This window comes from Lactuca saligna, chromosome 7 (genome assembly GCF_052625555.1).
Source record: "Lactuca saligna cultivar CGN05327 chromosome 7, ASM5262555v1, whole genome shotgun sequence".
In the NCBI taxonomy this organism is placed as follows: Eukaryota; Viridiplantae; Streptophyta; class Magnoliopsida; order Asterales; family Asteraceae; genus Lactuca; species Lactuca saligna.
The window spans coordinates 36,996,828-37,068,916 of NC_136423.1; the positions used below are offsets into that span (position 1 = coordinate 36,996,828).

General features: G+C 31.3%; 5 protein-coding genes across 5 annotated transcripts; 3 read left to right on the top strand and 2 right to left on the bottom strand.

The window, feature by feature from the left end:
* Positions 1-21,050: 21,050 nt before the first annotated feature.
* On the bottom strand, positions 21,051-24,673 carry LOC145005193 (F-box family protein with WD40/YVTN repeat doamin). The gene is made up of 9 exons (XM_078964250.1): positions 24,427-24,673; positions 23,508-23,705; positions 23,322-23,376; positions 23,102-23,200; positions 22,877-22,980; positions 22,624-22,713; positions 22,412-22,551; positions 22,166-22,250; positions 21,051-21,638 (listed from the first exon to the last, which is right to left on the bottom strand). Exons 1-9 carry the CDS (start codon positions 24,588-24,590, stop codon positions 21,269-21,271), a joined length of 1,305 nt encoding a protein of 434 aa, XP_078820376.1. The 5' UTR covers positions 24,591-24,673; the 3' UTR covers positions 21,051-21,268.
* A 403-nt stretch (positions 24,674-25,076) lies between these two features.
* LOC145006832 (uncharacterized) lies at positions 25,077-25,568 on the bottom strand. The gene has a single exon (XM_078965871.1). The coding sequence runs from the start codon at positions 25,566-25,568 to the stop codon at positions 25,077-25,079; it is 492 nt and encodes a 163-aa protein (XP_078821997.1).
* Positions 25,569-28,775: 3,207 nt separating this feature from the next.
* On the top strand, positions 28,776-30,225 carry LOC145007581 (uncharacterized). The gene is made up of 6 exons (XM_078966495.1): positions 28,776-28,870; positions 28,944-29,071; positions 29,144-29,228; positions 29,319-29,454; positions 29,585-29,793; positions 29,876-30,225. Exons 1-6 carry the CDS (start codon positions 28,845-28,847, stop codon positions 30,135-30,137), a joined length of 846 nt encoding a protein of 281 aa, XP_078822621.1. The 5' UTR covers positions 28,776-28,844; the 3' UTR covers positions 30,138-30,225.
* A 6,572-nt stretch (positions 30,226-36,797) lies between these two features.
* Positions 36,798-41,112, top strand: LOC145006833 (uncharacterized). Its single transcript, XM_078965872.1, has 4 exons — positions 36,798-36,979; positions 37,067-37,992; positions 38,099-39,316; positions 39,452-41,112. The coding sequence occupies exons 1-4, from the start codon at positions 36,798-36,800 to the stop codon at positions 41,110-41,112; spliced, it is 3,987 nt and encodes a 1,328-aa protein (XP_078821998.1).
* A 5,011-nt stretch (positions 41,113-46,123) lies between these two features.
* Positions 46,124-56,377, top strand: LOC145006834 (DNA-directed RNA polymerase III subunit 2-like). The gene is made up of 36 exons (XM_078965873.1): positions 46,124-46,207; positions 46,375-46,496; positions 47,223-47,315; positions 47,682-47,757; positions 47,846-47,989; positions 48,449-48,513; positions 48,958-49,063; positions 49,218-49,328; positions 49,515-49,574; positions 49,881-49,910; positions 50,012-50,062; positions 50,137-50,235; positions 50,378-50,437; positions 50,556-50,648; positions 50,879-50,980; positions 51,106-51,216; positions 51,309-51,425; positions 51,566-51,682; positions 51,785-51,865; positions 51,947-52,051; positions 52,167-52,247; positions 52,343-52,474; positions 52,709-52,753; positions 53,076-53,153; positions 53,228-53,367; positions 53,449-53,536; positions 53,778-53,896; positions 53,986-54,112; positions 54,219-54,349; positions 54,519-54,644; positions 54,743-54,798; positions 54,984-55,054; positions 55,133-55,217; positions 55,299-55,402; positions 55,854-55,982; positions 56,241-56,377. The coding sequence occupies exons 1-36, from the start codon at positions 46,124-46,126 to the stop codon at positions 56,289-56,291; spliced, it is 3,390 nt and encodes a 1,129-aa protein (XP_078821999.1). The 3' UTR covers positions 56,292-56,377.
* Positions 56,378-72,089: the final 15,712 nt, after the last annotated feature.

The window sequence follows — 72,089 nt, forward strand, 5'->3', positions numbered from 1 at the left end:
GGGACTTTAATGCACTCTAGACCTTCTCCATACCAGATCTGAGGTAGCAACCTCAGATCTAACCTTCAAACTTAAAATACCACAAGCTAAACTTTCCACACATTCCAAGATGATGAATCTAGATGAATAACAGCCCAAAAAACAAAGTAATACCTCAAAAGGAAGCCCCAACAGAAGAGAAATTTGATTCTTAGCAAAGCCCCTTGCTCCAAGCCTCCTATATCTCCAAGATCTCCTCTAAAATCTCTTCTCCAAGGTTCCAATGCCCTCAAATCACTCACAAACACACCTTAGGGTTTTCTGGACTTCAAGAGAGGGTAAAGAAGTTGGGGAGAGGGTATAATGTCCTTTATATAGGGTTCATCCCTCGAAATTAGGGTTTTCTTCACTCAGCGCCTACTCGCCGAGTTGGCCACTTAACACGCGACCTGAGTCGCGACCCTACTCGCCGAGTCCACCCATGGACTCGCCGAGTTGCCCTTTCATAATTACACTTTGAACCCTGAACTTACACTCCTGGACTCGGGATGTTACAATTGTGATTTTTAAAGCGTAAAAAAATTGTTATGAAAACAAGAGATGTCACAAATAAGTGATATAATATAAAGTTAAATAACAATGTAAGAGATGTTAAATAAGAATGTACCTCCAACCTCTATGAGCTACCATGATTCTGGATGTACATGTATGGTTTCCGTAATTTCGAGTTGTAAAATACACATCTCATGTGCCCCCAAGTGCCTCTAACATTCTTTACAGGGGCGGTCCGTTGATTTTTTAACCATGTGCGAGAAAAATAAATAGACCCCTAAATATAATTTTTTTTCTATATATAAGCAAAATAAATTTAAGATGATGAATTGTTTGTGATAAAAAACTTAAAAGTAAATAAATTAATTAAAAAAAGGCATATGAGATTTTATAAAAGTTTATGGACTAATCACAAAACTTTTATAAACTTGATTTGTTAAAAGAGTTGGAAGAAAAGGTTGATTGTGAAATATATAGAATAAAGTAATGACTAGACTATAATTTGACTTAAAAAGAGGTAAAAATGCTATAAAAGGAGTATCGTTGATTCTAAACACAATGTTTGCATTCTGTAAATCTCTGCAGTAGAAGAGATGGACCAAACATCTGTTGTCTGAAAGAAAAAGATTATTTGTTTTTTTAACATCTACATGCTGCTAGAATAAACTAAAATTTAATTACACTGATTTTTTTAAAAACTTAAAAGATTTTTTTAATATTTTTATAACTTTATTATAAATAATTAACAAATTTAGATCAACTTTTATGTATTATTGTATAAAAAGTGAAAATAAAATAGTACGAATTAACATACATATTTGATAAAAACCAACAAATTTTGATCGCAAAAGATATACCTAAAACTATAATTAAGGATAAAAAAAAATTAAGATGAAAATAAATTTTGATTTTAAATGAAATTTTCAAAATTTTCAGTTTACCTTTTCAATTAATTCAATTAAAAACTTACCATAAATATTTATCCCAATAAATGAATGATATTTTAAACTTAAAGAAAAAAGGTAAACTTACCATAAATATTTTATAAAATTTGTCACAAAAAATATAAGATAATATTATGATTTTTTTTATATTTATATAAAGAACTCTAACGAACATTATTGTATAAAATGTTTATTTATAAATTTGTCACAAAAGTTATTATTGTCTTGTCGAACCTTTTTTATTTAAGTATTGTAATTTTTTTTCCAAATTGTTTATCATAGATAAAATTGGAATAAGTTTATGTAAAATAATAATAATAATAATAATAATAATAATAATAACAACAACAACAACAATAACTAAGATATATGTTTTTTTTAGGCTATAAGATGTTTGAAGAGATTTGAAGATTCTGGTTCACATCTGCGCCAAGAAGAGAACGCGCAAATTTTTTTAAGTCTGCAGTCTTCAAAAAAAAAAAATAGTCTACGAAGCCTTATGTTTGCGCGTTGTCTACACGGCACAGACATAAAAGACCAAGAAGATCTGTAGACAAAAAACAAACAACACCTAAATCATTTTGGGCTATTGAAATTATGTGTAAAACTTTGAATACACTCACATATATTTACTTATTAATTACTAATTATATATAATTTGATTAAAACTCAGAAACTTATTTTTTTAAACCTTGTGTAGTCGCATTTACCCCCCCACCCCACACACACACATTAGGGTCGAGTCTGATTGTTGAAGCTCCTTTTGTAAGTCCATTATCATTTCGTCTTTATCTATTCGTGGTACAATTTATGGTGGTAGTTAAAAACAATCATAAGTTGGGGCTAGCTCACTTGGCTAACATAGTGTCTAACAACGAGTTACTAACAAGGAGGTCATGAGTTCTATTTCAAGCATATACTAACCCGCCGTTTAAAAAAAAACACTAAAAACAATCGGTTACAATGACAACAGGAAGATCAAACACTGCCATAACGACCCTTAATACTAAATGCTATTTTTCTCAAATAACATTGAATTACATATCAAGTGGCCTTAAAATACGGTTATCTTAACAACTCAACAAAAATGTTCTCAAGTTATATAAGTTATAAACACCACTCTAACATATATATATATATATATATATATATATATATATATATATATATATATATATATATATATATATGGTTAATTTAACTCTTATCAAGAAAAACAATGAGATACCCCTTCAACCATATACAATATCATTTCAGAAATGTATCACGGGCACAGACATATACTAACCCGCAGTTCAAAAAAACCTAAAAACAATCGGTTACAATGATAATAGGAAGATGAAACACTGCCGTTATCGACCCTTACTCATGCCATTTTTCTCAAATAACATTTAATTACATGTCAAGTGGCCTTAAAAGACGCTAATTTTAACAACTCAACAAAAAATGTTCTCAAGATATATAAGTTATAAACACCACCGTAACATATATATTAAGATGTTCTTTTGATTTACTATAGTTTTTGATTTATTATAGTTTTTGGCTAATTTAATTCTTATAAAGAAAAACAATTGAATTTATAATAAGTTGTGCCGTTATTACACTCTAAAAAGGTATACACCATTGGGGATAGATATAAAAACTGCATCTATTTATAAAAGATCAAAGATAGCAAAATAATATTATTTGGTATTCACCAAAAAAGGACAACCGATGTAACAATCAAGGGAAGTTCAAGAGTGTTCAAGGCAAACATTCGTCGCCCACAATCTCTTTTCGAATCCATGCATTTAATGCACATAATCATTACTCTGAGTCTTACCCCCTTACCTCCTCACGCGCCACCAATACCGCCACCACTTGCCATTCCCATAATTGATCATTACCTTCTCAGCTTCTCCCCGCGACCCTTTTCTCCCTTCGATTTTGTTAGCAGCTGTACTAGTAAGGAAATTAACAAAAGTAATGGAGGGTACACGTCGATTGAATCCTGATGCATTACCGTTTTACCCTTCCAGATCCCATCATTTTAAACCTTCAACTGGTGTCCCCCCTCCGGCATCGCCATCGCCATCGCTGCCTCCACACCAACCACCACCGCCTCCGACCAGGATTGGGAAAAGTTCTTTTAGATATTCGAATTCACTTACTCCAGTCCCTAAGGGGCCGAGGATTCGAGGAGGTAGAGGTACTCCTGGACGGAGATTTGCATCAGGACGTGTCATTGTTGGCGATGATGGTCGCAGCGACGGTGGTAGACCGTTGTGGGTGAGAAAAGGGGTTTATCGAGAAGTCACACCTTTAGATCCTGATGAAAATTCCACTTCCATCATGATTCGAAACATCCCAAACAACTACACGTACGTAATCTTATCTCCTCTACCATCTCTCCCACCTCCATTGTTCTACTGGTACTAATACACACGAGCTTTCTTTTGTTTACTTATGAAACCGGAAACAGTAGGGAACTATTAGTGAAGTTGCTGGAGGATCATTGCAACCAAGAAAACAAGAAGGACGAAAACGTGGTTCGATCAGCCTTCGATTTCGTATATCTTCCTGTTGATTTCAAGTATGTATTATATATATGGTAGCTAGCTTTTAACTCTTTCACTCCTAATTAATATGATCATATAAATATCACGTTAATGGAGTTATAAATCTTGATGCAGATATCGTTTAAACGCTGGATATGCGTTCGTAAACTTCACAACCCCGGAGGCTGCTTGGAGGTTTCAGAAGTCGATTAAAGGAAAAGGATGGGATTTGTTTCAAAGCAAAAAGATTGCCGATGTTGCTCGTGCCAAAATCCAGGTATATATCTTTATATGCCTTACCTTTCTAAGGGTTTTATTATCGTAAAAGGAGTATGTATATCTATATCTATATACGTATATATAAGAATGATTGATGAATGATAGGGGAAGGATGCACTTGTGAGGAACTTCGAAAGAATGCAGTTACAAAGTCCGTCATCGGAATACCTGCCGGTGTGGTTTGATCCTCCGAGAGACGGGAGCATGCCGTCTTCCACAATGAAGATGTACGCCATTGGAAATGTAGAAAGTTGGTAGGTGTGAATCTAAATTTGCTTACTGTTTACTAGTAGAATACGTATGGCTTTCTCAGGGTACTTTTAGGGTTCCATTAAGTTTGCTGACACTAGAAGATGAACTAGAAGTAGCTGAAGACTGAAGTAAAACTTTTCCCAATGTAATCATGTGTTAGAGCCGTAAAGAAGAACAGGTTTCTAGATTTTGGTCCTATACAAATGAATCATGATCCGTGGCTTCTTTGATTGATGTGTTTACACCATCACTTCCATCGTATGCATGCTGTTTATATATACACTAGCTCATTAATATAATTCCGTAACTTTAGACTATATGATATCATTTACGTTTGTATTGCTATAAGCGATGGTAGTTGGGTTGAATAAGTTTAGCAACATTAATTTAATTAGAACCACGTTTCTAACAAAAAAACGCGAGGGGTGACCTAGCCGTTACGAAAACGTTAAAAAGACGGTTTGCTAAGGGTGACACCCAATTAATATCCCTTATTGAGTTATGGTGCGAGTTCTTTTTAAGGTGCTAGTTTTTTTTTTATATTAAATAATTGGTTTTTTATTAACTGATATTAAATATTAATATAATATTTTCTAAAAACCTTCTAGAACTTTTTTAAGGATTTAATATACATTTTAACTTAGTTAGCATAACATCTTTATTTTAATCTGTTTCTAGTTTTATTAATTTGTTTTTCATAGTGATGTTAAATCGTGATAAATCATTTTTTTTAAGTACACCTATGGTAAAAACTAAAAATTCACTAACATTATAATTACGAGGAAAACAAATATATGATGTTGCAATACATTAGAGGACTCGGTATGGTCAACGCCGTTGAAAGGGCTATGTCGGCATGAATTTTCGTCTTCTCCACAAGGCTATTGATAGGTATGGTGTTTCTCGGTTACCACTGCATTAAGAAAGAGGAAAATAGAGGAAGAAGCATAGAAGAAACTCTTGTTGCATCTCGTTACCATCACCACAGAGCATCACATAACGGTGATGGGGGCGGTGTTCCCTGTTTACCACGGTGTTTCCGGCCGTCCACGTAGACAAAACGGCTCTTGTCGTTGCCAACATCACTCATTCTTAATAAGTTATGTTATCATTTTATACTTGTCTGGTATATTTATGCTACAACGCGATATTGCTTATTGTGGTTTAAACTCATGATTATAATTAGCTTTAACGTGTTAAAACAAAAAAAGGTTATGATTATTTTTAATTATTTTAATTAGATCGATATTACCATATTTGAAAAGGAAGACAACTTGATTATGAAATTAAATGTTACATTAGCTACTTATTAGGGTGTTGTTTTAATACATTTTTGTTTTACTTTTTTCTTTTTGGAACCGGCCAATATATTAATAAGACCAACCTTTAGCAAGTAATTAGAGGAGGGGAAATAACAAAGTACAAATATTAAGATTATAGATTACAGACAAAGAAATGGAGATTTACATCACATTGATCAATCAATACTCCTGTTATTCCCCCTCTTTTTGATCCACAAGTATGTTGTGGATTTGATGGTGTCCACACAAATAAAAGCGGGAAGCCGGTTTTTATTGAAAATTATGTTATTCCTTACTTTCCATATACTCCAAAGCGTGACATAACAGATTCCCGTGAGAAGCCTTTTATTTTTTTGGGCAATTGGACCATGTATAAGCAGAAGTGATCACCTCATCTACTGTTTTGAGTTCTCCGGGAGGAACTCCACGTTATTTTAGAACCCATTGTATAACTATATTCGCGTATCTACACCCCACCAATGTGTGATCTGCACATTCCTTGGCTTCTTCGTAGTGGCTGCATAATGAATTTTTCAAAGCTACCTCTCTAGATAAAAGGCCCAAAGCTGATGGTATTTTGTCCATTTTAGCATTTAAAATGAAACAATTAATTTTAGTTGAGATCTCCTTCAACCATGTAAACTATCACATACTTAGTGTGGGGTTGAAGTCTAATTTTTCTGGAGAACTTTCACTGTAAGGATCCGTCATCAGTGAGATTACACTTCCACGTTTCACCAGTTGGACCTGGTTGTTTGTATAGCATTGTTTCACTTGGAATACCCTTATTTTGAAGGTACTTTACAACGCTCGTGATATTTTTCCACACACCTGGTATATACTTGCTTGCATAACTTTGACATTCCCAAATTTCTCGACCAGAAAAGATTGATTTAGTTTATGTTTTTGAAATAAATCAAAGTAATCTTATAAAAGATGTTGTGGAATTTATCTCCAAAACAAAACATGATAAAAATTTATCAAAACATTTCTTAAAGAAATATGTATCTTTATTATATATCAAAACCTCGAGATGTCATGTTCCGATACAGACTAAAAGCATAAACAGTACATCATAAGCCTTACAAGAGTTATTGGCCTATGATCCAAAATCTCTCTTCATCATCCAAACTATGTTCTAGGTGTACTACCTGTAATATAAAAAGTTGAGTAGGTCAGACTTGCGAGTCTGGTGAGCATATATGGTTTTCAACCCACAAATAATAAATTTATTAATTTCATCAACCATAATAAATTTATCTATTATGTTTAAACATCAAACAATCAGCCTAATTTCTCACACCTATTATTTTCTTTACTCTTAAGGACCTACCCTAAAAATCAGTTATTCCTGGTTCATTCATTCCTAAGGATTAACCTAAGAAATAAGCACGAAGTCCATCTTTGCCTATGGCGCAGATGTCAATGTTATTTATTAGGTGCAGCTGCCAACAACATCATTTATTCTCTAATTAGTTATTTATTAGGCGCAGCTGCCAACAACATCATTTATTCTTTAATTGGCACAGCTGCCAATGTTGTTTATTAGGCGCAGCTGCCAACATCATTTATTCTTTATTAGGCACAGTTGCCAATGTTATTTATTAGGCGCAACTGCCAATAACATCTATATCATCTTTCATCCGTCATTATTTATCTACCCATGTTTTACCCAATATATATGTAAATATAAAATACATATACAGTTTAGAATATGTATAAAACAATCTTTCATCTACCCACGTTTTAAGCAACATATTGGTAGATATAAAATACATATACAATTTAAAATCTGTATAAAACATTCATTCATCATTCATCTCAAATAAACAAACAACGTATATACATATAACACGTACTTTATATAAAATACTTCATATCTATGTGTAAGATGAAAGTGACTATACACTCACATGATTTAATGATAATCGGGCAGCACTTCGTTTCTTAAAACGATCGTTTCCGATGAAACCGAGATGTTTTCTCAAAAACCGTGCATCACGCGGGCAGAGTTTCGGCTCGAAAACTCTTTTTCCTGGAGACTTCGGGGGTCCGGGCTTTCTTCGGGTTTTAGGGATGATACTGGGGTTTCGGGGAGTTTAAAAGTTGCTAGAGAAGAAGTAGAGTGTGAGATCGAGGAAGTAGAGTTTGTAAACAAACCCCGGAGGTCTAGCTTTCTGTTTATAGGCTGAAAGTTCGACATTCACGTCGTGAACCATGTATGTTCACGTCGTGACTTTGATCATGGTCATCCCCTAGGCTTGCCGTGTGTCTTCTAGGCTCGATTAGTGTCTGTTTGACTCCTCACGTTGTGAGAATTAAGGCTCACGTTGTGAGTCCTAAACGTAGACTTGTCATCTGCATTCTATCCTTGAAAAGTGGCCTTTTGACTCCTTACGTCATGAGAAAAGCGGCTCACATCGTGAGTCTAGTCAGATTAGGGTTTCTGACACATGTCTCAGACAGCTACATCTTCGGAAGGCCATAACTTTTGCATAAGATCTCCGTTTTTGACGTTCTTCGTATCCACGCGTAGGTGGAGACGTACTCTACAACTTTCATTTGGGTCACTAAGGCTAAAAAGTAATCTATCATAAACTCACTTTTTACGACTCTTGGTGTCGTGCCGGTTTTGTCGCAAAACTTCGACAAGTTATAACTTCTTCGTTATAACTCGAATTTCGACATTCTTAATATATCTGGAACCCTTGTCATGACCACTAAAACTTGGTTAAGATTATTCATTCTAAATAATATTTTATCAAAAAGTTATTTCCGATGCTTATCGTTTCTAAATAGACTAGCTCGAATCTACGGGCGTTACAATTATCTCCCCCTTAGGATGATTACATCCAGGAATCATCAACAAAACACGGCTTGTATAATGACTCCATGCATTATCTTTTCATCATAGGTAATAACTATAGCTTCTATGTTCCTTCGAATAAGTATCTAACTATTGGACTTCTTGACTGCAGATAATGCTCAATCTTGCATCTGCTTCTCGTACTATGTTGGACTTTCAATTATAACCTTCAAGTTACAATCTCGATTCGTATTGGAAACTCCTTCTTTTTCTTTATGGGCTTAAGATAAGTTATTTCCTTCGATTACCATAATATACCGATGGGTCATGTTCTAATGACTTCTCATCGTGTGATTCAACGCTTAGACTCAGGTCTCTTAGAGACAAATTCCATAATGGAATATACCTTCCTTCATATTCTAATGTGATATAATCACATTCTAGCATGTAGCACTTCTAGCTACAAGTTTCTTACTTTAACAATGATCGCGATACTTCTATTGACCGCTTCGATTATCTTTCACTTCAATCTTATGGCTTAATTCAAATGTTACATCAATCTTGGTTCTTTAAACCACGTAACATACTCGTCTTAGTCGGACTCGATTTGATATGACCAATAGGGTCGGAATAACAATCATCCTCTTAGTCATTACCGAAACAATGGTAACGACATACTAGAACAAAGCGAAACCAATAACTAGCTTCTTGGTAACCTTGTGACTTTCCATGATCCAAGTGCGAGTCTTGTGCTTCCGGTAGTATAGGCCTCTACTACCTTTCACACCTACTCATACTCGTCCCATGTATTGTCTTGCAGTTCTCCAAGTCATTATCACAAAAACAATTTTAACACATACGAATGTGTCCAAATAATCATAAAAAATTCCCTATTAGGACTTCTTCTATGCATATCTTCAATCATCAATTCTGCTTTAACTCGATTGGTGATGGAAATCCCAGACCATTGGATAACTTTATGGATTATACCAAAAAATATTTCTTTCTGCCAATCAAAGTGTACTTCTCATGTACCAGACGTATTATCTATGTAGACGTATTCTAAAGGCAAGATACCTCTCTTACAATATCTTCTGATAGGTACCATTCAATATTGTAAGCCTTCTCATTTCCTCAATTTACTCAATTCACTAAGAGTCTTCACCATGATGTTCTGCACACCCAAGCAGTCGTTTGGTGTACCAATGAGAGAATTTAAGATAGGAAATCTTTATTTACGATAGACGTATAAATCTCCTTATTACTATGAAAAATTACATGCTAGTTCTAATGTCGTAATTAAACGTTTAGAAACCTGTACACATAAAATTTCTAGATCCGGTCGGCAACAGACCATAGATCAGAACAAATAATAGCATATAAGACATCTTTATAGCTATAACATAAAATATTTAGCACATAAAACGTTTTAGGCATCTTTCCTAAAATAAACTAGTGCTTGTGCTAAAAATATAGCAGACACTCATCTCACAATCATCACTTAGCATTCTAAGTTTAAGTATACAAATCCTACAAATTCCTAGTCCGCTTAAAGTAATGCTTTGATACCAACTATGACATCTCCAAATTTCTCGGCCAAAAAAGACCGATTTAGTTTATGCTTTTGAAATAAAATCAGAGTAATCTTTTAAAAGATGTTGCGGAATTTGTCCCCAAAACAAAACATATAAAAATTTATCAAAACATTTCTTAAAGAAATATATATATATATATATATATATATATATATATATATATATATATATATATATATATATATATATATATATATATATTCATTATATATCAAAACCTCGGGATGTCATGTTCCAATACAGACCAAAAGCATAAACAGTACAACATAAGCCTTATAACAGTTATTTACAACTACTAGCCTATGATCCAAAAATCCCTCTTCATCATCCAAACTATGCTCTAGGTCCACTACCTGTAATATAAAAAGTTGAGTAGGTCAGGCTTGCGAGCCTGGTGAGCATATATGGTTTTCAACCTACAAATAATAAATTTATTAATTTCATCAACCAAAATAAATTTATTTATTATGTTTAAACATCAAACAATCAGCCCAAATTTTCACCCCCATTATTGTTAGATTAGTGTCTAAGTCTGTAACTATATTTGGTATGTACTTGACCCGGTTGTGCATGGTCCTTTTGGGTTGCCTTCACCGAAGCAACTTGACAAGGTAATTTGAGGAGAGAGAGAGAGAGAGAGAGAGAGAGGATATTATGGTTTATTAATATATTATAAGAATAATATATTAAAAGAGAAATCATGTTTATTTAGTATTGGTCATAAAATAATTAGGAATTAATTTGGTGACTAAAAGAGATTAATTAAATAAAGGGGCATAAACTGTCAAATGTATGATAGTTGAGTTTTAGGCTAAGGGAACCCAATGGACTAAGGGGGAACGAAATTATGATGAAGGATCATCATATTTTCGTCTAAGGGCCTTATTCCAGAAGGTTCCTTGTTGGGGTGCAAAGTTCTTCATTCATGACTTTGTAAATGTTTGACTTTTGTAAAACCCACTTTCATGTGGTGCTTTAGCCTTTAGACCCATTTGGTAGTTAGAGTGAGAGAGAGACATGTAAACACCTCTATAAATAGTGGGTTTGTCCACTTGTAGAGGTGTGCTTGAGAGATGTAGAAGTGAGTGTGTAAGTGTGTGTTAATTATGTAGTTTAGATCTAGATCCTTTTTGTAACACCATATACATTCAATATATCTCTTAAACACCCAAATCACCATGTTCAATTGTGCAAGCTTTAATTCCACATGCTGAACCATGTTCTTTTTCACTACAATTGGTATCAGAGCGGGTCTTCAAGATCAAGGTGATATTTGAAGAACGATTCTCGGTTTGGAAATTTTTGTCGCAATTTGATCAATTTTAGTGAGTCTCTCTCTATGATCTCTCTAATTCTTGTTGAATCGTGCGTAACGTTTTTGAATTTTGATCGATTTGTTTCATTGAATCTAATCCGTTTTTATCCTATTAGCGATTCAATAAATTTTTTGTTTAGATCAAGCCCAAACAAAATCAAAAAGAAAAACAAATTCATATTATCATAATTTTTTTGATTCACTGTTTATCCAAAAGTTACTGTTCGTAAGCCCACATTGAAATCCAATTTTGATAAAATTGTTGTTCATTGTATCAAACTCAGCCCAAATTTCCATTCGAATATTGTTCATTCCTATTGCTTCAAGCCCAAGTAAATCCTATTCATTCGTTACTGTTCAAATAACCAGATTAAAGCCCAAACTGTTAATCCATTTATTATATTCGATGAATCTGATTCTTATCATATGTCCGACATCTATCTTCTCATTCTAATCAAATCGATGACCAAGAACTTTTGTGTTGAACCAAAATTTATTTGTATCAAACTATCATTGTTGATCGCTGTTACTGATTCTTCCCTGTCAAGATTGTTTCGATCGAGTTTTTCTGTTTTTGATTTCTCTCACTGTGAATCGAATATTATTTCAATCGAATCTTCTTTGAATCAATCTTAGTTTTTCTCTGACTGAATCTTTGAATTATACTTCTAATTCAAATCGAGTTTTGATTTGTGAATTGAGTCTTGTAGAAGAATGAATTGTTTTGATCGGTTAGTGAGAAGTCAAAATTGACGGTCAAAATTTGATGTTCTTGAGAATCGATTGAATATACAGTGTTAAATCACTTAAATCGATTATGATTAAGATGTTGAATGAAGTATTGGTTATTGTGTTGTGTATCGATGCATCATTCCGATAGTCAAAGATAAAAAGTCAAAATCGGAATTTGATTTAGATCATATACTGAAAAAGGAACTTGGAAATGGAATCAATTATAAATCTGGTATGAAGAACTGGAATCGAATGATTTAAAGCACCGATTTGATCGATTTTTGGGTTTGAGGTCAGTTTTCGAATGATTAATGAAGAACGAAGGATGTTTTTGGGTCAAGATTCGATTGGTTTGGATGAATGTTGATGATTTGGGTTGATACCTAAACAAACGAAGTCGATGCTTTAGGAAGAACTGTTAATAGTTCTTGATTTCGAAGAATACGATTGAGAAGATTTGGGATACAGTGATGAAAAAGCGAAGATTTTGATTTGGTCAAAGTGATGGAATCAATGTTTGATTGTTGGGAATGATTTGGGATTGTTGATAGCTTCGATTTTGAAGAAATCGTTGATGTACGAAGGTTTTCAATATGGTTGATGATTTGGGAACGAACAGGGAATTTTTGGAACTAATGATTGATGGTTGAATATAAGAAGAAAAGAACAAAGAATGATTTTGGAAATCAGTGGCGAAGGGTTAATGTATGAAGGGTTGATATTGGGATGAAGAACTGAAAGAAGCGAAGAACAAATTTTGGTGTCTGTGATTTGGATTCGAAGTGTGTTTGTATGGAATATGACACGAAGGGGCATTATGGATACATACGAAGGGGTGTTTAGAAGTTGAATATTCGAAGGGTATATTCTGAATTTTCGAAGGGGGTATTTTGGAAATTTATAGGAAGATACTGTTCATTAATGAGTCTTCGTATGCTTCGTCCTTCGAAAGAATAGTGCAAATGACAAAGTTTCAAAAAAGGCCCCTGAACCTTCGAATTGTTTACACTTCGCAAATTAAAGCATGTTTCGTATGTTTGACACTTTTCACCCAACTTCGAAATTTTTTTGGTGCTTCGCAATTTTGCAACATGGTCTTCGTATGTTTGAGAAAAAGGGCAGAATTTACGAAGATGGTCCCTGAAACTTTGAATTTTTGGCAGTTTGCACCCAAATTCGAAAAAGGACTAATTTTTGCTGGAAATTGAAGATTGTGCATTTCAGGCCCCTGCAGTTTGTGCAAATTGATGCTTTCCACCCAGCTTTGGAAAAGGGGGAGAGTTTTGCATATTTTGCTATTTTGGGCGCAACGGGTCACTGCAGAATTTTGAAATTGACAATTTCTACCCTTTTTGAGAAATTTTGTCAAAGGCGATCCGTGAACGACAATAAAAATTGAATACTTTTTGGGTTTTCCGGATTGAAGTATAAAGTTTATACCACATGTTAAGGGGGAGTTTTGACACGAAAAATTCCGAATAGAGCACGTTCTTTTTCCTTTGGAGTTTTATAATCAAATTTCGATTATAAAAAGGGGGAGAAGTTTTATATGGAAATTCGAACTTCAATTTTTCATATTATGCGGATTTGAAGACCGAAGTGATCTTGAAGTTTTGAAGCCACGAGATGATGCAATTGGAAGTTCGGAAGTGATGTATTCGAAATGGGTTTGGATTTATTGAAGATTTTTGGGGTGTGTTTTTATGCGCAACTATTGGGTGATTATTTGGAGTTTGGAATACTCTTAATCATTCGTTGCTGCTCGGATTGTATGGTCTCACATCCTAAAGCCCAAATTGAAGAGTTATAGAAGAATTGAAGATTGAAGTTCGTTTCGACATGTGTCACCTTTGAGGCTCGAACCGCGTAGTGCTTGATTTTGGAAGATTTGAAGTGGGTCATTCATTCCTAACTTTGAGGGGGAGAATGTTGGGGTGCAAAGTTCTTCATTCATGACTTTGTAAATGTTTGACTTTTGTAAAACCCACTTGCATGTGGTGCTTTAGCCTTTAGACCCATTTGGTAGTTAGAGTGAGAGAGAGAGACATGTAAACACCTCTATAAATAGTGGGTTTGTCCACTTGTAGAGGTGTGCTTGAGAGATGTAAAAGTGAGTGTGTAAGTGTGTGTTAATTATGTAGTCTAGATCTAGATCCTTTTTGTAACACCATATACATTCAATATATCTCTTAAACACCCAAATCACCATGTTCAATTGTGCAAGCTTTAATTCCGCATGTCGAACCATGTTCTTTGTCACTATAATCCTTGGGCTGCTTGGTGGCTAAGTTATCCATTAGGGTTTAGACTGAAACCCTAGCCCGTTGTTGGGTCCTAGTCCGTTAATCCCGGAGTTTTCAAATACATTTAAATAATGTTGTTGGGTCCTAGTCCGTCAATCCCATTTTTTGTATTATTATTGTTGACATGTCCGTGAAAGACGATAGTGTTTTCATCGCCTTCTACAACTCATTTGACCTAGGACTTTTGCTTTATGTCTAGTGCCATTAGTTTTTCGAGTTCTGCAATTTTTTTGAAACTATCCCTTCACATCGACGCTTCTTCTATGTTGAGTGTCCTGGATTCAGCTTCATGATCTAATCATTCTACCTCCGATTTGAGTTCTATTAAAGTAACCTCGTCTATGGGATGTTATGTTGCTCTCCACTTTTTTTAAAGGTTCTTTAACGTGTCTTAGTTTTACCGCCATGTACTGGTATGGGGTTCCAAACCCAATGAAATTATCCCAACTGGTTATGAAAGTCTTCTCAAAACCATCTCTCAATAACCAAGAGTTGAAGAGCCTGAAAGGTGGGGGGCCGAGATCCAGTTTAGTTGTAGAGAGTAGTATGAGCAGTGATCGGAGAGTTCTCGTGGTAGCGTGGTGACGGGAGTTTTAGGAGCAATATCAAGAAAACTTGGACTTATTAGAAAGCAATCTATTTTTCTCGGTTTTTGTGTCTTCATTCTGAAAGCATGTATATCTGAAACCACCCATTTTAAGGTCAGTGAATCCCAGATCTTGTATGAAATTGTTGAAGTCTCTAGTTGTACGAGAGCATCAAAATTGAGTTGAATCTCTCTTCAGATCTCCTTACAGCATTAAAGTCACCCATCATGATCCACACACCATCAATAGCTTGTATGATTCCTTTCAGTTCTTCCCATAACAGTGCTTTCTCACGTACCGGTTGTGGTCCATTAATATTAGCAAACATTAGTGGTCTCGGGATGCCTTCCCAAGTGCCAATATTGATCAGGTAATTACAAGAAGATATAACTTCAGTAGAAGTGAACATCTTATTATCCCACAGACTTAGTAAACCTCCAGACCTACCATAAGAGTTAGTACGATTGACACCAAAATTAGTAGATCCCCAACAAGCCCTTGCATCGATAATCTCAACATCTAGGAGTTGTGTTTCTTGAATTGCGATAAATGATAACTTATGTTTTCTTTTAAGTCGTCTAATCCATGCCACCTTATGCTCACCCCCAATATCGTTAATGTTCAGAAAAAGGAAATTCATTGGGGAACATTGTGCTCACCTGATACACCAAGGATTTCAGCTAGGATGCGATTATTGGGGTCGATCTTGAACCTAATTAGGGAACCCACTACTGCAGTTGCTTCAATTTCTGTTGATTCCACCACTAGGTCATTTAACTGACCATTATTTGTACTTTGTTGACACACTGGAGGAGGAGTAGATTTAAAATAGGGAAAAGGGTCGAAGCACTCAGATTGGGGTAAAGAAGTTGGGAAAGTAACAGTTGTCTTTGGGCCCAAAGTCTGAGGATCCGAGGATGTTGGGTTCATCTGGTTATCTAGGGCGGCAACCCGGTCCGTCTTAACATTGTCTTTTTGAAATTTCTCGAAAATTGAGTGTCGCTTCGTAAACCCTATTCTAGAAAAATCGGTCTCTCCTCACCGAAATTGTTGGTCTTCACCAATGATTCTATTCTCTGGTGATGATACATGTCATCTTTGGCCACCGATTCATGGTGGTGTTGGGTCATCACCGCCTTCATTAGTCGTTTCTTTCATAGAGATTTAAGATTCCCATCCTGAACGATTTCCCCCTCCTCCATTTCATTAATCCATGTTGCAAATACGCCTTCATCTTCTTCAGTAGAGTTCCAACTGTTTGACTTACTTACCATGGATTCATTTTCAGTTTATTCATCCAGGTCCTGATCTTCATATGAATGTTCTTCATTGTCAAACTTGAATGGGAACCATGGTTTGTCTTCGTATTCAATGATTCCAACGTGAAAAGAGTGGCCATCAGCTTCCACCTAAATCTAATCATTGAGTTTTGTTAATTTGTCTGTGAGTATGGCTAACTTCACCACAGAGAGGTCAACGCGATTTGTGATATGGTCTATAGGCCCCATAATTTTCCTGATCTTTCCCACAATAGCAGAGAAGTTGGAATTATTCCATATTCGGAGAGAGAGTCCCACTATCCTAATCCAAGTTACGTGTTCGAATTTTGTGACTTCAGTGAATCCCATCTTCATCCATTTGAATGTATCTTTCCAATTCCTCTCATTTTCTAGGAGTTCTCTTGCAACGACTGTGGAATCGAAGCTAATTAATGCAAGCATCCCTCCGAGGTATTTGACTGAAGGGCGGTGTTCAATGTGGATGGAGATAAGAGTTGGCATGTGACCAAGGTGATCCAGGGATTTAGCTTCGCTGATGAGAGTGGATCGGTGCAGATGTTTGGTGAATGTTTTTGATGGGCGGCCTTAAGTTGTAGCGACCAGTAACTTGAGCATAGGTTCTATGATCAGTAAGTCCACCTCCATTGATTTTAGTGTTTTGTCCCGGGGGACAGTAGTTCTTGAATTCTTGTTGATTTTGTTGGGAGGTAGTGGAGGTGTTTTCTGGCCATGCCTTGCAACGTTAATCTCAAGGTTGTTGTTCCTACATGCAACACCGTTCAATTTCGATTCCAAAGCTTTGATATCAGATACCCTGATGAACCGTATGAAGCCATAATTTTCCCAGTTCTTCCCTTTATTACTCCCGAAATAGATATCTAATAATCTTCCCATTTGAGAAAATATTTTCTTGAATTCTGCTTTTTTGCTCTGTTTGGTATGTTAGTGACGAAGAAAGTGGTTTCCTCCATCGTGTTTCCGTTGGACGCCGCCACCGTTTTACGCCGCCTCACTTTCGTCCATTTGTCTTCCATGTTGAGAGAGTGATTTACTTTTACTTAAATACAAACTCCTCTTATTTGATTTAAATAAACTTATTTTGATTTGATTTTCTTTTTCTTTTTTTTCTTTTTTTTTATTTTCTCATTTTCTCATTTTTTTTGCCTTTTGTCTTATTATTATTATTATTATTATTATTATTATTATTATTATTTAAAATTATTATAGTTTAATTAATTATGTATTTTATTGTTAATTATGTGTGTTTAGTATAGAGTTGTATATTTATTTTTACGAACAATGATCTCCTATCTTTTGTTTAATAAAAAATACGGTTTGTATGTGTTGTTTTTTTTATCCGTCTATGTTTATATCATTTTTCCATTCAGACTATCCGTGTGTTTTTTTTTCTATTCATACTATTATTGGCTTATTTTTCTTCGTTCGGATTATCCATATGTTATTTTTTTCAGTCGGATTATTTCAATGTTATTTTTTATAATCAAATTATTCATTTGTTATTTTTTCGTTCAGATTATCTCTGTGTTATCTTCGTATCCCATCTATTTTTGTGTTATTTTTTAAGTTTCCTATGTTATCTTTTTCGGGCAAAATGACTAAGAAGGGTAACCAAGTGTTAATTTTGTTCACATTTGGTCCACTTTTTTTTTTATGCAATACACTATCGAACTTGTTGTTTGTATTCACCATAACCCTTTTGACTGGCTATCACAGAAGATGAACACAAACAATAAGTTCGATGATATATTGCGTACAAAAAAAAAATGAGTAAACTTGAACAAAATCAACAGTTGATTATCCTCCTTAGTCATTTTCCCTATTTTCCCAAAAGTAAGGTTTCATTTTATTTTACTAAAAAAAACACTTTTTTATATAATGAATCAGGCCTCAGTTTTTATATTATACTCATTGTTCATTTTTTTCCTCGTATCAACGTTATCATCAGAAAGGTTCCACTGATACTCCTTAGATAACTCAAATAAATCCATCTCTAGACCTACTAGGATATTCAAAAAAAATAAAATATAGTTTCGTTCATTGATAAAGGTATATATTCACCATCCTCGTCATTGTAAAAAAAAAAACTCTATAGATGTCCTCCCCGAAATCATTAGAAAACATTTAACAAGAGATGCCATGAGTCTAATTAAGATGATCAACATCAACTTTAGCATTTGATGTTGATGTTATACTTGTTTGTCGACTTCACATCCATACGAGAAGAACTAATTAATCATCAAAACCTATTTAATGTTTTTATTATAGTTATTTGTACTTCAATTTGCACCTGTTGAATGATTTTGCCGAAAATAGTTGAAGAACCCTTTTATTCCCTAAAACATGTAATTGGCCTTAACATATACTATCTCATTGATTTGCAATTCATATTTTTCAACTCATTTGTAATATTTGAGAAAATGATCAAGAAAGGTAACCAACTTTTGATTTTGTTCGCATTTAGTCTTTTTTCTTTATGCAATATATGATCGAACTTGTTGTTTGTGTTCACCATAATCTTTTTGACCCGCTATCACCTGTAATAATCTGTAAAAAGGTTATTATGAACACAAACAACAAGTTCGATAACATATTGTGTACGAAAAAAAATATAAATAAAATCAACAATCGGTTAGTTTGATAAGTCATTTTCCAATAATAATGAATAGTTAATGTCCATTAATGAACAATAGCCACTATGCTTTTTATTTGTTGTTTTAGATGGAAGATACTTGAATTGTAAATTTTAATGCCACATACTTGGAATGCCTTGGATGGTTCATTTCTTAAAAGTTTTTACTTTTGATAAATTATTTTTTCACTAATTTTTATTTGATAAAAAGTTCTTTATCAAATAACTAACATTTTCAAAAATACTTTTTTAAATTGACTAAGTTTATTTTTTTTATAACTTATTAATTTACTAACATGTCACTTAATGCCCATTATTAGTCACTAATTTTTATTTGATAAAAAGTTTTTATCAAATACCATTTACCATTCATAAGTGGCATTTACATATCGTAAACCTATCAATATTACCTTAGGCCTAGTCATGCATACTTATACCAATTACGATAGTAAGCTATCAATATTATCTTAGGCTTAGACCCCGTTTGATACACATCTTTCCAGGTCCAAACAGATCTTTTTGGTTGAATGGACCGGAAAGATTGTTTGATTTACACAAAAGAATGGGTTTTTCCCGGTAAGATATGTCTTTCCCAGAAAGCCCCAAAATCATATCTTTCTGGCTGAATGGGCTGGAAAGACAATTATACACCAAACTCCGTCTCTTTCTTTCTTTATTGGATTATTAATTTTTTTAAATAATTTTTTTTAATTTATTTTTTATTGAATTATTTTTTTTTTCATCATTTAGCACAGTCAATCAGATGTACAATCAAACAGCATAATTTCGTTCCCAGTCAGAAAACTTTCTCACACAGCACTTTACCAGACAGCACTTTCCCAAACAGAAACTATCAAACGGGACCTTAATCATATATACTTTACAAATTACGATAGTTTAACATAATTCAGTTATTTACAATGATATTTTAATACTTAAATATTTTATCCTACTTGGATTTTACTTTACTTGGATATCATGTTATGCATTGCATATAACTTACACATCCAATATTTTATTATTATATATTAGTCGTAAGATCCTAATGTTATACGGATTCGTTAAAATAAAAAATAAAATATGAAGGTTTAAACAAAAATTTAATTAGATTTGAAATTTAAAATTTAAAATTTGAATTTAAAAGAAAACATATTAAATACTATATAAGTTGTAATATTGTAATTTATTAGTTATTTAAGACAATTATTAGTTGTGGTGTAAATATAATGTGTTAATTAAGAAAACATTTAAAAAAAATTTAAAAAAAATTAAATCAGAAAATAACAAATAGAAAAGACATTTATTCAAAAATACCAAAAAATGACATGTGTTTAAGTTAATAAGAATGATATGTGACAAAATTATTTTATTAAGAAGGATGTTTCACTTTTACCATCATTTTTAACCTTGCTTTGAACCATGCTACTATAATGATATTTACACATCCACGTGTAAATTCCAATCAACCATATTTATATAACATGGTTGACAACATGCATGAACATTAGTTTGATGTTTAGCATTATAGAACATGTACACTTGTAATCACATAACTAACCTTATGAATACAACATGAATTCAAAAATCGGTTGCAATTTTCATGTATCCCATACAAGTGTCACAATCCATGAAATTATAATTCTTTTCACATAAACTCCACATAATGATTTCACCAATTAACAATCATAAGCTTCACAATTTGTATACATACTCCATTAAATGTCAATCACCCGTATTCATAGAACCATCATCCCTTTTCACAAGGCATTCACATTTTATGATAATCCATCCATATAACTCAACTTCATATCACATTTTGTTGAAACTCTTGGATAAAGAAACAACTTACTTTCAAAGATGACATGTATAGATAATTAACTAGCATCATGAATAAAACAAATCTATCAATATACACATTTAATAGCACCAATTTGCATATAAACCCTAGAATCATATCCTTTATTTTTATTATTAATAAACTTCAAATCCATTAATCACACATTTGCAACAAACTATAACCTATTGCGATCCACACTCATTATATCTATAATCATCTAGATTTAGTAATAATCATAAACGTAACAAATACTCCACTACAATTCAAGCCAATTAATATCTTCTCAAAATATAAAAACAACAACGAACCATTTCACTTCTCATTTACCAAATCTCCAAACCCTAATGTACCCATCGGCATGTGTAGTGACAACTTTTTGCATCCCAACAGCCAAACAATTGATTGAAGGTCGGGAAGTTCTTGGCATTAAATCGATCCGTGTATCTTCCAAAACTCTTATTCCTTTTTTTCTTGTAACCTTTGATTGATGATGATTTTGTGATCTATATAACTTTCTACTACTTTCATCCATTATACAACTTGACAAAATGTTGCCATTTTGTGGGTCCACAAGGCGTAAAACACCATCTATTCCTCCTATTGCTAATATCGATGTGTCATCACGCATGTGTTGGATTGAAGTTAAGACATTTGGACTCACTCTCACCTCCCATACTCGTTTCATCATCCTGAAAATCACAACATTTTATTAATTTTGGAATCAATGAAAGAACTTTCCACTTCTTGCAACTCATATTGTTGAATTTTGAGTAAATTACACGAATGGTCCCTATGGTTTGGGGTAATTTGCACGTTTGGTCTCTAACTTGTTTTTTTAACTCGAAAGGTCGTTTTTGTTGCGCGTTTGGTCCCTATCTTACCTAAAAAGACTATTTTGCCCATGATTTTTTAAATTTATTTAAATAAGATTGGATAGGTAAGGTAAGGTGAGGTGGAAGTGAGGTTGGATGTGTGTTTATTTAAATAAATTAAAAAATCAAGGGCAAAATAGTCTTTTTAGGTAAGACAAGAACCAAACGCGCAACAAAAACAAACAGTAAGGACCTTCCGAGTTAAAAAAAAATAAGTTAGGAACCAAACATGCAAATTACCCCAAACCATAGGGACCATTCGTGTAATTTATCATTGAATTTTTCATGTATGCAACTTTTAATGATCATATCATATTGACAATACATACAAAGCATCATCATACCGTAGGTCCCACAAAGATGCTCTCCCTGCTCTTGATCCAACAAATAATATTTTAGAACTTGAGTTGTAACACAATGTGCTTAAATCTGTTACACATGACACATAAAGTCAAACAATTGACTTAATATATATATAGAGGTGTTCCTTTTTGTCTTGATACATTTTCCCCAATTATGTTATCATTTCCTCAAATGTTTTTAAACATTAAAAAGATTAAAATATTTAAAAAACGGGGCCCACAACCAACCTGCAGAATCATTTGTCTTGAATGTTCCCACTTGTTGATCAGATGAAAGATCTGATAAAGATATACGCCCAAAAGAGGAGCCACCAATAAGCAAATGGTCATCACTCAAAGATAAGCATGTAATAGGTCCATCATGCATCCTACAATATTTTTTATTTATAATAACTACAATAAAATACTTGTAACAAATAAATGTAATTATTATTATTTACTTTATGATTCTAGCCCATTTTCTTCCATACATATCAAATACTCGAGCTCTTCCATCCTCACATCCAACAACAGCTTCTGGATCTACATAGCTGCATATAGCAATGTACTTTGATTGATTTGTTTATAAATTATAATAGCATTCTACTTTCATTTTTACTTATTATAACATTGTACTTTGAAAAATCTACCCAATTATAGCAATAATTGGGTAGATTTTTCAAAGTATGATGCATTGATGAGAAAACAACTTACCACATGCAAGAACCTCTAGGGAATTGAACACCTTGTGAAGAAAATATATTTTTCTTCTCTTTGCGCCTCCATAGACATATGTTACTCCCAACTAATCCAACAACCTTTAAAAAATTTTACCATGGTTAGAATATGTGAAGAATGATATACATTAGGATTATTAATAAAGATTGTAAATTTAATTTTAGGGCTAAATGTAAGAAATAAGAATGTAAATAGAAGTACCTTGCTCTCATCAAAATCAAAGTCGATTAAAGAACCTGTATGTGGAAGATCATACTCAGCTAGACATTTGTATCTTTCTACAGACCATAGGCGCATCACCTAGCAAATGTGGAAATACTGATGCTTATATTAATAAATAAATAAATAAAAGGAAAGCATTTCTTTAACATAATGTAATATGAAAACAATATGAAAGAAAAATGATGCAGAAATTGAATACCTTACCACTTCCACCAGTGAGGAGTAGTCCCACCTTCATTTTGCATTTGTCAATCCTATAAAGAAGTAAAATGTAACATAAATAATGAAATGTCTTGAGAATAATAATAATAGAAAGCAAGATAATACAATGAAAGTATATGAACAGTGACAAAAGTAAGATAGATTAGTAAATTGACTTTATTACCCATTAGAATGACCTCTCCATTGATAAATATCAATAGAACCTGCACGTAAAGAAGACTGATGTTGACTGATAGCTAAGGCCTGAAGTCTTCTCCAAATTCCTTCTGAAGGGGTAGATATGTCAAAATCTCCACCAAATATCCCTCTTTGCTTGTAACACAGAGTTTGGAGTAGATTTGATTTATCAATCACTTGTCTCCTTCAATCAATGATACGAGAAGAAAGTAAGGTGAAGATGAAGTTTCAAGTAATTAAAAACAAGACTTGATTTTAAATTTATGAAACATGTGGGTGCATTTTCTCCTTTATGATAATAGTAGTTTCATGTAATCAATAACACTTATTCTTAAAGTTATGAAAAACGAAAAGATGCTTGTTAATAGCATCTTGGCAAGAAGAATGTATTCCACAAAAACTTTCATAATTAACTTGTGTCGATTGCATATTCTTCAAAACGGAACATTGATATGGATTTTGATACCAACATTCCCCATCATCTAACAAAATTTACAACTCAAAGAATATGCTAGCTAGTAGCTACCAATACACACTAGCTAAACAAGAACTACTGGCAATCTGAGAATGCATGAAATATCATTCAAAAGAAATCGAAGAGCCTACCAAAACCATTACCATCGACATGGACAAAAGGGGGCATCTTGGCATAAAATTTCCAGAGGATGATTGATAATGGTTTTGACCTTTTCTGAGTGATAAAGTTCATGATATTAGCAACTTCAGCTATTATAGTCAAATTTAACATCAAATTCAAACCACGCTCTCAGACTCTTCCCTATACGAAAACCAAACCCTTGAAATTGAAAGCAGATAAAGATGCGTTTTCTATTAAAGAACAACTTTTTTTTGCGGATATTGTATCGCTTCTTGTGAGGTGGATCTGAACAGGGGGGTTAGCTTACCATGACTTGCAGACGGCGGTGCAGCGAATTAGATGGACGAGATCAAGGAACGAGAAAACCGCAGAAATAATGTCGTCACTGAGGGATTGAATTTTTGTGGGAGAAAAGACATTTCTCCTCTTGTTCGACGGAGGAGGTCCGGCGGTGGAGGTGCCCAGGTCCATCGTGTTCAAGGGGTGAGGACAGAGATTTTTTTAGGAACCACGCGGTGAAACTACTCTGCACGGGAAGGTATCGAGTCAGTTCCACAACCATGAATCATTTTCATTTCTTATTTTATATTTTAGAGTAAATTACATAAATGGTCCTTGTAGTTTTTCAAACTCACATGTTTAGTCGTCAATTTTTTTTTTTGTTATATTGGTGGTCATGTGGTTTCAATTTCTTGCATGACAAGGGTTGTGCCAATACATGGACCAGCTTGGAAGATGGCCCAAAGTCTCCAAAATTTTAAGGCTTTATTTTTATACATTTTAATAGGGGCGGAACACAAGTACTATAGCTAGGGTGCCGAGATTAAGTCTTCATAATTAAACTATATAAACAAATTTTATTTAGTTCAAAATTATGACATATCAAAAGTTTAAACAAGAAAACTAATATAAAGATTGTTAAATCGTTTATCAAAGTGGAACACAACGATTTTTTGCTTATTTAAAATCTTCTACAATTGTCTCTAAACTAATCTTTTCAGTAAGTTCTCTTTCAAAGTGCAAAACCAATGAGTCATTCAGAAACTCATCTTCCATTTTATTTCGTAACCTTGTTTTAATGAGGTTCATTGCTGAAAATGATCTCTCTGTTGTAGCAGTAGAAACTGGAAGAGTAAGTATGAGACTAACTACTCGATAAATAAGATGAAAGTTCGCTACTCTTTTAGTCTTTATCAACCATTGACACAATTCGGATATAGATGTCAATAGTTTATAATCTACATGTTGAACAACATCAATCTCATAATGTTGAAGTTGTATCTTCAAAACTGTTTTCTCTTGTTCATTGAAATCTTCAAGATAAAACTTATCTACTAACTTAATTATATTACCACTTCGAAAAGGCTCATGAAGACTTTTAGAATCTAAAGTTGTTGAAAGTCGAAGCAATTCCGTTGAGCTATCGTTGAATCGATGATTTAGTTCCATTATTTGACAATTAATTGCTTTGTAAAATATATCCACTCGGTAATGATGTTCAAGTGTATGATCACTACGCTCGTTACGAGCTCAAGCCCCTCTACTAAAGTAGGGAGAAGACATATCAGGGATATCAATGTTGCGTTCCTGACAAAATGACTTAACAAGAGAGAGCAAACCATCCCAGCCTTTATCTTTCATTTTTTTGTAATAACAATTTGGTAGATGCAACTAACCTCAATGCATTTATAAATATCTTGAGTTTGTCTTTGTAAAGCTTAACAAAGTAAATCAGTGATCTTCATTATTTCTTTCTCGAGATGAAGAACAAAAATGAACTCAAATGTAGTAATAGCCTCATATCATAAACTAAATATGATATAAATTACTTTCATATCATAACTATAACTATAACTATAACTATAACTATATATATATATATATATATATATATATATATATATATATATATATATATATATATATATCTACTCTACTAATAAAACAGTACCAATACAGCCACGTGTAACCTCCTTGCGTCCAACTCCTTTCATTTTCCCGCTCAATAGTGTTAACTGAAATTACCACTTTGCCCTTCCGTTGAAACAATACTGCAAATCCGCCAAAAACAACAAATTTGATTTTCAAAATTTTAATTATCAATTATACCATATTAATCTGCAACAAATTAGGAATAAAATATGAGCTAAACTTTATCTCTATCCCAAATAATCAGTCAATCAAATAACAATCCCAAAAAATTAGGCAAAGTCTTCCTAATTTGAATTTAAATATATGTATATACACAAACACCTACGTTCCTCTTTACGTTCCTCTTTCAGTACGAATAAGTCGATTATTCATCGTCTGGTAAGGGATACTACATTGTTTTGATTTTGTTCTTCATATATCGATCTTATACTCATTTGTTTTGTTTTTGTTCTTCATATATCGATCGTATACCAATCGCCTTCTTTTTCTGGACTGCATAATCAACCAGGTTTACCTTTCTTACGTATATTTATTCTGTCTTTCTATGTTATATAATTTCTGCTTCTATATATATTTTACTATTTTACTCTTTCCCCTGCATTCCTGTTTCTCTATAATTATAGTATCAAATACAACAAATAGAATTAGTAAAATACTATTTGGTTTTTTCTGTTTATGTATTCTGAATAATAAAACTTCTGTTATAGTCTATGATATAGGTTTCGATTTTTTTCTCATTATATTATTTTACTTTCAATGCTTTATACATATGTTATATATAACTATACTTTCTAAACCTCACAACTGTTATACAGATTTTTAAACGATAATTAAACCATAATGTGACCTCATTATCAACTTCGTTTACTATAGAAAATACCATAATGCCCTTAATTTAAAAACAAAAAACTGAATGTATATTGCTATTTATGTATTCTGAATAATAAAATCTGCTACTTATGTATTGTGAATAATAAAATGTGCTATATCAATCAATCTATGCCCTTGATTTGAAAACAAATAACTGAATTTATATTGCTATTTCTACTTTTTTTTTTGTTTTTTATGTATTCTGAATAAAAAAATTTCTACTATAGTCTATGATATAGTTTTTTATTGCTTATAACTGTCATCTTACTCTTTTCTACTTCTTTTACTTCAAAATGACCATATTGCCCCTAACTTAATAAGTATTTCATATATCACAATTAACAATTAAGACAAATAAATCAATCAATCAATTTGTATAATAAAAATACTGCTATATATGTAAAGACCATATTGCCCCTAACTTGATAAGTATTTGATATATCGCAGTTAACAATTAAGACAGATAAATCAATCAATCAATTTGTATAATAAAAATTCTACTATATATGTATTCTGAATAATAAAATCTGCTATTTATGTATTCTGAATAATAAATCTGCTATATCAATCAATCTATGCCCTTAATTTCAAAACAAATAACTGAATGTATATTGCTATTTCTACTTTTTTTTTTTTTTATGTATTCTGAATAAAAAAATTTCTACTATAGTGTATGATATACTTTTTTATTTTTTATAACTATCATCTTACCCTTTTCCATTTCTTTTACTTTAAAAAGACCATATTGCCCTTAACTTGATAAGTATTTGATATATCGCAGTTAACAATTAAGACAAATAAATCAATCAATCAATTTGTATAATAAAATTCTGCTATTTATGTATTCTGAATAATAAAATCTGCTATTTATGTATTCTGAATAATAAAATCTGACCTATAACAATCAATTTGGTTTTTTATGTATTCTGAATAACAAAAAATTCAATGTGTATTGCTATTTCTACTTTTTTTTTTTTTTTATGTATTTTGAATAATAAAACTTCTACTATAGTCTATGATATAGTTTTTTATTTTTTATAACTGTCATGTTACCCTTTTCCACTTCGTTTACTCCAAAACGACCATATTACCCCTAACTTGAAAATGTTTTGATAAATGCCAGTTAACAATTAAGACAAATAAATAAATAAATCAATCAATGGCTTTCGATTTTTCTTTTTATATTTTAACATTTTTGTTAACAAAACAATTATTTTTTAATTGCAAGGTACAATGGAACATATTACTCCTATAAAGGAAATTGACTCAATCAAGGATGATTTCACAATTAAAGTTCGAATCATACATCTTTGGACTCAAAAGTCAAAATTTAATGCAAAAGAAACATACTCGATAGAAATGATTTTGATGGATGAGGAGGTATATGATGTATATATTCAATTATTATTTTTGTAAAAATTTGTATATATTTATAAACAATTATATATAATTATTTGTTATTTGTTTATTTTTTAGGGAAGGAAAATTCATGCATCTTGTGTGAAAAAATGGTTTCCAAAATTCAAACGCTATCTTAAAGAAGATAGTTCGATATATGTGAAGAAACCTAATGTCGCACCAAATACTTTAAATTTTAAGTTTGCTGATCCAGAAAGAAAACTTAACTTTTACCACGATACAACTGTGAAAGAGTGTGAAAACTTTTCTGGATCTGCACACGGCTTTGATTTTGTTGACTTCAATACAATCATTTCGAACAACATCCTGGAGTCAAAATCTTTTGGTTAGTTCATTTAATATTAACTTTTGTTATATAACATCCTACTTTCTTTTTTATCTGCTACAAATTGATAATTTTTTTTAACTTAAGCAATCTATTTTGTTGCTTTTCTAGATATTACTGGACACATATTCGAATATGGGTGTATGGATACATCTGAAGAAGATAAATCAAAACAATAAATGCTCTTGCATCTTCAAGATATAGAGTATTTACCATTATGACAAACAAATAATATACTTTCTTTTATATTAGCTACAATATTTTTTTATTCTTGTCAGGGATACTAAGCTTAAGGTAACTTTGTGGGATCATAATGCATACTACATGACAGAATTTCTGGCTAATAATAACAGCCTTGCACCGGTTGTTGTTATTGTTCAGTTTGCCAGAGTGAAGTTTATTAATGGTTTGTAATTATTTTTAAAACGTATTTTTTAAAATTTTATATATAATTAATTAATCAGAAGTGTTTTTGCAGGTCGTCCTTTTTCCTCCACCTACTTTGATGTTAGTAGGTTGTTCATAAACAATGATATCGATGAGATTACAAGCTACAAAAATAAGTATTTATATTTAGAATGACTATTGTAGTTTGAGATTTATTTTTTTCATAATGTATTTAATTTAATTATTTTTTTGTTATTAATTAACAGATTGGTTTCTGAAAATGGACAACAACTTTCGTCAAGTGGAATCAAGATGATTGCATCAAAACAAAACACGGAACACGATGACTTTCTCAAAAATCATATGTTTTCTAACATTGATGATTTGTTTGAACCTTTAGAGGTACTTTACATTATTTTTAAACAAACTATATTGTTAGTAAGAAACAACCAAAGTATATTGTTATAACGAAACTATAATGCATTTTTGCATACTAACATTTATTCACATTGCACATTTTTTTAATTTCAAGGAGAAAACGGTCATTATTGTTGGTACTGTTAAGGGAATACGTCAAAACATACGATGGTATTACCTTGCTTGTAGCAACTGCTACAAGTCAGCAAAAGAAAAAGAGTCTTCTACTGATAAGGTTGATGGTTCTCATGAAGTAGCCGAAATTGTTACTTATGAATGTTCTAATCCTAATTGCAAAAATATCAAAATTTCGGTTATTCCAAGGTATTACATTTTTATTTTATATAAAAAACAATATATGTTTATCATAATTTTTTAATATAATATCATTTTATACTTTATTTAGATTTAAAATCCCACTTCGGGTTCAAGACAACACAGGAACTTTGACTTTAACCTTATTTGATCAAGAAGCAAAGAAGTTGTTTAAATACACAGCTAAAGAGTTGTATGATAAAAACAAGAAGGTAATTATTTTATGGTTTTTAATATATTCTATATCTTATACATTATATGCTTTACATACAAAATATCTAACAATATTTATTTTTATTTTAGCTTGGCATCAGTTTGGATTTGTATCCAATGGAGTTGAAACTTGTTGTTGACAAAAAGTTGGCAATTAAAATTGATATCACGAGTTACAATGTGGATAATAAAAGTAATATTTATGGACTAGCAAGATTGACTGAGAATGCAAACATAATTGATGAACTAGAGAAAAAGAATCTGAATTCACAGGTTTTTTTTCAACAATTATATATATATATATATATATATATATATATATATATATATATTTACCACATTGGCCCAATTATACATGAGTAAAATAACATTTTCTTTTGATCTTATAATGCACCCTGGTAATTATGATTCATTCATTATTGGTTCTTCAGATATTGCCTCCCAAGAGACCAAAGTTGTGAAGGTTCTACTTTTTTAAATATAATTTTTAAATATTCCAATTTAATGTATAAGAACTAACTAAAATTTATTGTAGGATTCTTTTTCACACACATGTGAAAATTTAACACCCTGTGCTAGGGACAACTCAACTGCAACAAGTCCTACAAAGTTGTTTTCTACACCAACCGAATTAAAAAGAAACCTTGCTACATGCATAGATCTTGATGAAATGGAGAATTTGTCTACTTCTAAAACTCTTCGGTTGTCACCACCAGATGAACAACCAATCCCTCTTTTGGTACCCAAGAAAGAAAAGTAAATGCACTTTACTTCTACAAACAATATTACTTCGTGCTTAATTTTGTTTCAGCATCATAGACTCCTAAGCCGTTTACATTTTTAAGTTTCTTTATTTTAAGTTGGATTTATTGGAATTTTATGATTTTCATATTTGTTTCTTCATATTACATTGGCTCAACTTTTTCAGTACTCTAATGGCATTTACTATGTTATTTTGTTTCACGTTTCTGAACATCATATAATCCCAAAATTATTATTCACTTAACAATCACGCTACCCTATTAAAATATTCGTCGTTGATCTTAATTTTGGTCCCCATTTTCTTCTTACCTTTTATTCCTTTTGGTTTGTTCATTATGTAATTATCACATGTCACTTGACTTGAATGTGCAGAATTTGATTCATTTTTTAAAACATAAAGATCTAAAAATTGTCAATTCGTATTAATTATATACTGCATATTATTTGCACAAAGTCTGTTTCATTCTCTTTTATGTTCTTATTGCATATTAGAAGGATACCAACATACTTTAGCTTTTATGCTAACTTATTCTATTTTTTTTGTTTTCTAGCATGTCCTAGGTAGAAAGAAAACTTAAAATATGTTCATTGGCTTCATTTATATTGTTTTTTTTTTAATATTGACAGTAAAAATGAAATAATAAATATTGTTTTATGCTACTAACCTTAACATCACCAACTTCTCTTACTAGCCAAAAATATTGGTCTTTCAATAGTAAACAAAAAATAAAAAATAAATGAAAAATTATAAAACAACACAAAAAATCAAAAAGGAAATCAATACTAAACTCCTTAATTTTATTGCTATTTATACTTTTTTTTGTATCCAATGTATTCTGAATAAACAAAACTTCTAGTATAGTCTATGATATACTTTTTTATTTTTTATAACTGTCATGTTACCCTTTTCCACTTCTTTTAATTCAAAAATATCATATTGCACCTAAGTTGAAAAGTATTTCATATATGTCAGTTAACAATTAAGACAAATAAATCAATCAACCAATCTGTATAATAAAAATTCTGCTTCTATATGTATTTTACTATTTTAATATTTCCCCTGCATTGCTGTTTCTCTATAATTATAGTATCAAAAACAACAAATTGAATTACTAAAATACTATTTGGTTTTTTCTGTTTATGTATTCTGAATAATAAAACTTATGTTATCATCTATGATACAGGTTTCGATTTTTTTTTCTCATTATATTATTTTACTTTCAATGCTTTATAAATATCTTATATATAACTATACTTTCTAAACCTCACAACTGTTATACATAATGTGATATAGATTTTTATTTTTTATAACTTTCATGTTACCCTTTTCCACTTCTTTTACTTCAAAAAGACCATATTGCCCCTAAGTTGAAAAGTATATCATATATGGCAGTTAACAATTAACACAAATAAATCAATCAATCAATTTGTATAATAAAAATTCTGCTATTTATGTATTATGAATAATAAAATATGCTATATTTTCTAAAACTCACAAATGTTATTCAAATTTTTTAACGATAATGTGACCTTAATTTTAAAATGTCGATTTTAAAACGGTCTTTTTTGTCAAGGAAATGGGACAAACTGCAGCACTTTGTTGTATACACCAATGTGTTTGGAAGAAGCATCCACTTAATAGAAAAAAAATGTAAAATGATATACTTTTAGATTTATAATTATTTACTCAGTATATTATTATACCTTCAATGCTATATATATGTATGTTCTTTAACTGTATTGTGCTTATAATTCACAACTGTTGTTCAAGTTTTAAAATGACCATCTTACCCTTTTCCACTTCAATTAATCCAAAAGATACCATATTACCCCTAAGTTGAAAACTACTTAACACATATACTTATACAAGTTTAAAACCGACATAATGGCACTTTTGTAACCGATTTACTCAAAAAAAGAGCATATTGCCCTTAAGTTGAAAAGTATTATACAAATTTTAAAATGACCATTTATCCTTTTACACTTCATTTACTCAAAAAAGACCATATTACCCCTAAGTTGAAAGGTATTTGATAAATATGTTATATAAGTTTTAAAACAACCATTTATCCCTTATCCACTGCATTTACTTCTACTTTTTTGAAAACAAAAAACTGAATGTATATTGTTATTTCTACTTTTTTTTTTTTAAGTATTCTGAATAAAAAAACTTCTACTATAGTCTATGATATACTTTTTTATTTTTTATAACTGTCATGTTACCCTTTTCCACTTCTTTTACTTCAAAAAGACCATATTGCCCCTAAGTAGAAAAGTATTGAATATATGGCAGTTAATAATTAAGATAAATAAATAAATCAACCAATATGTATAATAAAAATTCTGCTATTTATGTATTCTGAATAATAAAATCTTCTATATTTTCTAAAACTCACAAATGTTATTCACATTTTTTAACGATAATGAGACCTTAATTTCAAAATGTCGGTTTTAAATGGTCTTTTTTGTCAATGAAATGGGACAAACTGTAGCACTTTGTTGTATACACGAATGTGTTTTGAAGAAGCATCCACTTAATAGAAAAAAATGTAAAATTATATACTTTTAGATTTATATTTATTTATATATATATATATAAATATATATATATATATGTTCTTTAACTGTATTGTGCTTATAATTCACAAGTGTTGTTCAAGTTTTAAAATGACCATCTTACCCTTTTACACTTAAATTAATCCAAACGATACCATATTACCCCTAAGTTGAAAACTACTTAACACATATACTTATACAAGTTTAAAACCGACATTTTTACACTATTGTAACCGATTTACTTAAAAAAAGACCATATTGCCCTTAAGTTGAAAGACTAAACTAACAAAAGTTGAACTGTTGCAATGGTTTTATTTCTTTTCTTACTCACCAAAAACACTACAATATTCAACAATTAAACTAATTGGCTTAATATGTTACCTTGATGAAAGAACATAACAACAAACAACACACCTCGAAAACAGTGTAGCAACAACAATTTCTGCATAACTCTTCTTCTCAGATGTAAAAAATGTACCAACACCAATCACTGGACCATCATTTTCCTGTTCAGGTTCCAAAAAACAAATTTATATGTTCATACATATGTTTTTCGTTGCTGGTCCATTATTGAAAACATAAATTCAGAAATCAACAAAAATCATCAAATTTGTCGATTTCCAAATCTTGTATATTTTACATAAATAAAAATCAATCTTTTCTTAATTTAATTAAGTACATAAATATTCTGTATGAATAATCACCTGAATAATCGCATTTTCAAATTTCAAATTTCAAATTTTGAAGTTTTGATTGCTGAAAAGTCTTCAAAATAGCCAATAATTTATTTCAATAATTTTACGTTTTTTTCCACTTCTCTGTATGTCTTCTTCTGTGTACACTCCTACTCCATCGATTCTCCTGCAAAATTAACAGGTAAGTTTTATTTTTACTTTAATCTATTTTCTGTGAGAAAAAATTAACGAATACGATGAAATTGCAAAATATTCTAAATACATATTAGTGGATACCCGAACTAGATAAACGAGGGAAGAAAAAAACAAATGAATATGTAGCATATACATGTAATCGACTTCGGTTGATGACATACATATAAGAAATCGATAGATGAAAACAAAATGTTAGAAATTAAACACATGAATGAACGATACTTACTGTAATCGGGATGATAACGATTTCAATATGGGTGGTGAATCATAATGATTTTGTTAGGGCAATAATATTGGATTTATAAATATCATTCATCCAATTTCTCTAACCTTCAAATCCAGAAAGGTAAAGTTACAAATGGGTGGGAGGACGATTGCTTCTGTTTGTGCCGATTACATTTCCCATTTCCCAAAATGAATAATTTGTCTGTAACCACAGATATTATAGCTACAAATTTATTATTTAAGATTTATAAATAAAAATAAACTATATAATATAAATACATATATTCTTAATTTACGGTTCATTTTAATACAAAAGTGTAAATGCATTTCTATAATATTAAATAAAATTGAATTATTGTATTGGTTGATTAAAACATTTTGAAAAAAAAAGAATGATAAAAATTATGTTTTAAATTTATTTAGTAATAATATAAAAAAATTTAAATGCAACCAAATTATAAGAATGGTTCCACTTACAAACTTGTATAAAAAATATTGCAAATTTATGTCAAAATCATCGTGTAGCTTTATATCTTATCTTTTCTATATTATATTTTGTTTAATATAAATATTATTTGTTTATATTTTATTTACCAATAATTGACCGACTTACAAATTAATTAGGTTTTATTTATATAAAAAAATATTGCAAATATATGTCAAAATCATCATGTTGCTTTATATCTTATATTTTCTATATTATATTTTGTTTAATATAAATATTATTTGTTTATATTTTATTTACCAATAATTGACCGACTTACAAATTAATTAGGTTTTATTTAGATAAATTATTATATTTTTTAAGTTTCATCTTATTTTATAAATTAATTGTTATTATTTGTTTATTTTGCAGACATATCATGAAGTCGTTTAATTCTAAAAAGAGTAGAAAATTAAATAGTTTTTATTTAGATAATATAAGCAACATTAACTTGTCCACTATATCAATCGAACAAGCTTCAACCACTACAAATGTTATTACTTCAGCTAACAATGGTACGTTTTTTCTTTAACATTTTTTTATAAATTTATTATTACAAACATTTTAACGCCTAAATAGATCATTTAATAACATATAAATATGATTTATATTGACATAACAAGAAAAAGCAAATACATTGCCTTCTTCATCGACCACTGAATATTCATCATCTGCGGTATTTGTTAACAACGGTCACAAAGGTACATTTCTTTGTTCACTATTATTATTCATTATATATTATTACGAAAAAAATATAATGTTAACCAACTTTCAATTATTTTTTATTTTACATTTTATATCATATACTTTTATTTCTTATGCAGAAACAAACCATAATATGTACTATTTGCAAGCAAGAGAGAAAAGAAGACAAAGAAAATTATATCTGGATAATAAGAAATCGAAGAAAATGAAAACAAAATCGAGTGTTATCAATCCATCTGCTTCAACTGTTTTCAAAAACACGGATAACTGTAATTTACTTATTTTATTTTTCAATTTTTACACTACATTTACCTATATAAAAAAAATGCTTTATCATCATTTTATATTATTGCCTACATTCTAATTATATTTTATAACGTATGTCTTCCATTTTTATAACAAGTTTCTTTTACAGATCAATCAAAAGAGATTGTTCATCAAAATGAAAATGTCAATCCATATAAATCACGTGGAAAACAAAATTCACCCCTACAATCATCTTCTTTGTATATAAATGTTAGAACTCCGTTATCTAACATTTCAAATGGTAATAACTTTTTTTTTTTTTCAAAACTTACTTTAGTCCACTTTCTAATAAATTTATATATGATCGCTATTTTTTTTACAGTTAATGTTACATGCAGAAATGCATCTACAATAACTGCTTCTTCAGCATCAATCAAGTTAAGTACAGGATGTCATAAATTAAAAAGAAAGTTGAAAGATTTATCTCCTATTCCATTGATTGACTTGACAACAGATGTAGAAAATATACATGAAGTCCTTACTGATAACCTAATAGTTGGTATTTCCAAAGGTAATCACTATGTATACCTGTTTTTTTTTCTGTTACAAATAAAATACCATATTTTATAAACTTAAAATTTTAAATAGTTTACTTATACCGTTTTATTTTTTTACAGAATATTTGGATCATGGTGATCAAATTGTTGTATGTAAAACATGTCATGCAAAGTTATGGAAAAATGAATCTATTAGAGGAAAACAAAAAGGGAACACAAATTATTCATTATGTTGTGGTTATGGCAAGGTTGAACTACCAGATTTAAAGAAACCACCACCAAATTATGAAAAAAATGTTTCGACTAACAGATTCTAAAAGCAAAAACTTCATGAAAAACATTCGATGTTACAATTCAATGTTTTCTTTTACGTCGATGGGTGGTAAAATAGATTCTTCAATCAATAAAGGAAATGCTCCATACATTTTCAGACTTGGTAGCCAAAATTATCATAGTATTGGAAGCCTTTTACCACCAAATGGATCGCAACCGAAATTCTCTCAGTTATACATTTATGATACCGAGAACGAAAATTCAAATAGACAAAAATGCTTTGGGTATATTTTCAAACTTCTTATTCATATTTAATTTTTATATTTTTATCTTTTTTTTACTAATATTATGTATATATTCAATTTTTTTAGTGGGGAAAAGCATCAATCTACATCCATTGATAATGATATTATTGAATATTTGAAGGTGATGTTAGATTCAAATAATGTCTTGGTTAGGTCTTATAGAATGGTAAGAGATGTTTTTCAGAAAAATCCTCAAGTTGATGTGAAGTTAAGAATTATTGGAAAAAGGGATCGAGATGGAAGGACATATAACCTACCAATTGCTTCTGAGGTTGCTGCTTTAATTGTAGGTGACATTTCCGATTCAGTTCAAAATAGAGATATTGTTGTTCAAACGAAATCCGGATTTCTACAACGTATCAGTGAATTGCATCCTTCTTATCTTCCTCTCCAATATCCGCTACTATTTCCATATGGTGATGATGGTTACAGCGTTGATATTCTTCATAGAGGTGTTACATCTACAAAAAACATGTGGGCAAAATGTACAATGAGAGAATTTTTCGCTTTTAGAATTCAAGACAGGGATCATTCGTTCTCACTAATTTTAAATTCAAAAAGGTTATTTCAACAATTTTTGGTGGATGCGTATACTATGATTGAAAGTGAGAGATTGTATTATATACGCAGGCAACAACATGTTCTAAGATGTGATTCTTATGAGAATTTACGTAACCAAAAAGCTCAAGGAAATACAAATATCTCCAACATCGGCCAACGTGTCATATTACCTTCATCCTTTACTGGTGGTGCGCGCTATATGCTGCAAAACTATTTGGATGCCATGTCGCTTTGTAAATGGTTTGGATATCCTGATTTATTCATAACCTTTACGTGTAATCCCAAATGGCCTGAGGTTAAAAGGTTTCTTAAGGATACTTCACTTCAACCAGAAGATAGACCTGATATACTATGTTGGTTGTTCAAGATCAAGCTTGATGCATTTATTAAAGACCTAAGGGAGAATCACATTTTCGGCATTATTCAAGCAGGTAATTGAATTATCTTTTATTCATAATCCATAAAAGTTTAAGTTTTTTTTAATATTTTTTTTCTTACGGTCTATTACAATTTTATTTTGTTCAAAATGTTTTGCAGTTGTTTATACAATAGAATTTCAAAAAAGAGGTTTGCCGCATAGTCATATATGTCTATTTATGCATTCTGAATACAAGTTACCGACTGTTGAATTTATCGACCCGATGATTTCCGCCGAGATACCAAACAGAGATGAAGATCCAGAATTGTATTCACTTGTGAATGAGTTCATGATTCATGGTCCATGTGGAGCTGAGAATATCAATTGCCCATGCATGGTGGACGGAAAATGCTCTAAAAACTTTCCAAAGCAATTCTGTAACCATACGTCTGTTGATCAAAATGGTTTTCCCTTATATAGGAGAAGAAACGATGGTCATTGTGTTGAAAAATCGGGTGTGCATTTGGATAATAGAAATGTTGTTCCATACAACAAGTATCTATTGAGAAGATATCAAGCACATATTAATGTTGAATGGTGCAATCAGGGGTCTTCTATAAAATATTTATTTAAATACATAAACAAGGGACCTGATAGAGCTACAGTTGTCGTTGAACAAAGCAATAATGAATGTGATAATAATGATACGGTCGATGAAATCAATGAGTATTACGACTGTAGATATCTATCTGCCTGTGAAGCATCATGGCGAATTTTTAAATATGATGTTCATTACAGGTATCCTTCTGTGGTTAGACTGCCTTTTCATCTGCCTGGTCAACAACAAATTGTTTATGGGGAAGACGATGATATTGACGATGTTCTCGACAAAACTTCTGTTGCTTCTTCAATGTTCACAGCTTGGATGGAGTGTAATGCAGTTAACAATGATGCATGGAAACTTACGTATGTTGAATTCCCTACAAAGTTTGTTTGGCAATGCGGTGATAGGATTTGGAAGCCACGGGAAGTAGAAAAGTGCATTGGTAGAATTCATTCGGTTTCACCTAATCTAGGGGAAGCCTATTTCTTAAGAATTTTGTTAAATAAGGTCAAAGGTTCGAAATCATTTGAAGAAATCCGCACAGTAAATGGTGAACTATATTCTTCTTTTAGGGATGTTTGTTATGCTCTTGGGCTCTTGGATGATGACAAGGAATACATCGATGCAATCAAAGAAGCAAGTCATAATGGATCTGGTTTTTACCTACGATTTTTATTTGCTACATTATTGATGTGTAATAGTATGTCTAAACCGGAGGTTGTTTGGGAAAACACATGGGAATATTTAGCAGATGGAATTCTTTATAACCAACGACAGAGATTCAAATCTCCAGGTATTAAAGTTTTATTATTATTACTATTTATTTAAAAACTCAATTATTTATTTTTAAACATACATTAACTATTATTTTAATTATAAATAAATATTGTTAATAATAATTCTAATTAATTTGCTATTTATCCTCCAGACTTATCACTCAATGAAGATCAACTTAAGAACTTAACTTTGTTCGAGATAGAACAAGTTTTACTAAGGAACAATTCCACTCTCAAAAATTATAAAAACATGCCTATCCCAGATGTAGATTCTATTTCTTCTTCAAACAATCGACTTATCACTGAGGAGCTAGATTATGACATTCCTGTTATGAAGGCTGAGTTTGATCGTATGTTTCTTGCATTGACAAATGAGCAGCGTCACATTTTCCTTGATATCATGGGTGCAGTTAAAGAAAATAAAGGAGGTGTCTTCTTTGTTTATGGTTATGGTGGGACTGGTAAAACTTTTTTATGGAAGACAATATCTGTAGCTATTAGATGTGATGGTCATATTGTTTTAAATGTTGCTTCAAGTGGGATTGCTTCATTATTATTGCCTGGAGGTAGAACAGCACACTCTCGATTTATAATTCCATTTGAACTAACAGAGGATTCTGTTTGTAAAATAAGTCGAGATGGTGACCTCGCTAGGTTATTGAGAAAAACCTCTTTGATAATTTGGGATGAAGCTCCTATGGTCCATAAGCATGCATTTGAAGCTTTAGATCGAAGTTTGAAAGATGTATTTAGGTCTGAAAATTCTAGCAACTCAGATATTCCTTTTGGAGGGAAAGTTATTGTTTTTGGAGGAGATTTCAGACAGATTCTACCTGTTATTCCTGGTGGAAGTAGACAAAACATTGTTAAGGCTTCTTCAAGTTCATATTTATGGGAACATTGCAAGATCCATAAATTAACAAAAAACATGAGGCTAACTGTTGGAAGGGATCAATCTGATATAGAAAAAATCAAAGATTTTGCAGAATGGTTGTTGGATATAGGAGAAGGCAAACTTGGTGGTATCAACGATGGTGAAACGGTTATTGATATTCCAGATGATATTCTCATTGATGATCCACATGATCCTATAGGTTCATTAATCGACTTTGTATATCCTTCAATTTTGGAAAACTACAACAATACAAGTTATTTTCAAGAAAGAGCAATACTTGCTCCAAAGAATGAAGTCGTTCAGGAAATAAACGATCGTTTGTTATCGAAGTTTCCAGGAGATGAGGTTGAATACTTAAGTTCAGATAGTATATGCCAATCTGAATTTGTCCATGATCAGTTTGATGCAAATTTATATTCACCTGATGTTTTAAATGGTCTAAAGGTATCAGGTTTACCAAACCATAAGTTAGTTTTAAAAATCGGTGTTCCAGTTATGTTGCTGAGAAATATTGATCAGAAAAATGTCTTATGCAATGGGACAAGACTCCAGGTTATATCATTGGGCAAACGTGTTATTGAGGCGCGTATCATATCTGGAACTAATATTGGAAACTGTACTTTTATTCCAAGAATGTCTTTAACTCCATCAGAAAAGAAGATTCCCTTCAAATTCCGAAGAAGACAGTTTCCATTGGCTGTATGTTTTGCAATGACCATTAATAAGAGTCAGGGACAATTATTATCGAAGGTTGGTTTGTTTCTCAAACATCCAGTGTTTTCACATGGGCAATTGTATGTTGCCTTATCTAGAGTTCAAAGCAGAGATGGATTAAAATTATTAATTTTAGATAAGGACGGTGCCCTCACAGATCAAACTTCCAATGTTGTTTATAAAGAAGTTTTCCAGAATTTATAAACAGTGTTTTTGTACCATATTTTATTTACTTGTAAAAAATAATATTTCATCCATCATATTAAATAAACAATTTAAAACACTTTATTGCATTTCATTTATTCATGTAAATTACAATATCACTATTCTTCATTTTTTGTAAACTTCGATATGTTTTTTTATTACACAAACAAAATGAAAATTATAATTCTATTTCAATTTATCAACCGTGGATTTCCACGGGTTTTAACCTAGTGTGTGTGTGTATATATATATATATATATATATATATATATATATATATATATATATATATATGCAAATAGATACCAAAGTTCATCAAAATTATATGCAAATTCAACTAATAAGTATAATAAATATAAAGTAATATATATGTATATATGTACTTTTATATATCCTAATTCATAAGTTATGTACAAACTCTATGCAAACAAGTCAATAGTTACTTTCGAATTAATAATAAAATAATAAATATAAAGTAATGTATATATACTTTTACATATATTATTTTAATATATACCATGTCATAATGTCAGAATGGCGAGAAGTTTCGGTTTGGACTTGCTGTTTGGGCCTTTGGGCCATCTGAGTTTTATTATTGAATAAGGAATTACTAGGCTTTAGGATAATTAAGGACCATATGGGTTGGGCGCAATTTGGAAAATTGGGCCATTAGTGGGCTTATGGATCTTATAGTTTTGGGCCTTTTGACTTTAGGCTTGGGCCTCAGTTTTGGTTCATGTTGGGTCAAGGGTAAAATGGTCATTTTACCCTAAGTATGGATTATGGATCATAGTTTGGAACCCAATTGCTAATTGGGTGTTATTTTGGTATTGATAGCTCGAAGTCGTCAGAGCAGCAGCTAGGGATTTCTTTCAGTGAACTCTGCATTTGAGGCGAGTCTCCTCACTGTTCTATGGGTTGAAGGCACCAATGCCGGCTCATCTGGTTTATGTATTGTAGCATGACCCGGGGTTAACCCCTGGCATTTTGTATGAAAGACCGGGAGGTGGCTCCTGGCAAACTGTATGTAAGACCAAGGTTTTAATTATGACAGATAATTAGTTAAATAGTTGTAGATTGCTTGCTAGTTGTCTTTGTGATTCTTGCATAGAATACCATGAGGTGGCTCCTGGCACTTGTCTGTAAGACCCAGGGTTTTGGTCCCTGACCTGGCAAGAAAACCACGAGGCGACTCGTGGCATAATGGAAAGACTATGGTTGGCCCATAACACTTTTATTGATTGATTGGTTATGTATGATCTATATGGGTCGTTTGATATGTTTGGTGTGTGGTATTTGGGGAACTCACTAAGCTTTGTGCTTACAGTTTATGGTTTATGGTTTCAGGTACTTCCGCTTTGAAAGAGAAAGGCCCGACTTGATCGCAGCGCATACACCCGTGTTTTCCGTAATACGTGATCTTTGGGAATGAACTCTGATAATTGTTTTATTTTGAAATGCTTTTAAATGTTTGGATAAAGTTACAATAGTGTTTTGATTATAATAAAAATGAATTTTTTATCCTTGTTTTTTTTTTTTTTTCGGGATGTTACAATATATATATATATATATATATATATATATATATATATATATATATATATAATTTTGTATGAGATATTAATTGTTATTTAATTTGAAAATTAATAAATCTATATTTTTTTAAACACATAAAATTATGACATGCAAACTGTGTGTCGTCTTCATTTATGACAATGAATTTAATGACACGCAATCATAATTTTATGATATGCAAATGTGTGCCGTCTTTCTTATGGCATGAGTTTTAATGACACAAATTTTGTATGTCATATGTACCTTTTTATGACACACAACACATGTCATAAAAGAGCTCTTTTTTCTAGTAGTGCATAAAGATGAAAATTGATGGTTAATCTGATTTCGATTTTGTAAAACCTTATGTATTTGATTTTTCTAATATGATTTTGTTCTTTTTTCCGTTTCGCTACATACTTTAAAGAAACAAATTTATGGGAACATATATATAGCAATTCTTATTAATTTTGATAAGATTAAAGCAGACGCACGCTAAATATTCGATGCTTGAGCGAGATAAAGACATTTGTCACATATTTCTTTGTGTTGTCATTGGTATAATCTTGGTATAATCTGTCAACCATGTCATGAAAATTTATAGTAATATGATAAAGAGCAGGATGGATTTTTGTTCTATTAAATTAGAGATATATAAAGTTGTAGCGTATGAATGTATGTTCGTTGTTTTTTTTGTTATTAATTATCTAAAGGTTTAATAATTTATATTCTATCTTATATCTTTCTTAACCTTTTTAGATTTCATCTTATTTTTTTGGTCACAAAGTATATGGATTTTATCTTTAAAGTTTAATAAATGTTATTTTCCGGATTGATGAGACAGTGGATTATTGCTATATGGAAACTTTTTCTAGCTTGTTAGTACATTACTTCAAAACAATGACATATTTTATGTGATTTTTTTAACATAATTAATGGCTACATTAAAAATATGATTTTTTTAACTTATGGGGTAATATCCAATGATATTCTTTATATGATTTCTTTAAATGATTAATGGTTGCATTAAAAATATTTATGATGTAATATCCAATGATATTTTTTATATGATTTCTTTAAAAGGATTAATGGCTACATTAAAAATAGTTATGATGTAATATCCTATGAATGTTATGTTATAATATCTCATGAAAACATAATTGGTTTCACTAAAAACACTTAAGTTATAATATTATATAATGGTTTAATTTTAAACCGTATGAATATTAAATTTGGTGTTTTGAAAAACATTACTGAGGTTTTTATAATAAAAGATTGATAAATTCAATATAATTTTCTCTAATAAATGAAAGTTTTTTTTTACCACTTGTCATATTCTTATTCATTTTGCCACATGTCATTTTATAGTTATTTTAAATTAATTTTTATTCCATATGTAATTTTGTGGTTTTCCTATTTTATTAAATTTCATATGGTATTTAAATTTAATAATAAATACATATCAATTTCATTAATGGATTTTCCTTATAATTTCAAAATTTTAAAATAAAATCTCATTAATTTGCTTTGATTATTTTATCTAAATGATTTGTTTAAATTTAAAAGAGAAAAAAAAACACTTTAATTTTAGTAATTCAATATTTTTCTCATTTTTCTTATAAATTAAAATTTCTCAAATGTTTATACATATTTAATTGTTTTAAATACACCCATGTAATACATGGGGCTCACACCTAGTGAATATTAGATTTGGTGTTTTAAGAAATTATTGAGGTTTTTGTAATTAAAAAATTGATGTATGTCTTGATGATACATTTATTGTACTTTTATTTTATAATTTTTTATATATATGTTTTGTGGATAGTATAAACATCAGACATTATTTTATTATTTTGTCTTGAACATAAAAAATCAAAATCAATAGACCGACCTTGAAAGTTTAGACCATCTTTCATATACACGACATTTGAATTTATCTTTGTCATTCTACAAAAACACATTAAGCAACTAAATTTATGATTTAGAAGTCGTCGTTCCATGAAGATAATTAGTTGCACAAATGAGATCAAGTGCTAAGAAATGAACATTTATTTATATTTAATTTTCCACATAGACCAACACATGTAACAAGGAAACGATCATAAGAATAAATGAGATGATTTTATGAGATCGATTTCTAAATTCCCAAACATTAGGGTGCATAATGCTCAAAATAAAATTCGTTGACCACGTAAGACCAAAATAAAAGAATTGCGGGAAGATTTATAATCGAGTAGCTCCCATAACCCTACACACATTCGACGTCTCTGTTTTCTTTGATCATGGCCCAAATAAATTGAAATCTCTCAATCTCTCGTCCCCTGATTCTGCGACAGCCCTAGAATTTTGAAATCACGTCCTCTTTCTGTGCGACTCACCAACGCCGCTGCTCACAACCACCGACCAACGCTGCTTGACAGTAAGTTACTTGAAGTATGTCACCTTCAAAATTTTTAATATGTTGTGTTCATGTTAAGCTGATAATGTTACCTTTTATTTGCTATTTTGTTGATTCTCATTTATTTCAATGACTTCTTCCTAAATATATTTCGCCGTTTCGCTAAATACATCTCAACGTTTTCTTCTTTTCATCTTCCATGATCAACGAAGATAACGACTTTTGATCGAGTTTCTGTGATTCTGTGTTTTCGTTATAGTCCTTTATATGGTGATAGTTGAAAAGCTATTAGTCTTAATAATAATCCTTTATGTGTGAGTCGTGAAACTGTGAATTGTGATTCACTGATAGTTTGTGTTATTTTTATATTATAATGACTAAGGTTTACTTATTTTTAGACTGTATATTTCATTTTCTATTAACTTGTCGCTAAACTTGAAATAGCATATCACCACCATCACCAATGTAGGTGTATCCTTTTTGTAGCTTGACAATATTTCATCAGCTAATTGACAATTACGCAAATACTCAATCTACCAAGTCTACAAAGCAATGCAGACGATTTTGTCATTCATTTTGTTGTTAGGGTTCCTTTTTAAAGTTAAAATGTTTTTGTTAGTTGTTAATATGTTGTTACAGTTTGTTGAAAGTTGACATGTGCCGATATTTTTCTTGATTTGTTGAAAATCAATATGTTTAAGTTCAAATGTGTCAACCTTTTTGTGGACTTGTTGAAAAACGATAATACTTTAATATCAAATGGTTAGTTGTTACTAATTAATAATTACAAGCTATTTGTTTATTATTTAATTATAATATTATATTATGTATTCTAGGTGCCAAGGTGAAAATTCTGTCCATATCCACCACTAATAATGGGGGTGATGGAAGACTCTATTATTTTGGATGCGAGTCAAGGGTATGCAATATATTCTATGATAAATTGATATCATCATTTTTCTTATTTAATATATATATATATATATATATATATATATATATATATATATATATATATATATATATATATATATATATATATATTGTTTTTGTTACAGTATGAGCAAAGTTGACAGGCAATTCCTTGCTGCTCCTGTGAAGTCTGCTGTTGATAAGTTTCAGCTACTTCCCGAGTTTCTTAAGGTAAATTCACTTAAATATAAGTATTTAATTAGTCATTGGTGAAAATTGAAATGATCACTTCCTTTTAGAAATATAAGGGTGTTTTAGTAAAACTATTGGAAATCTATTAGGTTATTGATATTTATATAGTAGTATGTATGTATGTGCTAACTTTTAAAGAGTTGCAGGTGAGGGGATTGGTGAAGGAACATTTGGATTCTTTCAATTATTTTGTCAATACTGAAATAAAGAAGATTGTTCGTGCTAATGACCTTGTGAAAACTAAAGTAACTGATAAGGTCTTTCTCAGGTAGAACACTGCCATTTTATGTATTTTTTTTTTTTTATATCATTTAAAGATCCAATTTTGCAATGTATTTGCTTTGTAAACACATTCCACTTGCTAGTTATCTGCAAGTATATTGATTCTTTTAGCTAGTGTTTGGTGTGATGGAATCTGAGAAGGAATGGAATTGCCCATTCCATCATGGACTGAACTGAAAATTTTCAACATATAAACATTTCTGTAACATTTTATGGCACTACTTCTTAAAAATAATGTAATTTTCAATAAGTTGTTATCTTTTTTTCTAAGTAGTTAAAAAACTAGCATCTTTATGTTATACTATACTCATATTTGGGTTTAATGAACTTTTATTATGTTTAATATTCTATTTTGGTGAATAAAATTTTGTTAATTATTATACACACTATTTGCATATGTTTTATATTCCAGTCCTTCAGTCATTACATTCTATCTAGCCTAACAAATCCTGTGTGGATAAAGTACTGTTTGGATAAATGATGCTATACAAAATACTTTGTAAAAAGTTAGGACTTAATGGGGAAAGCTTCCTTCCCCTATCTTTCTCTATTAAGTTGTTCTTTCAGCAATAAGTCAAAAAGAAACACACCTCTATAGCTTACTGGAGTAAGTCCTGTCTTATTAAGTACATTAATTCAAGAAGAAATTCCATTTAGTTCTTTTATTATAATAATCTTATAAATTTTTTATCTTTTTATGTGGTGATGGCAGATATACAGATGTTTGGATTGGAACGCCTTCTGTGGTTGTGGATGGTGTTACTGATGTACTGACTCCTCAAAGGTGTCGGCTGGGTGACATGACGTAAGCAGTCACGGAAAATTACAAAATTACCCCTTCATATATATATATATATATATATATATATATATATATATATATATATATATATATATCGTTAATACATAGTCAGTTGTTAGATTCCTTTAAATGACTATTTTGACCTTGGATCAAACTAGGAAAAGACATTATACCACAGGGACCGAATTTGTAATATACTCATAATTGCATTATTAAATTATGTTCTAGTTATAAGGGATATTTATAACTTAATCTCTTATATACAACTTTATTATAATGGTTATAAAGTTTAAAATAGATTATTTTATTATATACAACTCCATCTTGCCTTAATTTTATACCTTTGATTTTTTTTGTTTCATTTTTTAGGTATTCTGCTCCAATATATGTAAACATTGAGTATTGCAATGATATTTATGGTTATAATGCCAATCTACAAAAAAAAGTAAGTTCTAATTTCTTGTTAATATATTCATCATCACTTTCTGAGCTTTAATGGTTTAAATCTTTTTTTCTTTTATATAATATTGCAGACAAAAGTTATTATAGGAAGAATGCCTATCATGTTAAAGAGCAATAAGTGTGTCCTTTATGGTAAAGATGAAGATGAACTTGCAAAAGTAGGTGAATGCCCACTTGATCCAGGTGGATATTTTGTTGTGAAAGGAAATGAAAAGGTAACTTATATAATCTCAAGTTTATAAAAAATAGCAACATACATTTGGTTATATGTTTTTTTGTAGCATCCTATTTTCATTTCTTTCATTTACAATGTTGTGCTTCCATTTTTTTTTTCTTATTAGGACATTATGCTTTTAACAATCGACCTAGTTAAAGCATCTTGCATTTGATTTTGGGTTTTTTTGGTTCATAAATTAGAGATATAAAATTTCATCCCCCTTTTTGTAATATAATTTATTGGTTGAAAGCATGTTTAAAGGACACTTACTCTATCTATAACAATTCCTATCAAACTTTTTTTTTTTTTTTTTTTTTTTTTTTTTTTTAAATTTTTTTTTTTTTTGTGATAGCTATACTTTAATTGAAACAAAATGTAACTTCTAATGTAGAGTTGAATATATTTCCATATATTGATTTTACTATTGGTATGTTATTTATTTTTCTGATTCTTCCAGGTTATTTTAATTCAAGAACAACTTTCAAAGAACAGGATAATCATAGACACAGATAAGAAGGGTTGGTGAGTATTCACTTCCCAGGTCTTCAAAACTTTATGCTAACTTACCAAAAGGGCAAATTGTGGAAAATAGCAATGTATCTTGCCTCCTTTACAAATATGGACAATGTACCTTGTTTTTACCCTTAATGACAATGTACTTAACTTTTTCTTACATGTAATAACAACATGCTTAATGTAACTCATAATAGCAATGTAGTTACATTTCTTTTTTTCATAATAGCAATTCACTTGTATTTCTTTACCTATAATAGCAACATACTTACATTTCTTTACCAATTATAGCAATACGTAACAATTTCAGTACATTGTTATTATAGGTAAGAAGTTTAAGTATGTTGCTATTATTAGTATAAAATAAAGTACATTGCTATTATCTGTAAAGAATTGTAAAATACGTTGCTATTTGGTTCACTGAATATGTATCCTTCCTGTTTCTCTATCCAGCATCCAGGCATCTGTTGTGAGCAGCACAGCAACAACAAAGAGTAAAACAACTATAGTAATGGAGAAAGAGAGAATATATTTGATTTTGAATTCTTTTACTTCCAAGGTATAGATAGGTTTTATCTGTATTATGATTTGTTTTCATATAATTTTGTTTATCTGATTCCAAGATAAATTTGTTATTACTTCATATGATAAATTTAAGATTCTTCTTCATTATTTTCCTTTTGTTCTGTTTCATTTTATGGCTTTTCTTTTAGGTTCCTATTATGGCAGTTATGAAAGCTATGGGTATGGAAAGTGATCAGGAAGTTGTGCAGATGCTTGGTAGAGATCCTCAATATGCTGCTCTGCTTTTGCCATCTATTGAGGTAAGCTTCATGTTGACTTTGTAAATCCTATGATAGTTTTATAAAAAAATGTAGTAATAAACTAATAATGCCTTATTTTGACAACTTTGACTTTATATCAAATGCAAAAGTAACCTATATGTGCTTGGTAATATAGGAAATCAAATAATAGACACTTAATATCATGTTTTATCATTCCCATTTCAGGATTGTGCAAATCAGGGTATTTATACACGAGAACAAGCTTTGGAATTTCTTGAAAAAAGGGTAAGATCTATTGTTAATGTGTACTAGAAACTTTGATTAAGTTATACTTTCTTTTAAAGTAATTTTGAAGTTTAGAGATTCTCCAAAGAAAGAGAACATTCTGACATTCAAATAAAGGAAATGCTGGGAATTGAATTCCATGAGTTTTAGGATGGAATGCTGAAATCCACCAATCAAAGGATTTGTGAATTCCAATGGAATTCAGTTCCATACTCATTTTCTTACTTAATACTGACAACTACTTATTAAAACATCTGTTTTTGCATACATTATGTCCCTTTCTGATTATTCATGTGTTTAATGCAGCATAAGAAGAGGAATAGTAAGGGTACTGAGGTATGTCTCTTATGCATCCTCTGCTTTAGGCTTATTGAACATCTTTTAAATATCGTAGAGTTTTGTCTATTTCTAACAGAAGGGTATTGTTGTCCATTTAGGATGAGGGAGCTTTGGGTGTTCTTCGGGATATTTTTATTGCCATGGTTCGGGTGAGTCAAATAGTCAAATAAAGTCAATGATAAAATATATGATTTTTAATGTATCTCCATATCTATCTCTGTAGGTGAGAGATAATAATTTTCATCCTAAATGTGTATATGTTGTGGTGATGTTGAGACGCATGATGGATGCACTTTTAAACAAGCATTCCATGGATGACAAAGTAAGTTATGTACTTTCATTAATTTATTATAAATGTCATTGCTTTTTTTTTTTTTTTTTTTGCATTTAAATATATGTATCAGTGTATGTATGTATTGTATGTTTATTTTACTTTACTGATTGTCAATTCAATGGGTTTACAGGATTATATAGGCAACAAAAGATTTGAGCTTTCGGGGCAATTAATATCTCTACTATTTGAGGTGAGTTGCTTGTCAAGATTATTATTATTTTTTTGTTTTCCCATCAGTGTCGATAGTCTTGATTTTTATATTTTTTAATTTTTTTTTTGGTGATATTTGGTTAAATTTCATATTTCAGGACTTATTCAAGACGTTGAATACCCATTTAACATGGGTTTTAGATAACCAACTAGACAAGAGCAGTCGTTCTAGCAAGTTTGATATATCTAAGGTATGTACCATGTGATACATATTACTAACTTATTTTGTTGTCTTTTTGTTAAATAAAACATTTGCATCTAAACTTTTTAAACTGGTTTTAGACTGGTTTCTTATCATAACAGGATAAATCCAAGAAATAGCAACACACTCCCATTTATTTGTTTGTTATATAATAGCATCCTACTTTCAAATCTTTCTACTTCCATATTTTATAATTTTTTATTTTTATTTTTTATGCAGCATATAGTGATAGACGATATTACTAAAGGTTTGGAGCGCAGCCTCTCTACTGGAAATTGGAATGTCAAGCGATTTAATATGAACAGAACAGGCGTAACACAGGTGATTATTTCCCTTTTTCTAGTATACTTTATTTGGGTCAACTCAACACCTTTGTCGATAAAAATATCTGTTCATAATCTACAAAAAAAAAATAAAAAAAAAAACTGAAAATTCAATTGTAACAGATTGTTTCAAGGCTGTCCTTCATTGCAGCATATGGATACATGACAAAAATCTCACCACAGTTTGAAAAGTCAAGGAAAGTCAGTGGACCTAGGGCCTTACAACCTAGTCAGGTATGTGCCACTTATATACCAATCTTGAAGTGTCACATCACACCCCAAAACTACGTCGTTTTGATGAATCTTTATGTGCTGTCCAATGTCAGTGGGGAATGCTTTGCCCATGTGACACTCCTGAAGGTGAACAATGTGGGTTGGTGAAAAATCTGGCTTTGATGACTCATGTTACAACTGATGAAGAGGAAGGCCCTATTGTCGCCTTGGTATTTCTTACTTTCATAATTTTTATTTTTTCTATTTATATATATATATATATATATATATATATATATATATATATATATATATATATAATTGTTTGTGTATATAAATATATGTAAACATCTTTGTTGTTCATCATCAGTGTTCCTGTTTGGGAGTTGAAGACTTGTCTCAACTTTCTGGAGAAGAACTTCATTCACCGAGTTCATATCTCATCATATTAAATGGTCTTATCCTTGGAAAGCATAGGAAGCCACAGGTTATATCCATATATATTTTACTTTTTGTTTTTGATATGATTATTTAATGTCATCACATCATTCTTTTTTGATATGATTATTTAATGTCATCACATTTCTAGTTCTTTGCTAATGCAATGAGGAAACTGAGAAGGGCAGGAAAAATAGCTGATTTTGTAAGCGTTTATGTCAATGAGAAACAAGTAAGCTCTCCAGACTTTCAAAATTCATTAATTAACATGTGTAGCATAACCAGGGGTAAAATGGTCATTTTCTTTTGGCAGCGTTGTGTTTATATTGCTTCGGATGGTGGCCGTGTTTGTCGGCCGCTTGTTATTGCTGACAATGGTGTTTCAAGAATTAAGCATCATCACATGAAAGAGTTGAAGGTATGTTACCCAATCAGTTAAATGCAAGAAATAGCAATGTACTTTCATCTTTTTTTTTTTTTTTTTTTTAATATTTATAATTTATAGCATTCTACTTTCATTTCTTTTTACAAAGGATGGAGTTCGCAATTTCGATAGCTTTCTACAGGAAGGATTAATAGAGTATCTTGATGTCAATGAAGAGAACAATGCTTTGGTTTGTTAAACTTTCAACTTTTTGGAAATAAACCATTCCAAATGGTTATATTTTTATAAATAACTTCCGTTCTTATTTTGACTTTATGATTATAGATTGCTTTATATGAAGGAGAAGCCACCAGTGAGACAACACATATTGAAATAGAACCATTCACACTCTTAGGTGTTTGTGCTGGGCTCATTCCTTTTCCTCATCATAACCAGTCCCCAAGAAATACCTATCAGGTCCTTCCTTATTCCTACCTTTTTATGGTCAAATTGTAGGAAATAGCAATGCACTTTATATTTTGTACACATGATAATAGCAACATACTTACAATTTTTAGCCATATGTAAACCTGGAACTTGTATACTTACAATTTTGCCCTTATCCTTTTGTGGAATTGTAGGACTTTTCAATTCTGTCTGTGTTACACTGGATGATTAATTGATTATGCTTTTGCTTTCTTTCTCTTTCAGTGTGCCATGGGAAAGCAAGCAATGGGTAATATTGCATATAACCAGGTATACAACCTTTTCTACTTCCCACACCATGCAGTTTGTTCCACTACTCATCAAATTCCATATTAGTAGTTAACAAAATCATTAATTATATCTCAATAAAAAAATACAGGCAAACCAAACATGATCATGTAATGTAATTATTTGTTCCCTACTTCAATTACATTGCTTATTCCATTACTCTGTCCTTTACGATCTTTTTTCACGAAACATATCGCAAGTGTTTATTACATGTTTACATGCATCTTGCATTAGATTATAATCATTAATTCATAATATATATTTATATGTAGTGATTTACATGTTGTGTTTTCTTTAAATGAAGCTATGCCGGATGGATACTTTGATCTACCTTTTGGTTTATCCTCAACGCCCACTATTGACAACAAGAACAATTGAGCTGGTTTGTATTTTGTCTTATCTCACCATATTATACAAGTTCATTGGTTTTCTTTATTAGTAAATTTTTTTTTTTAGGTTGGGTATGATAAGCTTGGAGCTGGACAAAATGCAACTGTTGCAGTTATGAGTTATAGTGGTTATGATATTGAAGATGCCATTGTTATGAATAAATCATCCTTGGATCGTGGTTTTGGTCGTTGTATTGTAATGAAAAGGTACTTATAACATATGCCTTATTATCTATCATCTATTATCTGTTGTTAAAGTTGCTTTCTCTTATGCATTTGTGTAAACAGACACACAGCTGCCTTTCAGAAATATCAGAATACAGTTGATCAGATTAATATACCTAGCCGGGCCCCACCTGATCGAGAAAAGAATCAGGTCATAGTTCATATTCTCTCTCTCTCTCTCTCTCTCTCTCTCTCTCTCTCTCTCTCTTGTACATTAATATTTTCTTATTTGGAATTTTATACTATAGAAAGTCTTACCAGTTATATCAGTGAAAATTGCTTTTTATTTTGATGACATTGGGTATATTTTTTGAAGTAAGTACAATGCTATGTTGTTTTTATACTTGTGAAATGTCTATATTCATGTTACACAACTATTCTTTTCCGTGTAGATTTTGGATAATGATGGACTTGCTTCCCCTGGTGAAATAATAAGATTTCAAGACGTTTTCTTCACGAAATTAATCCCTGAAAATACAAATGTTTCTCTCAAATCACAAACAACAAATAGGTGAGCTGTTATAATGCAATAAGATTTGATTATGTTTTTGATGATATGGGAAAAATTCTCATTCTTTTTGCGATTTTCAGTAAAGGTAGACTATTTAGACAAACCTACAAAGGTGCAGAAGGGGAAGCAGCTGTTGTGGATAGAGTGGCTTTATGCTCTGATCAGCATGACAATTTATGTGTTAAATTCATGATTCGCCATACTCGTAGGCCTGAGGTAATAATTAATTATTATCATCAATGTCACATAACAAAGTTAATATATATCAAAATTAATAATCTTTTTTCTTCTATAAATTGATATGCTTATTTGATTTAATTAGGTTGGTGACAAATTTAGTAGTAGGCATGGGCAGAAAGGTGTTTGTGGGACCATTATCCAACAAGAAGATTTTCCTTTCTCTGAACGAGGCATATGCCCAGATTTGATTATGAACCCTCATGGCTTTCCAAGGTACCAAAACATTATTTTTTTCTTAAAAATACTAAATTTAATCCTACTACATATGCAACAAAATTCCTTCACTAGCTTTTGTGATTTTCCCATATGTTTGTTCATGGTATTTAGATTTTAGAACCTTTTTTCTTTACTTTTGTTTTCTCACTTCTTACTATTTTTATAGTCGAATGACTGTTGGAAAGATGATTGAGCTTCTTGGAAGTAAGGCTGGAGTTTCATGTGGGACGTTTCATTATGGAAGTGCATTTGGTGAACCAAGTGGTCATGCTCACAAAGTTGAAGATATAAGGTACAAACTCTTTCTTTCTTTCTTTCTTTCTTTCTTTGAGTAGGTAATTGATAATTAAAAAAAGAAAATACTTTAAATGACATTTCATTTTTTAACAGTGAAACCCTAGTGAAGCATGGATTTTGTTACAATGGGAAGGACTTTCTTTATTCAGGTACTTATCTTTTATTGCACCTTATATTTATAACAAATCAAGATTATCTTAGAACTCGATTCAAGTCTCTGTTGAATTTTAAATTTAGAAAGTAATTAAGATTTTATAAATTGCATAAACATCCTAGAACTATTAAATTATTCTCTGAACTGTGAAAGCATTTTAATTTTGTGATTATAATTCAGGAATCACTGGTATGCCACTACAAGCATATATTTTCATGGGACCAATATACTACCAGAAGCTAAAGCACATGGTAAGAAAAAATTAAATCCTTTAATTATCAATTTTTTAAGAGATATTAAACATGTATTTATGTTGGTACATAAATCAGGTCATGGATAAGATGCATGCTCGAGGCATGGGCCCACGTCAACTCATAAGTAGACAACCCACAGAAGGAAGAAGCAACAATGGAGGTGAGTTTTTTTGCTTAAAATACATTTTACATAGAGTTTTTAATAGTAATTTTAAATATGATAATTTTGATAATTATTTAGGTTTGAGAGTGGGAGAAATGGAACGAGATTGTTTGATTGCTTATGGAGCTAGTAATCTGATATATGAACGTTTAATGATCTCTAGCGACCCTTTTGAGGTTCAGGTATGTCACATTTTTTCAACTCATCTTTTGTTCAAGAGTGATTTTTTTTTTTTTTTTTTTTTTTTTTTTTTTTTTTTTCAATTTTGGACCTTGTTCCAAGTGAAATGGCTATTCTTGGCCCCTAACTACAGCTGGCTTTTACAATTTTGGTCCCTAAAGTATAATCTTTTTCTTGAAATGGGGACCAAAACGTTATGATGGAAAAAAAACTGTTTGTTTTGTTTGATGAATGGATCATTTTCAAGGAATGTGATTGAGTTTTTTCCCCATCATGGAATGGAATGAACAACTGCAATATAATCCACTTTTATATATGTAACATCTAATTACACAAATTTTGTTTTCTATAATCTCTCAATTCTATTTAAATTACAATGTTATTTTCTAAACCTAACCAAAGTTATATATTTTTTTACTTGTTTTTTTTTATTTTTTTTATTTTATCTGGCAGGTTTGTAGAAAGTGTGGGTTACTAGGGTATGAAAATCGTAAGACAAAAACTAAAGTATGCTCCACATGCAAAAATGGAGATAATCTCTCATCCATGAAACTACCATATGCTTGCAAGCTTTTATTCCAGGTAAATATTTTTCTTTTTTTGGGTTTTATGAGTTTTTTATTATGTTCATTTTTTATTTTTGTAAAATAAAAAAGTTCATAAATAAGGAATTCAACTCCACTCATTCTTTTTTATTAATGCCAACCAAACACATGACATATTCCAATTCTTTTGATAGATTTCATTCTTTAAAAAGACGAACATTCTGCAAACCAAATACACCTGAGTTTCTTTCTAAGAAATCAAAACTAATATAAAACTTTTGCTTCCTGATTGCAGGAAATCCAGTCGATGAATATAGTTCCAAAATTGTCATTGGCCGACTCATGATTGACACATGTATATGTTTATTTTAAAAAATAAAAATTTATGGGTGATTTTTGAACAAACATATCTTCATGGATGATATTTTTAACCAAAAGTAATAGTAACTTACATTCTCATAATGTGTTTTTTTAAAGTTAAAATGTATTTTTTTTTGAACAATTTAAATAAATTTGATATTAAATAATGACATTAAACCGTGTTGAAAATAAAAATACATGAATGTGGAATTTAGACCTCTTAATGGATGATAATTTCAACATGGGAGATAAATGTGGGTTGTCCATCATTGTTCATATTGATTTTTTTATTGACTAACATCATACATAAATGATATTTTTGCATAACATCAATCCACTAAACGAATGATATTTTTTCGTTGACAATAGCATCATACCACTCGTGAAGTTTCACATCAATCCAGATATTTTTATCTTAGATCCAACGTAAACAATAACAAACTTACAGGTTCCAAAAAAGGTTATTTTCTCCAAAGGATGTGGCATTGACTTTTCAATTGAAATGATGGCAAGCCACTATAAACATATTACATCACCAGGACACTCTGAATTGATGGCAAATCATTGTGTTTGGCCTTGGGGAAAGTTGATGGTTACTTGGAGTCATGGGAAGATAACCCACTTTAGTGGATTTACTAAACTTGATATTTCTTAGATTTAACTCTTAATATTATTTTTTTTAATGGGAATATGACTTATCAAGGTAATTAATTTTTCGGTATGTTCACATCTGGGTAACTATCTTTTTTGTACATATCTAGGTAACAAACTTTTTGGAAGTGTTCACATATGACAGTTATGACCTGCTATAGCAGGTTAAATCCTATATGTGAACGCTTTTAACAAGTTTGTTACCTAGATGTGTACAAAAAAAAAAAATAATTACCCAAATATGAACAAAACGAAAAGTAAAAATTAAATTACATGAATGGTCCCTATGGTTTGGGGGAATTTGTGGTTTTGATCGCTAACTTATTTTTTTAATTTAAATGGTCCCTACTGTTTATTTTTGTTGCGCGTTTGGTCCTCATCTTACCTAAAAATACTATTGTGCCCTTATTAATCTATTTTTTTAATTAATTTTCTTATCTATGTATTTTTTTTTCATATTTAAAAAAACTAATAGACCACACATATTTGTATCTCCTCGGATGATCCCTACTATTTATTTTTTAATTAATTTAATTTTTTAACTCGGTTGGTCTCTACTATTTAATTTTGTTACGAACTTGGTCTTTGTCTTATTTAAAAAGACTATTGTGCCCTTATTAATTTTTTTAATTAATTTTCTTGTTTATGTACTTATGTTTTATATGTTTAAGAAAAATTAGTAGACCCCACATATCTGTATCTCCTCACCATCCCATCTTTCATCATTCTCAACTTCTATTTATTTTTCATCTTTAGTGATATCGACGTCTTCATCATCACCTCTTTTTTTGGTCCTTCAACTCCGTTAAATCAAAACCACAACCCACTAAAGATGAAGAGACAGTAGGTTATGATATTGGTTCGCCGGAGTTGAAGTACCAAAAAAAAGGACGGTGAAGACGTCGATGTTACTAAAGATGGAAAATAAATAGAAGATGGGGATGATCAGAGATGAGATGGTGAATGGTAAGACTCAAATTAAATTTCTCAAATGTGATTTCAAGTTTACGGTGATGATATATATATATGCGGGGTATATTAATTTTTTTATAAAAAATAAATACATAAATAAGAAAATTAATTAAAAAAATTAATAAGGGAAAAATAGTATTTTTAGATAAGACAGAGACCAAACGCGTAACAAAAATAAACAGTAGGGATAATCCGAGTTAAAAAAAATAAATTAATTAAAAATAAACAGTAGGGATCATCCGAGAAGATACAAATATGTGTGGTCTATTAATTTTTTTAAATATGTAAAAAATAAATACATAGATAAGAAAATTAATTAAAAAAATAAATTAATAAGGACACAATAGTATTTTTAGGTAAGACGGGGACCAAACGCGCAACAAAAATAAACAGTAGGGACCATTTAAGTTAAAAAAATAAGTTAGCGACCAAAACCACAAATTCCCCCACACCACAGGGACCGTTCATGTAATTTAATTTTTAATTTTCGTTTTGTTCATATTTGGGTAACTATTTTTTTTATACACATCTAGGTAACAAACTTGTTGAAAGCGTTCACATCTAGGATTTAACCTGCTATAGCAGGTCATAATGGTCATATGTGAACACTTCCAAAAAGTTTGTTACCTAGATATGTATAAAAAGAAAATAGTTACCCAGATGTGAACATATCGAAAAGTTAATTACCTTGATAAGTCATATTACCTTTTTTTATACTATACTTATAATTATAGTGTAAAAGATAGGGAATAAGACTAATTAAGGTAATTAACTTTTTGGTTTGTTCACATGTAGGTAACTATCTTTTTTTTTGTACACATCTAGGTAACATACTTTTTGAAATTGTTCACATATGACCATTATGACCTGCTGTAGCAGGTTACTTCCGGCTACAGTAGGTTATAATGGTTACATGTGAACACTTTCAACAAGTTCGTTACCTAGATGTGTACAAAAGAAAAATAGTTACCCAAATATGAACAAAACCAAAAGTAAGAGTAAATTACGCGAATGGTCCGTGTGGTTTGGGGGAATTTATGTGTTTGGTACCTAACTTATTTTTTTAATTCGGATGGTCCCTACTGTTTTGTTTTGTTGCGTTTGGTCTATGTCTTAAATAAAAAGACTTGTGTGTCCTTATTAATTTAATTTTTTTAAATTAATTTTCTTATTTATGTATTTTTTTATATGTTTAAAAAAACTAATAGACCTCACATATTTGTATCTCCTCACCATCCTATCTTTCATCATCCTAAACTTTTATTTCTTTTCCATATTTAATGACAACGAAGTTTTCACCATCTATTCTTTTTCGGTCCTTCAACTTCAGCGAACCAACACCACAACCCAATAAAGTGAAGAGAACGTGAGTTATGGTGTTTGTTCGCCAGAGTTGAAGGACCAAAAAAAGGATGGTGAAGACTTCCATGTCATTAAAGATTGAAAGAAAATAGAGGTTGAAGAGGATGTGAGATTGGATGGTGACCGGTGGGACCCAAATTAAATTTCTCAAATGTGGTTTCAGATTTACGATGATGAGATACAGATATGTGGGGTCTATTAATTTTTTTAAACATATAAAAAAACATAAATAAGAAAATTAATTAAAAAAATAAATTAATAAGGGCATAATAGTCTTTTTAGGTAAGATAGGGACTAAGCGTGCAACAAAAATAAACAGTAGAGACCATCCGAATTAAAAAGAATAAGTTAGGGACCAAATGCACAAATTCCCCTATACCATAGGGACCATTCATGTAATTTACTCTTACTTTTGGTTTTGTTCATATTTAGGTAACTATTTTTTTTGTACAAATCTAGGTAACGAACTTGATGAAAATGTTCATATATAACCATTATGACCTGCTGTAGCTGGATGTAACCTGCTACAGCAGGTCATAATGGTTATATGTGAACAATTTCAAAAAGTTTGTTACCTAGATGTGTACAAAAAAAAGATAGTTACCTATATATGAAAAACCCAAAAAGTTAATTACCTTAACAAGTCCTATTCCCTAAAAGATAATGTAAACACTAAAGTCTTTCAATCCATTATACTATATTTAACACTAAAAAGTAAAAAGAATATTTTAGATATATTGTTCTTTGTTCAACATTATATTTAGTGTTGCACTAAAATCCAACACTATATATATAACACTATATATAATGTTAGATATAATGTAGGGTTGGAACATTATAATGTAATTTATAGTATAAAAGTGGTTTTTAGTGTAAGGTTGGAAATGACCTAACAATGTAATCGACATTCTTGCAATTACAATGAGACTCAATAACACCATCAGATAGTCAAGATTCAAACATAAACAAAAGTCAAGTTATAATCAATAAAAGGGTATATGGACCCACATGAATGGAAGTAAAGATATAACATAATCAAAGTCAAGGGTATATAAATCCACAATCAAAAGTTAAAGGGTATAAAACCCATGATGAAAGTTAAAGAAAAAACCCCGTTATTTAAACTTATTCACAGAAACATGTCCTTAGTTTAATATCCGACACCGCGAATCATAAATTATAATCAATAAAAGAAGGGAACACATAGTACATAACTACATATATTACCCAAGCAATATATATATACATACAATATTACAAGAAAGTAAACACAAGTCAAAATACATAATATAATATAGTAGAGACATGTGCTTCAAGGTAAGGGTGTGTATGGGGCGATTAGGTTCGGTTATTGGTTAAAACCAAACCACAACCATTTCAATTGGTTAATGTATTTTGATAGCCATTGGGTAACAGTTAATATTGGTCTTGGTTAACGGTTTTAGTTGGTTAATGGTTAATATCGGTTAACCATAATAATCCAAGATTGCATAAAAATAAAATTATTTTTCTATAAAAATTGAAAACATAAAGTTCATTGTTATAAAAAATGAATGATCGTGTACATATATAATTGTATTGATAGAACTTACCATATATAATTCCAAATATCTACTCTTTAAATTTTCCATTCCCAATATAATTACATAACATATATTTACTATTAGATTATATTAAATACATTTATTAATATTATTGGTTCGGTTCAGTTTATAACGGTTCAATTTTAGATGGAAACAATAACCGAACACTATGTATTCAGTTAATTAAAATTAGAAACCGCACCATATCTTTTAATAATGATTTAGTTATATCGATTAATTTGATCATGGTTTGATTTTTTTGGTTAATATGCTCACCCCTACTTCAAGGTAAGAGTACTCACCTCAATAACTTGTAATGTCAGTTCACCTTGCTTCAATGCTAAAGTGATCTCTTAATCACTTCATAATGATGTGTTCAAGAGGTTACAAAATGCCTAAAATACCCTTGAGAAGGTTCATAACTTTCTTATTCTACTTGTTTTAACCCCATATGCAAGGTTTGGTCTATTAGATGTCAAGGGCTTAAGGGTTAGGGTTTAAAAATCAATTTTGAACTTATTAGTCTTTTACACATTGTGTAACTTATGCCTTGGGAGTTACACTCAACACATCTATGAAAATGATTTTTTACTCTATAGGCAATGTAGTTTGCTCCTCTTGCTTCTAAATTTGACTAATGAGTCTTAATAACTAGGAATGACAACGGGGCGGGGCATGATTTCCCAAACCCGCCCCGATATCTTTCGGGTATCTTATCGAGGCGCCCCATTGGGTTTCAGGTTTTCCGGTCGGGTTTTGAGTATCTTATCGGGTTTACAATAATTCATAACAAAATCTTTCAACTGTTTTAGGGTACCCCGATATCTTATAAAAATATGTGTTCTTGCATCTCTTTTAAATTAAAAATATGATGCATCACTTTAATAAAATAAACTAGACGTTATATTAAAAATTATTTGATTTAAGTTAATGTAATACGGCAGAACATAAAAAAATGATCATTTACACCAAACTGTTAATAACTAAAAATATTGTCCATAATACGTATTTTATATTTAAACAAGTGCAATTAGCATCAAAAGGTTTCGAACACACACACACACACACACACACACACACACACACACACACACATATATATATATATATATATATATATATATATATATATATATATATATATATATATATATATATATAAAATCGGGGCGGGGCGGATCGGGGTGAGGATAACCCACTCCCTGCCCTGAACCCGATAAAAAACCTGATAACGACCCGTTATCCGACCTGAAATGATCGGGTTTCGGGTTTCCGTGTAGGGTTCGGGCTCTTTTGCCATACCTATTAATAACCTAAAAACATTCTTAATTTAATAATTTTATCTCTTTTATGTCCTATGTTACTCTTGACTTGAAGTTAGGAATGACAATTAGGCAGGTTTGGGGCGGGGCATAGTTTTCCAAACCCGCCCCAATATCTTTTGGGTATCTTATCAGGGCACTCCATTGGGTTTCGGGTTTTTCCGTTGGGTTTCGGGTATCTTATTGAGTTTACAACAATTCATAACGAAATATTTATTCCATTTTAGGGTACCCCGATATCTTATAAAAAATACATGTTCTAGTATATATTTTCAATTGAAAATATGATGCATCACTTTAATTAAATAAATTGGACGTTATATTAAAAATTATTTGATTTAAGTTTAGTGTAATACGTCAAAACATAAAAAAATGATCACTCATACCAGATTGTTAATAACAAAAAAGATTATCCACAATATGTATTTTATCTTTGAACGTATGCAATTAACATCAAAAGGCTTAGAATATATATATATATATATATATATATATATATATATATATATATATATATATATATATATATATATATATATAGGGGATAGGGAATATACATTACAGCCCCACCTAAGCTTAGGTACTAAACCTCTAAAATATGTCGTTTTAACATGCTAAATATACCCGGTTTGGTTTCACTTTGTAAATATATCATTCTCCATAACATTTTTTTCTTTCATTATCGTTTTATTATCTCCATTTTCTTACCTCAATTATCGTTTATTACTTCATCCAAGTGAACATTACTAAACCCTAAACCTAAACCTAAACCCCAAATTTAAACCCTAAACACTAAAGCTAAAATCTAAACACTAAACACTAAACCCTAAACCCTAACCGTAAACCCTAAACCCTAAACCATAAACCCTAAACATAAACCTAAATCCTAAACCCTAAACTCTAAACCCTAAACCCTATTGTGTCGATCTTGAATTTACATCTTGAAGTATTAATCGTGAATCCATTAACCGTAATCTTTATATAGTAAAACAATGTATTTTCAAGAGGTTTAGTACCTAAGCTTAGGTGGGGCTGTAATGTATATCCCCTTTTCCCATATATATATATATATATATATATATATATATATATATATATATATATATATATATATATATATATATATGTAATCGGGTCGGGGTGATGATAACCCACTCCTTGCCCCGAACCCGATAACGACTCGTTACCCGATCCGAAATGATCGGATTTCGGGTTTTCCTGTCAGATTCAGACTTTTTTTTTGCCATCCCTACTTGAAGTTTAAGAGATTTAGACCTCACAAGAGCTTTAGGGGAATTATATGAACGTCCAACCATCAATAAGGGTCCATAAATTCTTAATGGCTTCCAATAGACTTTTAAACACTTAATAAATATTGATATACTTCTAATATAACTACTAGAATGATTAAAATGAAGATTGACATCCATAAGTTTGGAGATTGGTCGACTACAAACTCTAAAAACTCAATAGAAGCATTGCCATATGATATGTCGCTCGACTTCATGATATTTTGTTTTCGCGACAACAATCTTCTATAGGAGTCCTCTAAACACCATAGTGTAATTTCCGGTTCTAGTGTTGAGGATGAGTATCATGCGGCTTTGCAATCTTCTCCATGAAATTCCCTCATTACTTGCAAAAGCTACCATATCTTTTATTGTGATAATTTTGGTGACATATCTTTTGACCAATCTGCTTCAACAACGATGAATCAAACATATTGGGATCGATATTCACTTTATCCATGACTAAGTTACATTAGTGCGCACACACATTATACATGTTCCATCAACCTCACAATATGCGTATGATTTCACCAAAAGGCTTCCTAGATCATTATTTATTTATTTATTTTTTTATTTATTTTTTTTTTTTCCTAATCTAAATGGTCATACCATATATTCCTCAAGATAATACTTTTTGGGGGATATTACGATATATGTAGATAGCCATTTGTATAATATAACTGGCTTATGTCCGGCTTATCATGATCTGTTTGTACTTTGTAATATTGTACACATATATATTTAACTAATGTAAAGATACCTGGTTCATGGTTTCATGAGGAAAATACTATCTTACGGATCCTTAACAAAAAAAAAAACAAAACACAAAAATGCTTACTCCGGAAAACACGTTTGCACGCATAAAATTCATCCATTATTTGCTTCCAAAATGCAAATGGTTATTTCTCGTTGTTCTTGGTCAATGGCAATGATAACAACGTGTGATAATTGAGTCATAATCTCTAGGGTTTATCAATGCCAATCATATGTGGGAAGTTAACTAAAGCGCGGTTTCCTCGGTGCTTAAAGGCTGCTCTATCGTAGGCTATGGCTGCTTCCTCTGGCGTCTTGTACGTCCCCAGCCACAACCTTCCACCTTTCTTGTCTGGATTTCGTATCTCCGCCGTGTACTTCCCCCACCGCCGCCTCCTCACGCCTCTGTACCTCTTGGCCGTTGGTTCTGTTTGCGAGGACGCTTGATTCTCCTCCCTCTCATCACACAAATATTCAGTCCCGCATGGCGAAGCTTCAGCGTCCTTTCCGCTGACCACTAATTCCACCATTTCCCCGCTTGAGAAATCCCAATTTATTGGCATATTTATCCCTCCATCCGCCGTTAATGAACTCATACCGGAAATGCATGATGAACTTTCCTGCAAATCTCCTGTTTCTGGGTACAACAAATCCGTAAAATCAACATTGTTGACTGGAAGGATGTCATCAAGCTTGCCAATATCATCAACAGTTCCCAACTGTTCAATCCATTCATCCATTAAGAACGAGTCAATGTAGCTCAAACTTGGGGTATGGTGGTATATCTCACCCGAGTTTGATGAGCTCCAAGCTTCTTTATCAATATTCATGGACGATCCACCATGGTTCTCAAGAAATGAAAAATCGTCGTTATCAAAACTCCAACAAACATCTGCAGGTATTTGATATTCGTGGAGAACATTCTCAGAATCATCATCAAGAAGGTATTTTCGTATAGATTCAAGGTTGGAAGAATTGAACTTAATTTGTGTATCCATGATGGGTATTCCTTTTTGGGACATATAGTGGTAAGTGACTAAGAAGATGCGTTATTATGGTATTTATAGGCAATAGAATAAAGAAAGACTTGGTCCATTTCCATTGACTATAAAGTAATTGTTCCATGACGACTAGAAAAATAACATTAGATCTTTGATGTCAACGTACGGACTACGGAGGAGACATTGTTGATAGTGCTATGTATGTAACATGTGTGGAGGAGCATTATATTCAATAGTTTGTAATATTGGTGATGCTGATGCTGATGCTGATGCATGCAGTGCAGATTATGAATGGAACCCACTTGAAATCATTGTGGCTGTTCGAGTTGCTGATGGGAATGGTGTTACACATGTGTAGATAGCAGCAACACCCGTAACCAATAATTTTAGTTCTAGTTAATGACACAGTGTGAGTTCACTGTATATTTCAACTTTTATCTTCGATTGATTATACAATGATGCATGGCAAGGTATGAATTATGATAACTCTATAGATTTTAATGGATTGCTATATAATTTTTTACATTCCATATAATTCTATCAATTTTTTTTCTTCCTACAACGCATTTAACTCTATAAAATTCAATAGAAAATTAAAAAAACTAATTTATAGTATATATTTAAAATTAAAAACTTTGATTTTTTCTATTGAAAAACTACATGACTATTAAACTTCAAATCTATTGAATGTCAATGTGACATTTATTATGGTAGAGTTTAATAAATTAAATGACAAATAGACTTGTCATCTTATTCAATTCTTCTATTGAACTCACAATTATGAACTCACAATTATGAACTCTTAAAAGTGTTATCTTGCTCTAGAAACGAAATCTGTAGCTAATCGACGCAACGAACACTCAAATAAAATGACATATAGTGACATACATTTTTAGTGGCATATGGTTAATGTACCACTATATCATGGTTTTTAGTGGCCCTTGTTATATGCCACTAAAAAATTAATACATTTAATGGCATTTAATTTTTTGTGTCACTAAATTACATAGTTATTAGTGCATAATGACTTGATATACCACTAAAACTTTTTTTTTTTAATTAAAAATACCATATAGATAATTCTTATAATAACTAAAAAATATAATTATAATATTAACAATTTATTTCATATTTCTCATTTAAAACTAGTATTACATATATGTGGAAATTTACTATAATTATTAATTGATTTGTTAGTTTTTACGAAAAAGAAAATCAAAAACCCATGACATCAGTAACCCAATAACCCAACTTGACATTTTTATGTATTAATCCTAGGCATTAGCGAAAGGACCGAACCGGCCGGAACCGGCCTGACCAGGACCGATCCGGGAATCGGCTTCGGCCAAAATCAAGAACCGAACCAGTCCGACGGTTATACCTGTTCCGGGTTCGGTTTTTGCCGGGTTTTCGCTTTTGGAACCGGTCTTCGAGAAATATCAATGTATTTTGGGGTTACGGTTTCGATTTATGCCCGGTTATTGAATGTGATTATAAGCTCGAAGATCAATAACATGAATGCAAAATTGTTCTGTTTTTTATATACATATACATTGAGTATATATACATGGATAAATATTATTGTATTTTGTTTGTTTTTGTTAAATATCCGAATGATAGGATCTGAGGTTTTCTTGAAAAGTGAACATATGGTTATGAATTAAGGATATATAATTTACAAAATAAGTTATGCAAAAAGCGCTGTTAGATGAAAAATGAAAAATGGAAGAAAAGGCATTTAAATGAATCTCTGAGCAAAATCCCTTTTCTATTTATTTGTGGATATATAATATATTTTCTATCTTGTAAATGTGATTTGAAAGTACATTTCTCTTACAAACTGGCTGATGTTGATATGTTGAATAACTTAAATTCACAACAAAGAAAGAGGTTTAGGTACATAAGAAGATTAAATGTTGTAATTATTCATCATATAACATTTACAAAAATTTAGTTGATCAATCTTGTATTTGGTTTGCAAAATTTAAATGAGTCACTTTTCTCAAACAACCATTGCACTATCATTAACTATCCAACATTTGAACATTCAACATTCAAAATACACTTTCAAGTTTCCCCAACAAAAAAAAGTCTAATATGTGGATTCCAACATCTATTTGACATTTTGACTAATTCTCCGATCTCTTCCCCGTTAGCTTCAAGTTTTGTATAGCATCCACAATGTCTATATATAATACAAAAGGAAAACGTTATTACTTAATAAAATGTAACAATTACTAATAAGATGTAACAAGTTACAAGTATTAGTGTATTACCAATAGCGAGGTCATCGTCAGCTAACACATCGTGCACTTTGCTGTAGTCATATTTAGGCAAGCTACTCTTTCTTAGCCAATCTTGAGTGCATATCAGTGCCTTCACAATCACAACGGACAAATTAGTATGGTAGTCGGTAATTACTCGACGACTGTTACTGAATGTGGATTCGGATGCTACGGTGGAAATTTGCATCCCCAAAATATCTATTAAGAAACAAATTAATGTATAATAAACGACACGAATTTATAAAATAAAAATAAAAATTAGAGTAAAAGAAGGTCGATACCTCTTGCCATTCGAGCAACGATCGGGAACCGCACTGCGTTATTTTTTCCACCATGTGAGGATATCATATCCTTTGTCCGATTAGGTCCTCATTTATGTATCGTTGCAATTGACTTTCTGCGTTATTTTTCCACCACTATCTTGTTTATAGAAATTGGGGTCAGCTCCCTCACAGAAAACCCATATTCATAGATAATCAGATTGAAGAAGCCTGTAGTGGGCAAACGCAGACCCGCCTCGAATAAGGCGATTGGAATACCGACGATGTATCGGGAAGAGGAATCTGAACCCCATGTTCGGAGACAAACCCAAATCGAAGCTGAAAAGACTCCCATTCTTCAGCGGTAAGATCCCTACCAGAGAGACGATTTGTAGCCATGGAAGAATGCAAAGAAAAGGTCGAAAGGGTTCTTTGAGACAAGAAAGCAGAAAGAAAAAGGCAGAGAGTGAGGAGGAAAGAACTAGGGTAACAAGGTCTTAAATGCTACTAAAGAGGTAGCGAACCGTCTCATGATGAAACTGCCGAAGAACGCTTCGTCATGAGAACCGCAAAAACTAGCAATAGCAGTCCACCATGTGTCTACAGGTAGACCAGAACGACTCCGCTACGTCACGAACGCAGAAGCCTACTAGTCTAATGGACTTGTTAACGTTACTGTACGCGGCCACGTTAAACTTAACGGAAAGCACTAACGGGGCGTTATCTAGCCAAGACCATGGTCGGAACTCGGTCTTGGCCCAAGTAGGCTAGCGTTGAGCTGGTGGCCCGCTAACCCTCATAGGAAACAAATATTCCTCATAATCTTTTCATTTTCTCGTAACCAATCAGGTTATGACAAGGAGTCTGATGATGCCTAGAACTGACATCACCTAGCAGTTAGTTATCATGGGCATATTCCTCCCAATAAGAGAGTGTCACGTATGAATTCCACATGGGAGAGTCATCTCATTCCGTTAGAAACAGGTATAAAAGGATCTCTTCCTTCCCAAGGAAGGGATCCATCTTCTTCCTCACACAATTTACCCTAAAGTCTCTCTAAGAAAGCTAACTTAATCGTCGGAGCAACATCCCGGGAGAACACCCGACTGTCCTTTAATGATTCTCCTGTGTTGTTTTCTCAGGTAAATTTCCGGGAAAGATCCATCATCCATCTTCCGATCCCCTGATGAACATGTCACAAAAATAGGATACTCATAGAATAAAATAAATACTGGGACTATACATGATAGTACGAAACACACAACTACCTAGTAAATACATTAAGATGGAGAACTCATGTGGAAAATCGCTATATACAAAAACTTCGGATAAAGACAATTACCAATTCGACTTCTCACAACCTATTTTGGCCTAACATTTCCCCTATTTGTGGGAAAAGAAGAATCATTAAACTTTAGGTAGAATCTTTACAGTCTATAGAAAAACATATCGTATCTTCATACACCATTGAATAATCTTCCTTATATTTGCTCTGTCTTCATTCTTGTTTTTTGACAGTTGTTGATGCAAAGTAGGATACTAGTAAGATGTGTATTCAAATACCTTTCAGCATCATTGAAACGAAATAAGATTTTTTTCCTGCTCTTATTCTTCCCTTTTCCAATAAACACAACACAAAGAGGATCATGCACAATCTCTCCATATTCACAATCCTTTATGCTTATTTTTCCTTTTAACAACACCTTAGGAACTTTCGATCTTCTATTGAAGTGAGTAAATAGATCGATATCTGTCAGAGCTAGATGAGCAAATTAAGCATCTAGAAAAGTCTTGAGATGCCCATATCCAAGAACATAGGTAGTTTTATCTGGAGTATTAGTCTTTTTAACATCACCTATCAATAATGCAGTCGAAACAAGATCATTCACATTCATTAGTGGAAAATCTGCAAGTGTGAGTTCAAACGGCACAATGTTTGCACGAAAAACCTTGTAACAGAAATTCTGCAACAATCCTTTGAATAATATATCAGGAGTAATTGATATGAATTTGAAATTTTTTAACCAATGACCATAACTCCTCCTCGCTCTTCCCCAATAATGCATGAAATCGTATCTTTAACTTTTTGAATTCCTCCTTGTCATGGTAATTATCAACAAGTTTAAATTGAGAGAATACAAACAAAGAGTAATCAACTGGAAAATCCTGTTGATTAAACTATGTATTCTTAGTTGCATATCTCTTCCTTGGCTTGACCAAACAGTCTTCATCTTCACTGAAAGTTGAACTTTCAATTAATTCGTAATTCCAGACTTTATTCGGATCACCTTTGTTAATAAGAGGTGGATCATCTTTCGTTTGCCTTAAGATGTTATTCAACCGCCTCATATCCTCCATCTCAATATCTTGCAACCTTTTATTTTCTTTAGTTGAGGGCTCGACATGGACACCCTTCCCTCTAGATTTGGGATCAACATGTGATGTAGTTTTAACTACATCAGAACTTGAACCTTCCTCTCCAATAGTTATCCATTTGTTCTACAACTTAGGTAAGTCAACATCGACATATGGAGTATTCGGTGTTTTTGTTTTTGAAGTTGTAACCATTGTTTTCATCGATAACGAAGTGGGAACTTGAGTAGACATGACCCTTCCCATAACTATGCCTTTATCTTCATCAACTCCTTTACACGAACAAACCCCCTTTCTCCCCCTTGCAAAAAAAATTGTAGAATGTGGAGAATTTGTTGAAAGGTGAAGGACGAGGTCAAGAATTGGTGCCAACTTAGATTTAAAGTAGGATTCGACTGAAGAGGCCACTGGCAAAAGAAAATCTTGGCAAATCGAAGTAGTTGATTGAAAATCAAACTTTCATAAGGTATCCCAGTCAAATACTTCTTTATCTGAGAAAACATCTTCCTATCTTCTTCTTTCTAATTCTTTAAACCATAAATATCATCTTTATTGAAAATAGTAAGATCTTCGACCAAACGAGTTGTAGCTCCAATCAGCAGCACATTAACCTTATGAGTTACAGTTTCACAAAACTTTTCAAGTTTTTGAACTTATCACTAAACTCTTTTATCTTCAGTTCGATACAATTCTTTGAATCAATCACCAGCTTCTCAAAAATTGAATGACACTCACGATTAACATCTTGTAATTTCACAAGTTCATAGTCAAAACTACGAGAGTGAGTAGCCAATTTTGCATTAACAGTCTTTTCAATACCTTCAATTAAAGTCCTAGTCCTTGACCCTTGAGACTTTAATAGGTACTCAACCTAAACTCCACTAACTGTTGACTTCCCAACACTATCATTCAGGAACTAAAGAATTGAATTCATTTTAGAATTAAGGATCTTGAATTGTTTACCGGACATTTATCAAGAACATTTTTTCATATGGATTTAATTCCAATTCTCCAAAAAAACCGTGACATCATCTTCATCATTAATAGTCTTGTTCGCCTATGTGGATTGAGATGAAAATAATGATGTAATAGGTTCATTCATCACCGCTTGAAAAGTTGGTGATACAACTGATATGGATGTAGGTGGAATGGTAGACGTTTGTCGTGGAGACGAAGGTGGTGGTGGAACAACTGGAGCATCAATGGTTGTTGTCGAACTCCCATCACCCATGTTAATATTTATGTCCTTATTAGATAAGTTCACATTGATGTTTAGAGTTTCGTCCTCCTCCATATTGGACTTGGAATGCAAAACCTCGGGTGGTGTGACAATTGTCTTCTCTAGGAGTGATGTAATTGTTTGTCCACCGGAATTGATGTTTGCGTCTATATTAGGTATGTTCGCATTGACATCAGGATTACTTGTCTCCTTGAAAATTGATTTGATAGAGGTATCATTCCTCATTTAAACATGAAACAAACTTTATAATGCATCTACAATGGCTTCTGTAGCATAATCATGCTCAACTGTAACATTCATTATTGGTGTTTCAACAGTAAAAGGCTTAAGCTTCTTTAGTCTATGTACAAATTCTAGTGCTTTCCTCTTCTTTGTATCAGGAGAATCAGGAGTGGAAACACCTTTAATCATAACTCCCCCCTTTGTCACATTTAGCTGTATCTTGTTAGGTTTCGTAGGAAAAACTATGTGAGAAGGATTTTCACATTCTTGAGTAGAAACTTCCTCAGTAACCTTCTTAGGAACCTTCTCAATAACCTTTTGAGAACCAATACTTATATATTTCTCATAAAAAGATTTTGGTGTCTTCTTAAGAATACCCTGTCCTGATTTCGTAGACACAGTTTTCCGAGGCACCTCCTTCTCTATTGCTTTAGGTTTTGTTGTTTGCTTCTTCTTATTCGCACCCGTGGC

Excerpts from the sequence above, each read along its gene's own strand:
- LOC145005193 (XM_078964250.1), bottom strand. The coding sequence starts at position 24,590 with ATGGACCTGGGCACCTCCACCGCCGGACCTCCTCCGTCGAACAAGAGG. Across the intron at positions 23,201-23,321 it reads TCACTGGTGGAAGTGGTAAG|GTGATGCGCCTATGGTCTGT; the intron begins GTATTCAATTTC and ends CACATTTGCTAG. Across the intron at positions 22,552-22,623 it reads AAATGGGCTAGAATCATAAA|GATGCATGATGGACCTATTA; the intron begins GTAAATAATAAT and ends AAAATATTGTAG.
- LOC145006832 (XM_078965871.1), bottom strand. The coding sequence starts at position 25,568 with ATGGAACTAAATCATCGATTCAACGATAGCTCAACGGAATTGCTTCGA.
- LOC145007581 (XM_078966495.1), top strand. The coding sequence starts at position 28,845 with ATGCTCTTGCATCTTCAAGATATAGA. Across the intron at positions 29,072-29,143 it reads CAGAGTGAAGTTTATTAATG|GTCGTCCTTTTTCCTCCACC; the intron begins GTTTGTAATTAT and ends GTGTTTTTGCAG. Across the intron at positions 29,794-29,875 it reads AAAATTTCGGTTATTCCAAG|ATTTAAAATCCCACTTCGGG; the intron begins GTATTACATTTT and ends TACTTTATTTAG.
- LOC145006833 (XM_078965872.1), top strand. The coding sequence starts at position 36,798 with ATGGGTGGTAAAATAGATTCTTCAATCAATAAAGGAAATGCTCCATAC. Across the intron at positions 36,980-37,066 it reads AATAGACAAAAATGCTTTGG|TGGGGAAAAGCATCAATCTA; the intron begins GTATATTTTCAA and ends CAATTTTTTTAG. Across the intron at positions 39,317-39,451 it reads ACAGAGATTCAAATCTCCAG|ACTTATCACTCAATGAAGAT; the intron begins GTATTAAAGTTT and ends TTTATCCTCCAG.
- LOC145006834 (XM_078965873.1), top strand. The coding sequence starts at position 46,124 with ATGAGCAAAGTTGACAGGCAATTCCTTGCTGCTCCTGTGAAGTCTGCT. Across the intron at positions 51,683-51,784 it reads GAAAGCATAGGAAGCCACAG|TTCTTTGCTAATGCAATGAG; the intron begins GTTATATCCATA and ends TCACATTTCTAG. Across the intron at positions 53,897-53,985 it reads AAATCACAAACAACAAATAG|ACTATTTAGACAAACCTACA; the intron begins GTGAGCTGTTAT and ends CAGTAAAGGTAG.